Source organism: Gossypium raimondii, chromosome 1, assembly GCF_025698545.1.
Source record: "Gossypium raimondii isolate GPD5lz chromosome 1, ASM2569854v1, whole genome shotgun sequence".
In the NCBI taxonomy this organism is placed as follows: Eukaryota; Viridiplantae; Streptophyta; class Magnoliopsida; order Malvales; family Malvaceae; genus Gossypium; species Gossypium raimondii.
Window position 1 is genome coordinate 10,648,441 of NC_068565.1, and position 59,972 is coordinate 10,708,412.

The window sequence follows — 59,972 nt, forward strand, 5'->3', positions numbered from 1 at the left end:
CATATGATATTTTCTCATTTACACGATTTAAATAACCAGATTCTTAGAAATGTTGTACATGGTGAGTGCTGAAATAAGAGAAGGGTTTTATTTTGGTTTCTCCCCACAATGTTTTGTCATGAAATGATATCAATCAAATTCAGTATAAATTTATGACAATATTTAAATTTGAACACTTGAATATTTTTAAATTAATTTTATATTTTCTTTTAGAGCAAAAGTAAAATTAAATTTTCTCTCTGAATTTATAATGTAGAATTATCTATCTATATATTGACGTGTTTTGTAGAGTCAATTGTAAATTTACTCAAAACTTTATATATTTTGCATTTATAAACTCAATTTTACTATTTCAAAAGCTCATTTGATTTTTATTTCAATTTTTATTAATTTGTTATATAAATATTTTTCATCAACATCGTTTAATTACCTTTTATTTAATTCTTAAATTAATTTATATAAGATTTAACTTTCATTAATATTTTCAACCTACTAAAATTAAAATAGTAGATCGAGTACACTTACTCAAATTGGCTCCAAAATAATAACTAATAAATTGAAATAAGTTGAAACTTAAATACCTAAATTACCCTAATTTTACATACGTTGCTTTAGGGTTGATTTTATTATTTCATTTACAAACAAATCAAAATCTTAACTATTATGTATCACATTCATGTAAAGTCGAAAAACAATGATCTTCAAGAGCATCCTGTTTGGAAAAATGGTGATTTCCAGTTCCATTTCAAACCCCAACACACTTTTCTATTGCAAGTACGATTGTGGTAAGCATAAACAAAGGACATATATATTGGAAGGTCCAAGATGCATGACCGGAAGACGTGGTAAATGATGGGCACAATCTCCTCTTTCTTTTCGACTATTATATGTAATTATTATTTGTTTTGTTAAGCAATTTTTTCTTTGGGAATTCAATTTTTATGTACATGCCATGTGTTAAATCTCTGTACATAAGATGCATGCAACTGGACTTCAGTTAAATACAAGTTTACATAAATAATTACATTTGGTATTTCTATGAAAATACTGATATATCTTAATAGTGTAAATAATCAATTTACCTCTTGAGTTTCATCCTATCCTGAGTATGACATGAAACATATGAAGATGGTCTAGAGATGATTTACAACCCCAAAAACCTTGGCCAATATTATTTGTAGAATTAAGGTAGACATTTTAAAACTGACTTATAATGATTGAAATATAAATAGAAAATATGGATGATGTGGGTTCACAAAAGTTGACATAAATAATAAATACAAATATTGAAAATAAACGAAAATATTTCTATATTTTCCTAATTAAGTTGGTATCCGATTAACCCGTGATAGTAACTCGTGAGGAGTTTTATAATAAGTATAGATGCATGAATAAGGATCGTAAAAATTGTGTTACAAGAAATTAAACTTATAGTGCAAGAAAATATTGAGGAAATAAAATATATACTTGAAGTGTGATCCATTGTTTTTAAGGTTTTATTTTTCCTCTAGGAACAACAAAATAGAATGGTGAAAATAGCTTTATTGATATTTATATAAGCACATTGTATTTTTTTATTACATAACAATATTTTAGAAAAGTTAAAGAGCCTCTTTCGAAAGCTACTGTTATCCAAATAAATACAGAATATTTTTATTATTTTCAAAACTTAAAATAAAATTATTTTTACCACTAAATTTAAATAGCTAAGTGCATAAATGTCCATTTTGACCTTATAAAATATACATAAAACCTACTAGACAAACCACGTATCTAATAAACTACACACCTAACTCAATTATCTAAATTATAAAAATTGTCTCTATACTTCATATAACTATCCTTGCAAACTTTTATCATTATAGGAAAAGTGGCTATATAAGTTGTGCAACACCTAGCATATATGGGCGTTGGTTTTGGACACTTGTTAAGTGGGATGATGGACTACAACCTATGAGAATGCCACCTGTTCCACTAGTGGAAGTAAGATGAGGGAATTTACAATTAATCGCCACTCGAGGAAGAACTGGAGCTAGTCCATCCCTTTCGCACTCAACATCGTAATTAAAAAAATCCCTTTTCCCAAAGCTTGAAGAAAGTGACTTAAAAGATTCTTATAAATACAGATCAAATCTCTTATGATATAATTAAAGGATGAAGAACAGTTTAGAGGGGGGAAGGTAATGCAACTCATTCACAAAATAGGAAGATATCAATCTATCGGGTTAGAGTCAAATATGATAGGAGAATTCATAATACAAGTTAATGCAATAATATGGGTTTTAATTAGAAAGAAATTTTAATTAATCAACCTAAAGTTAGTTGCTCTTATGCTCGAAAGAGATATTAACATAATTTAGAGATTTCTATGGATCAATGTGCTAAGTAAAGAAATTGCGTAATTTAGATTGATAGTGCCATATGAAGTTTGGGCAGATTCTTTCCTAGGTATTGTTTCGCTTGGTTGTTGTTGACACCATTTTTTGTGAAAACGGGGTCGACTTTGATTTTGAAAATAAAACGAATACGGGAGTCGACACCAATCCTTTTTGATGAGGTGTGATCGGGTCACCTCAAAAAGTGGTTGTTTTTAATAAAAAAATTAATCTTATTAAAACAACAATTTTGGTCCACGAAATTCAGAAAAATGGGTTCGGGAATCGGTTACGTACGAGGAAGGATTAGCACTCTCGATACGCCCAAAATTGGTACCTAGTTGATTAATTAGTGTCTTAGTGTCGAAAATTAAAAACCTTGAAGAGTTTGAAAATACGATCCTTTGTTAAAAAATCGCTTAATTTAAAAAATTTAGAAATGGGCATATTTTACCTTAATCGAGAAAAAGAATTATATCCCATAAGTTAACATACAATATCCCAAATCTCTAAAACGAGAATAAACGCCAAAATTTTTATTACTTTAAAAGATTTTTTATTATCTCGATTTTAGAAAAATAATCATATTCCGTAAGTTAGAACACGATCTTTTCTTAATTCCCGAGATTATTTGAAACTTTGTTTGAAATGATTTGTGTATTTGGATTTATCGAGAAAATCAAAACCCCATAAGTTAGGGTACGATTTTTCGAATCTCAAAATACTAAATACTATTTATTTAAAATAAATTTTGATATATTGAGTAAAATGAAACACGACGTTGCAATAAAAATGCGAAAACAAATTACATTGTGGTTATGCATAACAAAACAATAATAAATACGATGGTGTAAAATAATACAAGCAATAGCAACGAAAATAAAATAAATAAAAAGCATACAAATGTGTAAGTATACAAGCAGCAGATAAAATTAAAGCATTCTTTCAAGGTAATAATAAAATGTAAATAAATAAATAAAATTTTAAAAATTTATAAAATGTAAAAAGATATGTACATATCATTATGACAATAGGAAAAAAACTTATGTACGTATACATATTGTGAGATTATTAAATATAAAATATATGTAAGTATGTATATACATGTATAGGTATATGAATTAAGATATGTAAATATATAAGTATATATATGTATGTAGAAAATATGAAATATAAGAAATATATATTTATAATAAATAAAGAATATATACATATATGTAAATTATAAGATATAATAAGAAATGTATATAAGTACGTATATGTATATAAATTATATAATATATATATGTATATATATATATTATAAAACGCATGTATGTATATATAATGACTTAAATCAAATAATACAAATAATAAGAAAAATATTAGGTAAATATATATATATATATATATATATATATATATATATATATAACTTAAAATAAATAATAAAGGAACTACCCTTTTTCTTTTAAAAAAATAAATTAAATGAACTAAAGGATGAAATTAACATCAGACCAAAATCCGGGGGTCCAAACTGTAAATAAATAAAAAGGGATTGCCAGTGACCGAAATGAAACATGCTCAAAACTCAAGGGACCGATTGTGAAACATCCTTCAGCTCGAAACGCAGCGTTTTAACCGAGGGACTGCATATGGTTCAAGGACCAAATTGAAACAGACGCGAAAATTCGTGGCCAAAATCGAAAATAATAAAAGAACTGCATTGAATACACCGCAAAGGCGGAGGGGCTTATTGCGTAAATATCCCCTCAAGCCTAAACACGCGGATCCCCAACGATCGGGTTGGGTCAACGCGGGTGGCCTTATACGGCGCCGTTTTGCGGCCCTTATAAAAGCAACAAATTTTTTTTAAAACGCATTCTGCCATTCAATTTAAAAAAAGAAAAAAGAAAAACACTCCCTCACAATCCTCTCAACCCCTCCATAACTAGGGGTGTGCATAATTCGGGTAAAAAAGAAAAAATTCGATTAACCGACCAAATTTGGTTAATCGGTCAGTTAACCGAATTTTTTCGGTCGGGGGTCAGTTAATTTTTTTTATATTTTTCGGTTAACGGTTAAATCGGTTCGAAACCGGTCGGTTAAATGATGTTTTTCGGTTAAACCAAAAAAATTAATAAACCCAATTACCCAACTCAATTACTATTTACCAACCCAATAATCTAAAGTCTACCCAAACCCAATTACCATTTACCAACCCAATAAAACAAACAGCTGAAAATTACTAAAAGTCTAAAACCCTAAAACGAAAATAGAACAGCTAATAGCCTGCTGCCCTGCTCCGGTGCTCCACCTATTGCTCCATGCTGCTGCCCTGCCATTTGGGATTTCTTGTTGTTCCCTTGCATTAGCCATTAGGTTGTTTTTTAATGGTTTTCTTAATGTTCATTGGGTTGTTTTACGATTCTTAGTTTTAGTATTTCCCTTGGATACTCTCTATCCATGTTATCTGAACTTTTTATTTAGCTTCAAGTATGTGTTAGATACTTGTGTGGAACATATTCAGGCGTGTTAGACTGTTTATTATACTGATATATATATATATCGATTAGTTTTTTGAATCCGTTAAAGATTGAAACTTTTTATTTAGCTGTTCAAACTTTTTATTTTACATTTCAACTTGGACGTTTTCTTTTTACTGCACTTTTTCTAATTCATTCTTTTCCTAAATCATTCTTTTCCTAAATCATTCTTTTCCTAAATTAACCCCAAGTTACTGTCTTTTCTAGAATATTTGCTGAGGTTGAAGATGAAATATGACAATATTTGCTGGGGTTAATCGGTTAAATCGGTTAATTTTTAACCAAAAATAGAAATCATATGATTTTCGGTTAATTCGGTTAACCGACCGGTTTAACCGAAAAATTTCGGTTCGGATAATGTTTAAAAAAAAATCGGTTCGGTTAACGGTTAAAAAATTTTGAAGGTCGGTTAATTCGGTTATAGTTATTTCGGGTCGGTTAACCGGTCAGTTAACCGAATGCACACCCATATCCATAACCGACCAGAGATCCGACCATAGTCACCGCCGACGAACGGATGCACCGCCGCCGTGGCCAACGGCCAACGACGAAAAAGATGGGCTTTTTAGCCCTCGTTCAATGACCCGAAGGCATAGCCTTTGTAACACCCATAACCTGTATCCGTTGCCGGAATAAGGTTACAAGGCATTACCATATAAAACACTGCTCAAAATAGTCATATTACACATGCTTTAAAATCCCATCATTCGAAACATATATACCTCTTACTCATATCATTCAAAATCAAATTATAAGATGACTCATCACATTACAAATTCCATGCACATATATTAAGACATCCAAGCATATTTTACTTCTTAAGCTGAATATCAAATATATCAATTCATACTTCTATTCATGTGCATAAAACTAAACAATCCATATCGCTCGGCTTATTGTCCATTAGAAAATGCAACATAATCAATTTCACCAAATAGTCAAGTTTAGCATATAAACATCTTAGCCACTAATGCATTTAACCTTATCAACTATGCACCACTTTTTTTTTAAACTCAACTAATAAGTCATACATGCCTAACTTTCTATTTGAGTACAAAACATGTGTATGCTTTGCCATTCATCTTATCTTCTATTTGGCTAGCAAACTAGCCATACAATTTACACTCAATGCAAATATTTCATACTTACAATAATAAGTCAATTACCATTATCGATCATACCACTATGTATACATATAACAAATTTTGTAATTCAAGCATTAAAATCATTAGTCCTTTACATACCGAATTATCAAATAACTTATCAAAGACACACACACACACACACACACACACACACACACATATATATATATATATATATCATTACGTCTTATCAAATTCATATACCAAGCATACCCCACGCCTTTACTATGACCAAAATTACTTAAACCTTGGATCAGCATTAGATCAAGCCATTTTCGTATGGCTAAATATATATATATAAACTAAATTAAAACTAGCCTATACATGCCACATAACCAAAAACTCAAAGCTTTAATTTACCGAAGCCATAACCGGATAGTGTGATCACGACTCCAACGTCTTCCAACCCGAGCAAGTCTTTAGAACTCTAAAAACATAAGAAAAACACACAGAGTAAGCTATTACAGCTTAGTAAGTCATAAGCAAATAGATAACTTAACAACATTTAATTAGTTACAACAAAATCAAATCATGTTTTCAATATTCATATACATTTCTATAATCAAAAATACATTTATCAAACATGTACTATACATCAAATCCATATTTAACCAAATACACATAAGTTTAACATTTGGCTGAATGTATATATATATTTATCCAACAATTTCATGACAACCAATATATGTACATACTCACTAATCACAAAGATCCGAACGTTTATATGCTCATCAAATACATTGAAACAAATGTTCATATATTTATCCATTACATATAACCAAAATCATATATATATAGATACCCAATGCATATAATCACTTAATTTAAACAGATTCACTGGCACTTCACCTGCTAGGCTTATAGCCTGAATCAGTTCACCGGCACTTAGCCTGCTAGGCTTATAGCCTAATTCAGTTCACCGGCACTTAGTCTGCTAGGCTTATAGCCTGATTCGGTTCACCGGCACTTAGCCTGCTAGGCTTATAGCCTGATTCGAATCACCGGCACTTAGCCTGCTAGGCTTATAGCCTGATTCGGATCACCGGCACTTAGCCTGCTAGACGTAAAGTCCGAAACATTTCACCGGCAATTAATCTAATTGGTACTAAGCTTTAAAAAAATCTCAATTCACAGAAGTTGTATCTCATATTTGTATATAGAATCCACATAAAATTCAGCTCAATAATTTATAAACTATATCTTTAAATAACATAGATGTATAAAGTTCAAACATCAATTCCAAATCAATAATTTAATTATACATCCAAACCTATATATATATATATATATATATATATATATATATATATATATATATATATAACTTAATGCATTAATCTACTACTAATATCATATATTCGATTATCTTTTAATAATCCAACTAATAATTTCATAATTTCAATGCTATTCAAGAACTTTACATGAATATATACTTGTATATTAGCATAGTCGAACCTCATGTAACCTTGTATAATTGTCATACCTAAATTCACTATAAAATCATATACGTGTATGTATACTTGATCATTCAAATATAATATATATATATATATATATAATTACCAATTCACATATACAAATATAAGTTACATATCTTAATCAAATCTAAGAGTTTATACATATATATATTTATATACATATATTCGGACCTAATATACATATATATGTATATATCATACTTACCTTGGATTAAAACCAAGAATTTATACATATACAACAGTCATACTTCCACTAAATACAAAAACTATATATATATATATAGACGTATGTATATATATTCGATCATTATGTATATAATTATAAATATATATATACATATTCATACCTTTATCTAAATTCAAGGTTTATTCATGCTATTACATATATTTTTGAATCTATCATATACAAGTATAATTTCTTACCTAATTTCATTACAATAGATTTTCATATATATACATGCCTATCCTAATCTCACCTTTACTTATATAAAATTTAAACCTATAATTTAACTCATGAACTTATACAAGATTATACTTGTATATTCAAACTATCAAATACTTATATAAAATTTATACTTATACTTCAAATTATAAACATTTAATTACAGCTCATCAAGTATACAATCGATATACATGTATAAATATTGATTTATTAACTTTTAAATTGCTAATAGACTTACCTCGGATATCGATTTTATTATAGTCGACTACTTTTGACTTTCCCGATCTAATTCCGTTTTCTTCGTTCTTGATCTAAATAAGTTCAAATTTAACTAATTTAACAACATATTCATTTAATTAAATCCAAAACACATAAATAGGCAAATTACACTTTTGCCCCCAACATTTCACATTTTTCACAAATTAGTCTCTATTTCACAAAAATACAAAATAAACAAACTTTCCTTGCACAATAGCTTGGCCGAATATGCACTAAGCTCATATAAATCCTTGCATGTCATTTATTTCACATTTTAGTCCCTCAATTTATTATTTTTGCAATTTAGCCTTAATTACTCAAAATCATCAAAAATTCAATTTCAACATATATATATCCATTTCATATATTTTATTTTCTATCATTAAACAACAAAATTACAAGCTTTCAACAATGGCAAAACACAAAATCATCATCAAATTCAAAAATTTAAGCATGGGTCGAGTAGTATTCGAAACAACGATCTCAAAAACATAAAAATCATCAAAAACCGAAACCGAAACATACCTTAATTTGCTTGAGCAAGGGCCGAATACCTAGCTTGGTTTTCTTATTTTCTTTCTCTTTTCATTCGGCACAAAGATAATGAATATGGCCACTTTCTTATGTTTTGTTTTTATTATAATAACATTATAATATATAAATTATTATCATAACCTTTATAAATAATATAAAAACTATATATTTTAAACATAATGCCGTCCACTATCCTTTCAATGGTCAAATTGCAACATAAAACCCCCATAATTAAAGAACAACCACTATTCGGCCCTTTTTGAAATAACCACTAAATTTTTATTTTACGCAATTTAATCCTTTTATTTAATCGGACACTCAAACGACAAAATTAAAGCACGGAATTTTCACACAAGTAAATTCATACATAATAAACACAGAAAATAATTTTAAAATATTTTTCTAACTCAAATTCGTGGTCCCAAAATCACTATTCCGACTAGGGTCAAAATCGGGCTGTTACAGCCTTCTTAGCCCCAAAGGGCAGAAGGGAGAGGATCTCCCACGCCCTCCTCAGTCCAACATCGGCGACAGAGAAGGACCTCCGACGACGGTCGCGGGATCCACCAGGTAAGCCCTTCCTTTCTTTTTTGTTCTATTTATTTAGTACGCGAAAATAAAAAAATCAAACAAAAAAAGAAAAAAAATAAAAAATAAAAATTTCACCTCTGAAAATCAGTGTTCTGTTTTCTTTCTTTTTTATTAATTTTCATCAAAAGCCGGAGAAGAGGATACATTGATATTTCATGGCTTTTTATAGCCGATTTACAGAACTGTTCATTTCTTCCTTCTTCTTTTTTTTGTCTATTTGCTATTTGTTGGTTTCTGTCTTTTTCTTGCAGGTGGTCTGACACGCGTGGAGGGCCAGCGATTGGCGATCAGCGACGGTGGGCATGCGAAGAGGCGTGCTGCGCTGGGGCTGGGCAGACGCAGGAGTGGCGCCCTAGGGTTTGCTGAAATGTTTATGTTGTTGGCCTGTTGGGCTAGGTTTTGGTTAGATTTTGGGCTGTTGGGTTTGGGTTTAGTTAGGTTTGAGTTTTAATTTTTGTATTTGGTTTTGTTTGGGTTTTATTGGGCCCGGGCAAAAAATGGGCTCTTACAGCTGTTACTCGATTATTTTCTAGATTTGTTCTTTGTCGTGTTCGTTAATTAATTAAATTAGTTAATTTTAGTTTTAATCAACCACTTAGATTATTCGGTTAAATAATAGAAAGACGATAATTACTAGTACTTGTAGTCCTCGTGGAAACAATATCTTTGTTTATTGTAACTATACTATTAATTGATAGGTGCACTTGTCTTAGTCAAATTTTTAGCTAGTTTCGTGACACGATAAGTTTTTGGCGTCGTTGTCGGGACTAGAATATTAGGAAAATTTTATTTTTATTAATTTAGTCATTTTAATTTTAATTTTAATACTTTTGTTTTTAATTTAATTTTTAAATTCTGATTTTTCTTTTGTTTCATTCTTACAGGTTCCCTTGGTTTATGATTAGAGGCAACCTGTTAGAACCATTATTTTTTTACAGTGAGATTGAAAAAAATGCTCACAGAAATTAGAGAGAAGTTAGAGAAGCAAGGCAAGGTCAACAACAGGTTTTCATAGACGATCAAGAAAAGGGACATTATTGTGGAGATGGATAATAATCTTGGTAATCAACAACTTCCTATATGTCTTGCTCCTTAGACTATGTATGATATGCTAAGCCCACTTTGATTGAGTTTAAATCGAGATTGTTAGATCGACTATTGTTGTAAATAATTTTAAGATTAAGCCGAACACAGTTCAGATGATGCCTTAGTATGTTCAGTTCGATGGATTGCAAGATGATGATCCGAATGCTCATTTAGCTAGCTTTTTAGAGATCTGTGACAAATTTAAGAACAATGACGTTACTGGTGATGCCATACGCTTATAGTTGTTTTCATTCTTTTTGAGGAACTAGGTAAAATAGTGGTTGAATTCACTTCCACTGGGTTCAATTAATACTTGGGCTCAGATGACTAAAAAATTTATGTTCAAGTATTTTCCACTACCCAAAACAACCAAGTTAAGGAATGATATCTTTTCTTTTGCTCAATTTGAGCTTAAGACATTATATGATGCATAAGAGATATTTAAGGATCTTCTGAGAAGGTGTCCTCATCATCTTCTAGTTCAAACATTTTACAATGGTTTGAATCTCCCGACTAGACTGATAATTGATGCAGCAACTGGTGGAACACTGAATAATAAAACACCTGAGGAGCCCAAGTATTTATTGAAGAGATGCATTGAATAACTATTAGTGGCAAGTTATGAGAACAAAGCCTACCAAGGGAATTGATGTTTTTAATATAGATGCAGTTGCTATGTTGGCGAGTCAACTAGAAGCTCTTAGTAAAAAAATTGATGGTTTAAGTTATAGTAAACAGATGAATCTGGTAATGCAATGTGATACGATTGGAGCGGGGATGGTTAATCCAAAATGTTTGTCTTTCAAGTCTAACATGAATCATGAGCAAGTCGACTTTATGGGTAATAATTTTAGACCTTAGAATAACCCCTAATTATAACCCAAGATGGAGGAATCATCCAAATTTTTCTTGGGGTGGTCAAAGAAATCAAAGGTCACAAACCCTCCCGGATTTTATCAGCAAGAAAAGAAATCGAATCTAGAAGAGATGCTGACTAAATTCATTTTAGTATCAGAAACTAGATTCTAGAACATTGAAACAGCTTTGAGGAATCAGTAGGCATCTATTCAGGGTCAAGAATCAGATTAGCCAGCTTGCTAAATTGGTTTAGGAGAGACAACAAGGCAATTTACCTAGTAACACTAAAACCAACCCAAAATAGCAAGTTCACGCAATCATTATATGAAGTGGAAAGGTGTTGGCTGAGCCTGAAAAAAAGCTGAATTTAGAAGCTGTTGTGAAAAATGATAGGGTTGAGGAAAGCAAGAAAGAGCATAAGTCTGTGGTCAGAGAATACAAACCACCAATTCCATATTCGACAAAGTTGAAGAAAGATCTTATGAATGAACAATATGGTAAATTTCTTAAACTTTTGAAAAGATTGCATATTAACTTACCTTTTGTTGAAGCCCCTTCACAGATGCCTAAGTATGCAAACTTTTTAAAAGAGCTGTTAACAAATAAAACGAAGTTAGACAAACTGTCCACTATAGAGCTCAATGAGGAGTGCTCGACCATTCTCTAAAACAAACTACTCACTAAGCTTAAAGATCCAAGGAGTTTTACTATTCCTTGTTTTATTGTTAGCTTCAATATAGAAAAAAACTTTGGCTGATTTGGGTGCTAGTATAAATCTAATGCCTTATAAAATGTTCAAACAACTTGGTCTCGGGGAACCAAAACCCACTAGGATGAATATTCAATTAGCTGACAGATCAAATAAGTATCCTAGGGGTATTGTTGAGGATGTGCTTCTTAAAATAGATAAATTCATATTCCATGTTGATTTTGTTATATTGGACATGGATAAGGATATTGAGGTACCCATGGTCTTACCCTTTTTAGCCATTGCTAGAACTATCATTGATGTGGGTAATGGTGAACTTGTGCTGAGGGTAGGTGATGAAGAGGTTACTATTCAATCACGTGATGTTGTGAAAGTTTCTAGTGAGCGAGATGATACTCGTTATTCTGTTGATGTTAGTAATCATGCGGCTCAATATTTTTTGTAGGAAATCACTCATGAAAACGTGTTAGTACCATATCATGTTCAACGTGAAAAAAAATCAAGGGACAAATGAAGAAAGAATAGTGCAGCTCGATGAGTTAGATAAATGGCGAACAAAGGTTTATGAGAACCCGAGAACGTACAAATAAGTAACAAAGCAACGCCATGGTGTGCATTTAAAGAGCACAAACCAAATCAAAGTAGGAGACAAAGTGTTGCTAGACAATTTAGATACATGAATGTTCCCTAAAGAGATTAAGTCAAGATGGTAGAATCCATTTTTGGTACAGAACGTATTCCCATACGAAATTATTTAGGTAGCACACCCTGATTACGACACGTTCAAGGTAAACGATAATCAACTCAAACTTTATTTTGGTGGTGATATTGATAACCAGGGAGAGGAGCTCTGACTCTAAAATTCTAATTAACCGTGTGCATGAAAGGGAAAGTCGAGCTTAGACTCTAAATAAGCGCTTCTCGAGAGGCAAGTTGAGTGTTTTTTTTTCTTTAATTTAATTATGTTGCATGCTTAGTAAATTTATTTTTATTACTTAAAAAATTATTAAAAAATATAAAATGTGGTCCACATAGTCTAGGGTAGACCACACGGCCTGGCAACATGGCCGTGTGGCTTACACAGCACGGGCACACGCCAATGTGCACACGGGGAACGGTTTAAAATATTCCACACTGTTTTAGTCACAACCCACGCTCCTCAAAACACATTGTTTATTATTAATACAAACATATAAAACACAACATTTTTAGTAACTAACATGAACATAACAAACATAACAGAAATTTAAAAGGTTTGCTCGGTGCTGATGAACAACATGCATCAACTCGAAGCGAACTTTCGCTAAAGCCTAGTTGGTGCAACATTACTCGAATATCGTAGGCAACTCCTGGGAGAAACCGGAGGCTGGGAACCTTAAGTGTAACGTCGATGCAGCTTGTGCTGAATGATCGAGGGAGACTTGTTTTGCTGCGAGACGAGAATGGAAACTTTGTGCAGGGCTTTACTCGTCATTTTTCAACCTTAATGGAGGCACACATCGCAGAGTCTATAGCAATTAGTGGCTAAAGTCCTTGAGGGTGGATAACATAATTTTGGAGTTGGATTGCTTAGAAGTGATAAATGCGTTAAATTCACAGGTTTCTTTCTTTCTTTCTTTGAGTTTGGATTAATTTTGCAAGATTGTTTGATGCTAAAATCACAGTTTCGGTATCCGTTCTTTTGTTAGATTAAGACGATTCTCATCATTTGACGCGAGTAACCTTATCCCATGTAAGTGATAATTACACATACAGTAAGCTTGTCTACTTGAATTTAAGCATGCCTTTTCTTCTTCAGTTTTTTCTTGTTTATTCTCAATTTTATCATTACATGGTTTTACTCTTAAAAATAATTAAGATTAAAATTTTAAAAAATTGACCTAACATTTTTACTGAGTGAAGTAAAAAATTAATATTTTTTAGTGATTGGTTGAAGAGATGAAAGATTTGGAGTTGATCTGCCTCCACATGCATTTAAGTTCTATGTACCTGGTCGTTTAACCAATGCTATTGGTAGGTGTGGATGATCTGCAACAACAGAGCAGTAATGGGACCATCTAATAAACATCTATTCAGACTTTGGAATTGGAGGGGCTTGCAACACCGCCAAATGGACTAGCCTTTAACCTCATTGCTCTCTTGTTGGATTTACGTTGGCGACAAAAAAAAAATCAAACATTATTACTTATTATGCTTGATTTTTGGTTCCGTTTTGACTTTTGAACTTTTAAGCCCTCGTGTAATCAACATACCACTTACCACTTACCATTTGCACTATACTTTGTCTTTGGGGATATTTGATTTGTTCTCTTTTGCTTAAGAAAGAAATACAATACTTTCGGTCTTTGTTTTTTTTCTTATTCTTTTATAAGATATAAAAATATGTTGATATTAAATGCATATTCATATTTTATCTTCAATATTTGAGTCTGATTACTCAATACTGCGATAGTATATCTTAGTATTATGCTACTTATTTATGATAGGGTGAAAATTTTGGGTTACTACTCTTTAGTAATTTTGTCTTGTGTCTCATCAATAGGAGTATTTGGATATTTATACATGTTATCATAGTTCACGATAAGATCTTACTATTTTGTCTTGATTTCGTTATTTCTGGCATTAAAATTCCGTGTAGGCTTTAGATTTGCTGGGCACATGTTTCACTCTAGGTTGTCTGTGGAGCACGTGATCCTTTCTGTTCCTAGTACTGACATTCTGTATGGGTTTCGAGCCTACTAGACACGTGTTTCCTTCTGGGTTGCCTGCGGAGCACGGTCCCCCTTCTGTGAGCTCCTTGGACACACGTAAGCTAAGACCGCAACCTTCCTTTAGTTCGTGCGAGTTAGATCCACGAGCCTGTCATGCGAGTTAGATCCGCAAACACCTCTCGTTATCCTTTTACGGTTTGCTTCTCACTTGATAATTTGATGGGACTTATCTGAGTCACGGATAGATAACCCAAATTCTATCTAGGACTCGGGTTAGTGGTCCCTAAAACCTACAAATGTTCGTGGGTGAACTAAGTTGAGTTGAATTAATTATTTAAGTCATAAACATTCTGTTGCAGATGGGTTTGGCAATTGCTAACCTCGTTGAGTTAATGGTAAAAAAACACTAGAGATCTGCTCTCTTTTTTTCAAAGATAAGAGCGAAGCTGTTTAGTGGAATACAAAAGGCTGAGCTGTTTCTTTTGATTTTTCAAGAAACGCTGGTATAAGAGAGAAATAAAGGCTTCTGATTTCAGAGTTTCAGTACAACCAATTTATCCTCATTTTTAGCCAACTCTTTCACGTTTTGCCAACTTAGATCTGGTAGAAAGCAACTTGGTTTTCTTTTGGTTCAAGTTAGTTCCTTTATAGTTTTATGAAAATAACAAGAACCCAAAGTCATAAAAGGAGGTTTACTGCTTTTTCTCTCTCAGCTTCTCCTCCTTGTAGCATCTCTGGTTCTATTTTGCAATTCACTATACTTTGTTATCTTTTGAACATGGTAGAAACAGCAACTGAGAACCAAAGGTGTTCACCATTTGATCTCTTCAAACCCTATTTACTTTGTGTTTCGATCCTTGTTCCTTCACTTGTTCTAACTAGTTTCCTTGGTTTGGGGTTCTATGTTATCCTTTTCACTACAACAATCTTGATTATATCAACAAGTTTCCTCGTCAAATTCTCAAAGAAAAGTAATGGGGTTTTAGTAGAGAACCCATCTTCCACAAAGCTGCAAGTTGAAGATGAAGTACTAACGCCATTACTGATGAACAAAACAGTTTCAGATGCAGCCATAGAAGCTGATAATGGCATTGTGAACGAGTTCCAAGTTGATGACTCACTAGATTTAACATCAGAAAGGGAATATGTTGAGATGAAGTGGATGATTTCAGGTAATGTACTGGAGCGAAATCGTGAAATCTCAGATGAATATTCAACCTCAGAAGAAGATGATGAAGAAGGTCTCATTGAAATAGCTATTCCAAGCAATGACACCACCGGTTTGAATGAAGAACCAAAACCAAATCTGCAACCCAATTTGCCAACTTTGTTGCCAGAACCTGTTTCCCACCAGCAAGACCTTGTTGAGTTGTTGGAAGAAATAAATGAGGCAAATGAGGAAGAAAATCTGATTGAAATCGACATTTCAATGGGTTCTATCAAATTTCCAACTTTTGAAATTCAAGCTTAGGAGTTAAAATCACTATCTTCCAAACTTTGAGTTCAACCATTTGATGTTTTAGCTTAGGAATTAATATTATTTTTAGTTTATTTTGTTGTTTTTAAATAGCATGGACTTAATTCCTTACTTTTTGGCTTATCTATGATGAAGTTTAATGCTTTATAGAGGATGTCTAATCTTTTTGACACACAATTAATGTATAAAGGTATCAACATTTTGACTTTTATATCGCAAGCGAAATAATTGCCCTTTTCTGGCATTCCTCATGATTATATCCTTCTTTTTTGGTTTTACTAATATCAAATTTGGGTGCACAGTCATGAAGTGTGGTTCTTGATCTCCTATGCAATACCTTTACAATTGAGTTATCAATTATAATTATTACACTAAATTAACAAAATTTTAAAATAAATATTATAATTTTATATGAGAGAATATTTGATGTAACGTCCGACTCCATTAATGAATAATAATATGGCACATCATCTCTAAATAAAATAAGAAATAATGAAAGACTTATAAATAAATATCAATACTTTTATTTAAATATAATTAAATAATAATTAATCTATCTACGTATAAAAGCATCACCATTATTATTGTTGTTATTCAAGGATAGTATATTAAATATTATTTTATTAATATTTAAAATAATTCATGTGTAAATTTAGATAGAAAATTTAAAATAGAAAAATATTGTACACTTATTTTCTACAAAAATTATTAAATGATTAAATTTTGTCACGTTCAAAATATGGTTAAAATAATATTTTGTATATAAATTTTATATTTTAAAATAATATTATATATATAAATATAGGTTAGCATTTTGTTAGTATTTAATACTCACAATGTACTTTTTTTTCCACAAATAGTCTTAAAAATTATCACATGTCTCTTTTTTAAAATATTTTATTTTTAATATTTTACTATACTCCTATAGAACACTTGTCACCCTTAACTCTATTTATGGAGTCTAAAACTTCACTCGAATATACCAAATATTTTAATGTTAAGAAATAATTATTCTTTAAATAAAAAGAATGGTAGCTTTTTCTCATGGATGGAGTGATATTGAGTTTTTAGTGTAAACTACATCATTAGTTACTAAATTATGTATATGTTTTCATTTTGGTCACTTAATTAAAAAATTTATAATTTGGTCATTGAATTATTTGAAAATTTTCATTTAAAAAGAAGACTTTTTTTTAAGGTACGTTCTTCTACTCATCAATGGGTACTGATCCACCATACCGATCGTCAAAACATCGCTAGAGGTGATCATGGGCGGGGTTGGGCCATAACAATTTCAGGCTCGTTTGATCCAACCCGGCCTAAAAAATAGGTCTAAAATTTTGCCCAAGTTTGATCCGAATAAAAATGCTAAAACCCGAGCCTACCCCACTCGTATTAATTTTTTTATATTATTTTTATATAAAAATAAGTTTAAAAAAATATAATACTTCAAGTACACTAAAAATATTAAAATAAATATTTCTCAACAAATTGAAAATAAATTTAAAAAGTTTTTATACTTAATAAACACTAAGATAGGTGCAATAAAACAAGAGTATGTAATAACCAAACAATTACAACAAAACAGTAGCAATATAATAGTAAAATGGTAACAAAATAATAGCAGTTTTTTTTTTTTGGCAAATTTGAGTAGGGCTGGGCCAAAAATACTTACTCGAGGCCTGGTCCGTTTTTTAAACGGAAATTATTTTTTTTGTCTAAACTCATTTTTCAAACCTATTTTTTTTACTCAAATCCTCTTATTTTTCGAACCGACTTCGAATTGGACCCATTATCAAGTATATTTGTGGCTTAAAGTTCATAAGCAAAACTTTAAAAAAAATAATATACTAATTACTTAGATGAAAATTTTTAAATAATTTAATTTTAGAATTTAAAATAATTTAATTATAATGAGCACGGCCATAACCCATAAGCCTCAAAATGTGGGCCCTCAACTTCTAAGATACCTCCAAAACAAATTCTCAACCCTTGGATTTAAATAAACGAGAAGCGAACTAGATCAAAACCGTCCATTAATTTCCCTCCCAAATTTTGTACCACTTTTGTGACATTCTCCCATCCAACGTGGAACTTAACTAGATTTTAAATCCGGGTTTTCAATCAATTAAAAGTCGTTTTTGAATGTTAATAAAGAACTGGTACATCACTGTAAGCGTTCTTTTCTTTTTTCCGATTCTTCTGTTTAGATTTGGTAATTGGCCTTCAATTTTTTTTAGTTTTTGTTTGGGATTTTTGTTTTAAAACTGTAATTTGTTTGGTTTTTTTAGTGTGTTTTACTGAGATTTATTGGGATTAGTTTGGTTGCTGAAAAATGTGGTACATGAAGCGATTTTTCAATTGTTAAATTTAGGATATTTTGTTCTGCCTTCAAATTGAAATTTTCCTAATAATAGACTCTGGTTTTAGCTTTTGTTAAGCTGCGCTTTATTATTTCATATAGGTAGAGAAACAAAAAAAGAATTATGATATTGACAACCAAACAGCTTTTATTATTCAAGTTTAGGTTTATAATAATGCAATTCTTGCTTTTTACTTAAAAAGTTTCTGTAAGTGCTTTACTTTTCTTATGTAGTATAAAGTGTTGATTGCTTGCGTTCTATTTTGATTTGCTGTAGCTGATTTCAGTTGGATTTTGATTTTCTTGAGTTTAATCTTGAATGTTACAGTTAGTTTATATTTTTCTTTTATGGAGAGTTTAACTGTTATTCTTAGTTACAGCTGTTTGCTCATTGTCTTTTATTTGAAGCTTAGGAGAATTTTATTGTGTGTAGAGAAATTTCTTTTGTTATGGGAAAAGATTGCGTTGGAAATTTTTATTGCAAATTAGTATGACCACGAAATTTGAAAATGTTAAATGAACCGTTTGTTTCCACATGTTTAAGTATTTGTTCAATGTAGGTGTTTTTGATGGGTGCATGGTGTGCTGAGTGTTACCATTGTTTACTTGGTTCTTTTGTCTTGAGTGCAGTTAACTCTTTTGTTTTATCATGTATTATAAATACTTTTATTTGGTTTTAGCAGCCTATTTGTTACTCAATCGTAAAACTTTGGAATTTAGGGAAAAGAAGTGGCTTTTCAAAGCTTTTAGTTTGAATTTGATTGCTTATGGGTGAAGAAAAAACAAGCAGTAAAGTCCCTGAGCCAGTGGCTAATGGGACTTCTCTGCCGGAGAAATCTGGTGTAGCTGTAGCTGAGAAAATAATCTGGTAAAGGAAATGGAAGAAGATAAGAAAGACAATGAAAATGTTGAGACAGAGAAGATGGATGAAGACCAAGAGTGTAAACAAGATAAGGAAAGCAAAGAAGAATTTGAAGAAGGAAAGGGGGACTCAAAAACTGAAGCAATGGAAGAAGAAAAATCGCATTCAAAAGAAAATGACAAGGAAGTAGAGAAGGAGGAAAACAAAGATGAGGTGGAGGAGAAAGTGGAAGAGTTGAAAGAAGAAGAGAAGACTCAAGAGAGGAAGGAGGGAAAAGGTTCAAAGAAGCGTGGGAAAGTTCAAAACTCTGGGGAGAAGGTTAAAGAGGAGATAAAAAAGGTGGAGGGGAAGAAGGAGACAGAACAAAGAACTCCTCTCAGAGATCGCCCTGTGCGCGAGCATAAATCTGTTGAAAGGCTGGTTGCATCTATTGACAAAGATGCTTCTAGGGAATTCCAAATCAAAAAGGTTTTCTCCTTGACTATCTTTTTTTTTTTCAAATAATGATTTAGATTCGTAAGTTCAGTATTTTGATGGTCCATAGGAATTAATAAGTTGCTTTGGCATTTTCAGGGCCGTGGTACTGTACTTAAAGTTATTCCTAATGGTGTGTTCTTTTTTCTTGTGTCAGTAATATTACTTGTTTTATATCTTGTATTCTTTACATGGTTAATAACCTACAATGGGTTTGTTTGAAGCTATTGTTGTAAATCCAAATGTAGTCCAGGATGTTGTTTCTTGTTTAATTTTGTTTCTTTACCTTAATTATGTTATAGATCTTTGATATTAGTTCAGAACTATTATGCAAGTAAATGACATCTGCTATGTCATCTTCTGCAGTGACTTTCAAGTTGTCTAGAAGGAAGCCTGATGACACTCTCAGACTACATACTATTCTCTTTGGAAGGAGAGGAAAGGTAATTTGATAGCTGTCAAAGTTTTTGTCTGTTTATATCCAGGATTTCCCATGTTTCACTTTACAAGGCATACCAAACTTACAAGAACACCTAAATGGAATCTCTAGTATACATGTGTGCATGAGCATGGCCATGTGTCTTTGCAAAGAAGCCCTCCTTGGATGGTTTTGGGTTGCTGCAGAAGTACATTGCTTAATTTGCTTTCTGTTTATGGGACTTATATTCCTGGTTTTTGCAGGCTGTTCAGGTTAAGAGCAATATATCCGGTTTTTCTGGTTTTGTGTGGCTTGAAAATGAGGTGAGAGGGTTAAATTAAGAAGCTAAATTTCTGTTGTACATAATTGATTGTTTTGTAGGAATTCCACTTATGGGCTTTAACGTTTAACCTATTAGATGTTTGTAGTATCTTATAGTTTAAGCCAGATGTATGGTTAACTAGCTTATCGGTTGATATTAATCAATACTCATTTGTGATAATTACAGGAGAAGCAAAAAACTAAAGTAAAAGAGAAGTTGCTGGAGTTTTGTGACATGCTCGACATAACAAGTACAAGGGCTACTGCGAGGAAGGTTTGTTGATTATTACTGTAATTTGTGTTTTAATTCTGCCCACATGTCAAAGAAATGATGACCATTCTATTGCTTTGATTCATGAAGAACCTTTTCTTAGTGATAGCTACTTAACATTCATGCAAATTGTTCAATAAAAGCCTAAATGTATAGGCTTGTGAATGTGGTTCTTTTTCGTGCATAGAATGCAGTAAAAGGGAGGCAAGTCTGTATATGCATTTAAAGTTATATACCTGAGTAATCTTTTCATTCCTTTTCTTTTCTTTAGAAAGTCAACTTTTTGTTGTTTTAAATGTTTTCTGCCGAGAGACCTCATTTCTGTGATTAGTTTTTATAGTTGGGAAAGTACTGAGAATTTTTTTTATCCCTATTCCTATCTAGGAATACAACAGTTGTATCGAATTCGATCCTGCTACTGGGGTTGTGCTTCAATAGAAGGCTAAGGGGTGAGTTTTGTGGTTTTCATGAACTCTGATTTGGTGATGCAATTTGTACTGCATTGTCATTTGTACGAGGATTTGTTAATACTACTTTCACTAGCATTAACATAATGCTAATTTGATACTAAAGCAGTTGAGCATCTATAATGGTTGTTAATAAGTGTAAAATGGACTTACAGGAAGATATCATTGCAAAGCTGATAGACTTTTTGGAGGCCCCTCATGCTACAACTGCCATTCTACTTGCTGAGAAAGACAAGGTCTTGAACTTTAACTGCAGCTTTTGCCAACTTTCAATTTTTACACATTTTCTAAGATATAGTTTCTGTTTGTTATCCAGTCTAGTAGGAGTAGAAAGTGGAAAAGGGCTGCCAGGTCTGTGACCAAATCAAACCAATCTACAAAGGTTTTAGTTTCTACTTGTTGACATTAGAAATATGATATTTCAACAACCATTGCAGTGCTTGTTAGACCTGTCAAGTGTGTTTATCATGTTTAAAGAACTATTAGTTTCCATTCAATCGTTGGATATATGGATGTAAAAGTCATTATCATTTTATATGTATATGCTTGTTTCTTGTGGCAAATTTTGTAAGACAAACTTTTGGGTTATGAGTGTTTATAGTGCTATATTTTCCTGTATTTTTTAAGGCAAAATGGTTGCAAAGGGAAAGGACAAAGCTAAAAAGAGGAAAGTTAAACCTAGTGATTATGAACTAAGGACTACAATTTGTGGGATTCTTAAGGAAGTTGACTTCAATACGGTAAGATCTGCTACAAATTTAGTACCTATAATGGCTGAATCAGTTACATGACCTTTTGTAATAGCATCAGTCTGGTCCTGACTCCAAACCTTATTCTGGTATTCTGGTTGTAAATTAGTAAGTCGGGCTATCAGGACTTTGTTCCTTGCTAAATAGGTCAGCATGAAAATTATTGTCATTTCCAGCAGCTCCATTGATTGGAAAGGACAACGTCTGAGGACCATAATTAATTGGTCTGTTAATGTAATCATGAATCAGAACATACTTAGCTGTTTCATTGAGTGCAGTGCTGCTATTGATGTTCAATTTATTTATTATCTTCATGCATAAACATATTAGATTGATTAGTAAAATGTTTACATGCAGTGAGATTGTCGTACACTCCCTCTCTGCTTCCAATTGCCAGTATTGTAACCAGCTAAGTCTTTTCCATTGCTTGGCAGTTTCGGAAATGATTATAACAATGACATTACTTTTGCTACTAAATTTTCTGAAACACGCTATCCTTGATCCTTTTTTGGTCAATTTTATTGCAGATAAGACATAAGAATCTCAAGTGCTTTTGAGTTTTATCTAGATATATGCAATTGCAATTTCTTTTGCTTAAGGGATTTAAAATTTTACGCTCATGTTTTCATTTCCTTGTAGATGTTGATTCTAATATTCTTGCTGACGTAAGTTGTATTAATTTGTTCTGTAGGTGACGTTTACCGACATTCTGAAGCTACTTGGTATGCTTCGTATATTTTTTTATTTGCACCAAGAAATGAATTCTTTTCACTTGTATGAAATTCGGAAGATAAACGATACATCTTAGTAACATACGTTAAATATGTTGCATTTCTTCCTAAACTTTGGAATTTTAAACTGTTTGTTTCGCACTTCCAAGGAAGTAATATAGAAACATACCTTGCACCCAGTATCAAATTACAAAAACCAATCATTCATTGATTAATTTCATAATGTCGTCTGATAAGGAAGTCTTGGCAATGGTTTGTGTTCTGAGCTTTTATTTCTAGACTCTGATGGAACCTTGACTCGGAATACGAAAGGTTTTTGGGGACTGAGTGCCTCACTCTTGAGGCTGCAGAATTATCTTCTATGCATATATCCTAATGGAGAGTTTGTACGTTTCAGTGCAAAGGTTTGATACCGACCTCACCCCGAGGAAGTTATCTATAAAGCTGATGATTCAGGAAGAGCTTACCAAACTAGCAGATGATGAAGATGGAGAAGAGGATGGTGAGAAAGATGGAGCCCGGTCTGCTGGTCAAGAGCTTGAAGCCTGACCTACAACAAGGAAAGGGAAACAACACCGTGGAAGTAGGTTTAGTTGTCTCTATCTTGTGCCAAGATGTACTTTTTAGTTGTAACTTGGTAGGTTAGGTTGTAATTTATTCTAAGTTGCTTTTCTTAACAATTCTTGGCATTTAATTAAATACGAGGTAGCCTTTTTGTAGAACCATTAACAAATTTTGTAGAAAGTTTCCTCTGAAATGCGAACCCCGGTATCCTTTTTCTTTTGTGGATATCATATATGCATCCAGATTGATGTATTGAAGGTGCAAGTCTCAAATCATGGTTATATGATTAATTTAAGGCTAAACAAAGCAAATTTGGAGTTAATGCAAAGTTGATTCCCCCACTAATTATTGGAGCACTCACGGACTATCCTTAGTTATCAACTTGAGAAGTCTATAAATAAAAGCTTAAATAATCAAAATTCAAAGCAGATAGTGCATGCTTTTGTGGAATACCAATAATAAACTGGGTAAACTACATAGATAGTGACCCAACTATCAAAAATTTTCATTTTAGGCACCCAAAATGAAAGTTTGCAATTTAAGCACCCACATTATATTAATCGGTCATTTTGGTCACTCCATTTAAAATCACAAACAGCAAGCTAATATGGCAGTTAAAAAATCGGTATAATGACAAATTTAGCCCTCAACTTTTACATATTATATCGATTTAGTCATAATTTTGAAAAATTAGCCCTCAAAATCTACAAATATTCTCAATTTAATCCTAATTCTAAAAAATTAAAATATATATATAGATACATAATATTTTTAAAAATATAATAATAAATCTAAATTTAAATTTTATATTAATAATTTAATATTAAATAAAATAAAATTTTCTCTCCCCCACCACCATCCTCCGTCCCTCTCCCTCCTCCACCATTGTCTCTCTTGAAGGAGAAGGGGTGGGGAAAGGGACGGTGGAGGGGAGGACAGGGATAGTGGTGGGGAAAGGGAGAGGGATGGGATGGGGGATTTTTTTAAATATAATATTAGTATAAAATTTAAATTTATTATTATATTTTTAAAAAAATATTTATGTATTTTTTATATATTTCTTTGAATTTTTTAGTATTAGGATCAAATTGAGAATATTTATAAATTTTGAGGTTAATTTTAAAATTATGACTAAATTGATATAATATGTAAAAGTTGAGGGCTAAATTTGTTATTATATCGATTTTTTAATTGTCACATCAATTTACCGCTTGTGATTTTAACAAAAGTGACCAAAATAATCGAACTACGTAACGTAAATGACTAACTTATAAAATTTTTATTTCATGTGTCTAAAATAAAATAAAAAAATTATAATTGAGTCACTAATTTACCCTAATAAAATATACTTGTTATGAACTGAAGTTTGTATTACTCATTCTAGGCTTAAAACATTATTTATGAAATGGGTTTAAAATAAAAGGAAATAAACTCCTTTGAGTACATGAAATGAGGTATTGTTTGAAAGGCATACTTAATAAACAACTGTCCTTGTACCCAAATCAAAACAAGAACACCAACTGTCCTCATTAGATTATTATATTATAAAGTCCTTTTTCATCAATACAATACAATATCATTTATTATTAATGGTATAGAGGTTTGTTTAACATATTATTTTATTATTCTCATGACTTTTAACAAATTATAGTTCTTATATCATAATATCTCAACATTTGACACTTTAATACAATGTTATTGTGAATAACTAACTAGAATATGAAATATTACTCTTAAGTATCTATAAATTTACCATTTTATTCTTTAAGGTATAATGACTTTTTTGACCTTTCAGCTTTACATAAAAAGTCATTTTAGTCCTCCATTTGATTTTTCGCCTCTTTTAGCCCTTAAATTTTGTCAAATTACCCCAAAATGAATAAAAAAAAAAGCTGATGTTTTTAACTTTGTTGACATGGCATGAACATGGTTGCCACATGGATGACACGTCATCATTTAATTATTTCTTAAGATTTTAAAAAATTCAAAAAATTATACTAAAAATTTTAAATTTTAATTAAATTCATGTGGCAATCCGCCACATCAACAAAGTTACAATTGACAAAAAATACAAGTTCAAGGAGTAAAAGAAATAAAAATTTAAATGGAGGACTAAAATGACTTTTTTGTAACGTTGAAGGGCCAAAGAAGTCATTATGCCATTTTCTAAATGTGAACTGAATCTGAGATATGTGAAAATGGTGACAAAAAGTCAAACTCAAAATTGTAATTAATAATAAATTGGTTGTCATCTTAGATATTTTTTAACCGTCTTGCAACAAACAATAATGACTTTTAACTATTCTGCTTAATTCTAATTCTGTAATTTCCCTCTTATCTTTATTACTTACCTAATTATTCCAATACCCATAATTACTTTAAAGTGCTTTGATTGGAAAGGAAAACTCCACGCCAATCACGTTGGGGTCACTCGATCAACGCTCCAAACCATACTCTCTGGAAACTTATCCTCCGAAAAGAACGACCCAGAGCCAACCACCCAGTGGCGGAGCCACGTTGAGTCCCAGGGGCCATGGCCCCCCAAAGTTTATTTTTTTCTAACTTAGTCCTTTGTAAATTTACACTATCACCCTCCCAAAACTACAAGTAGGCCCCTCCAATATTTTTATAAGATTAAAATAATATTAAAAATTTATTAAAGAGAAAATTTTATTGAAGAAGCTAAATTACTCATAATATTTTTGTTAAATAATAATAATTATTTATTTATTTAATAGTTTACTTAACATAATAATATTTTATAAGTAATATAATATATATTTAAAGAAAAGATGAAGAAACTTTTATTATCTTTCTTCTTCATATTGGTGCTTAGCAAGGAAAGAAAAAATCATTTATCATTTTTCCTCTAAATTTGAAGTATAAAGTATGTTTTCTTCAAACTTTTCATCGATTTTGAATATTTGAAACTTATTTTACATATATGTATCAATAGTTTTTGTTTTATCAAGTATATTAAAAGTTGCCATTAAAGGATATTGATGGAACTTGGAAGCTTATAAAATTAAGTGAAATGTGTGTTTTTTTTTATGGAAAATGATTAGGAGACGGTTTCTAAGTTGTTAGAAATGTAAAAATGAAACAAAATAGTTAGATAATATTATAGTAAGTTTCAACCAAAGTGAAGGGGAGGAAGAAAACCTTGGTAACTTTGTTTAAAATTATGTCAAATGATAGCTTGTGAAGTAGTGAGCATTCATGTGAAAACGGAATAAAAAAATGGTTAACCAAGTCAAATGATAGCTATTTCGTCTTAACTGTTGGAATACTACTTCTTTTGAATATATTTTTTTATATGTTTAAATTGAGCGGTATGTTGGAATATTGTTTCTTTTGAATCGATTGTTAATATGTCTAAATCGATTGATACACAACACTTCTAATTTTAACTTTCCCCCCAAGATTAATATTCTAGCTCTGCCACAACAACCACCTATCTATCATCTATACTATAATATGTATATCCCTTTTCTTTTTATACACGACTATATATACACTCAAAATCTTATCGCACGCGAAAACAAATGTGTATGGTATGTTTAAAATAATAGTTATGGAAGGACATTTACTCACTTTCCTAATCGAGTTAGTGCCGAGTGACTCGTGATACGAACTTAGTAAAAAACTTAAATACTAGTGTAAATATAAAAGGGTTAATTGAATTAGTGTGACTCGTTAATCGAGTGTGAATTCAATTATGAATTTACCAAAAACTTTATTTTTTTTACCATATAAATTATATTATTATAAGAGTGTTTTTATCTTTTCATATTTTTATGAATCAATATCACTATGAATATAATAGGCTCAACTTTACCATTTCAAATAAAGCATAATTTGGTTTGTAATATAGACATATAATAAATATATTTGTTACACAATTGTTTTTACTCACATCATAATTTAGTAAATATATCATTTATTTGAATTACATATTAAGCCATTGATGAGTTGGTGTCACGAGTCTACCAAACACCAATTCAGTTGAATAATGATTAAAATAATATTATTTTAGGGATATTTTATAGTTTTATAATTTTAATAAAAAATACCAATTTGTTAGTTTGTATATAATTTTACAAAAATATTTGCTATATGATACCATTTTTCACTCGCATCATAGGTATTTAAGAGTTTGATTGAGTTGGTATTGTCTATTAACCAAATCCTTAATAAATTATATAAAAATATTTTTTATAAAGTAATAAATATTATTTTAAAATGTGGAAAAAATACAAATTACACCATAAACTTTAATGTTTTAACTTTACTTCAACTAAAACCTAATTTGCATTCTATATCCAATTTTTATAAATATAATATAAAATTAAAACACACTAGATATTTAAAAATATACATGGATAATTATCTTATCTTATCTTATAATAAATAAAATAATTATCCTATTTATTTGGATGTTTATTTTCAAACATCAACATTTTATATTTGGAACTTGATGACTGACTTTCTGTAATATTTTTCTATCTAAAATAAGCTTGAAACATCTCATCATATAAAATATACATCAATATCACTTGAATTTAAATAATCATTATTACTAACATTAAATTTCTTTTATTCCTCAAACCCTTTTACTACCATTTTTCTTTTTCTATTTACATTCTCTATATATAACACTTCCATATTCACCTTTTCCCTTTCACAGTTTTATCAGTACCAAATCTGTATAAGGTCAAGCGTTCTTTCGGGAAAAGGAAAATTGAAGAATATATATATATATATATATATTCTTTCTTTGGTCCTCAGCATCTTCCATTAAAACAAGCTTCGCTTTTGTCAACCATAAAAACCCTACCAAAAGAGAGGAAACTGAAAACCTAGTACTAGTACTACTAGTATATATAATTGTATATATATATATATTCAACTCAAGTTCCTCTTTATCACTGCAAAAAAAAAAAAAAGAAAAAGAAAAAAAGAAACCCATTATATACCTTTGCTCACCATCCAAAAACGATCCAGCCATGGCGGATTCAGACAGTGAATCAGGAGGAGCTCAAAACAACGCTTCAAACGCAGCAGGCAACAATAACCATCTTTTTTCCCCGAAAGAGCAGGACAGGTTCCTGCCTATTGCTAACGTTGGCAGGATCATGAAAAAGGCTTTGCCTGCTAACGCCAAGATATCCAAGGAAGCTAAGGAAACGGTGCAGGAATGTGTATCGGAGTTCATCAGCTTCATCACCGGAGAAGCGTCTGATAAGTGTCAAAAGGAGAAGAGGAAGACCATTAACGGTGATGATCTCTTGTGGGCCATGACCACCTTAGGCTTTGAAGACTACGTTGAGCCCTTGAAGGTTTACTTGCAGCGGTTTAGGGAGATGGAAGGGGAGAAGACCACGGTTGCACGTGATAAAGACGCGCCTCTTGTTGCTGCTAGTGGTGGTGGTGGTGGTGGGGTGTATGGGATGATGGTACATCAGCATCAAGGACACGTGTATGGTTCTACTGGGTTTCATCAGATGGGTAGTGGGTTGGGTAAAGGTGGGCCTCCGAATAATTTGGGTAGGCCGAAGTAGTTTCCCTTCTGTCACTATCACCGACACGTGTATGATTCTTATGAATTTGATAGTAATTTCGGGTTTCTTAAATTTGAGCCTACTCGAAATCGGGTTGGCCCAGTTAGGTCATCAGAGGGTACACGTGTAAGCTTTAAGAGAAGCTAGTTATGATAGGGCCCACTAGTCATCTCAATAACACGTGTACGGTGAAAAGAAGGAAGAGGCAGTTTTAGGCCCTTGGATTTGAGATCCGCAGCGTAGAGACTTTAGTTGCAGTTTGGTTTCCGGTAAAAGAATAAAACACTAGGATTATATTTCTGTGATGATTTTATGATTTTTATTATTTATAAATTACTTAATTTGGGTTAAATAATGTGACATTTGCAAATTTTCTATACAACTCAATTTACTTTTAAATTTTATATATTTCCACCAAATAATTGTAGATCCACATTTTGATAATTTTTGAAGAAGTTAAATAAAATTAATGTAATTGAATTAAGAAATCAAAATATTCTAAGAGATTCAAATGATAGATACCACATTGATGATAGAGTATTAACAAGAGATTCAGGTGATTGTAAGGTTAACAAGTCTGGAATTTATTTTAAGGAGGAAGTCTCAATACGAGGAGATATAGAGTGAACTACTCTTTACATAAAACGCAATCAACATACATATAAATAATTTTTTATATCTTATTTTTTTATTTTATATCGTTAATTTTTAAGTTCAATTACAACTAGAGATGTTTAAGGGTTGGGCCGGATTGAATTTAGGTCGGATCTATGTATAATAGTAACACTTTTGTGTTTAACCAAGCTCGGTCCAACCCGAAATATGGCTCGTTTTAAGTCCACCCATATTATTTTTTTAATATGACTGAAGGATACCAACTGGTTCATGCGGAGTGAATTCTTTGTTAAGGGAGAAACATTGTAAACCGTTGCGGCATGAGGATGAGTGGTCATTGGTAGAGCAATATAAAATATCTGTTGTCATATTGCGTATTTGACCTCTAGCAGTTTCACAAGTTGATTTTCTGTCACCTGTTTTCGTTGAATACGTTGAGGAGGGTATAGGGAAGTATCTTAAAACTTTTAGTATGTATATACTTTGGAGAGGGGGGCGGAGACAGTGGTGGGGATTTTTATTTTATTTAATATTAATATAAAATTTAAATTTATTATATATTTTAAAAATATTTATGTATTTTTATATATTTTTTAAAATTTTAAAATTATGACTAAATCGATATAATGTGTAAATGTTAAAAGTTAAATTTATTATTATACTAATTTTTGTAGTGACGCGTTAGTTTGACATTTTGTGATTTTAACAAGAGTGATCAAAATGATTGAACTATGTAATGAAAATTTTTTTATAGTAGAGTGGCTATTTGTGTAGTTTACCCTATAAATTATTATTTTTTAATAGACATTTGGTAATATTTCAAAATATATATGAATATGAAATAAATAATTATAGATTTTTGGAATCGGGTCTACTTTTCTGGTACCCTAGGCGACCAAATTAGAGTTAACGGCTATTTTAGTAGAAACAACTTTTTGAAATACACTCCCAACGGTCAAAATTTCTGTAATTATCCTAATCAAATCCTTTAACTTGTTACTTAACATTTTCAAATTCTGAAAGCCTACTTTTATAAATTTCTCACTTTCTCCTTTTCCATCTTTAAAAACAGAAAATCATCAACCATCAAAGCAAATAGAGAAGAATTTAGAAAGCAAAGATGATTAGACTCGTCAATGTTTCTATTTGTGTTCTCTTTATTTCTGTTACTGGCATCCTAGTAAAAGCCGATAATGCACCTTCTCCATCGCCAAAGACAACTCCTGTGTCTCCGGCGAAACCTCCCACCACTTCTTCAAGTCCTCCAATCACATCGCCTTCTAAATCTCCTTCATCATCACCTCCGTCGGCAACTCCTGCGAGTTCCCCATCGATAACATCGCCCCCGCCTGCAACAACTCCCACTGCTATGCCCACACCTTCTCAATCTCCTACTGCCACTCCGCCTGCTTCTTCTAGCCCCCCGGCTCAATCCCCAGCGACTCCATCACCAGCGGCAAGTTCTCCTCCGTCCATGACTCCAGTCGGGGCTCCACCTGTTGCGGAAGGTCCGGTTGGAACTCCCGAGTCTTCTGCCAATATTCCTTCTAGTTCAGCGACGCCGGCGGAGAGTCCTGCGATTTTCCCATCGACCAGTAGCCCGCCGATGGCCACTCCAGTGGGTTCGTCGCCGGAGAGTGCTGAGGGTCCAGCGGTTAATGATGAGTCCGGTTCAAAATCTGGTTACGAAGTGGGGTTCGTTGTTCTAACGGCGAGTTTGGTTATTGGATCGGCGTTGATTCTTTAGATTTAATTTTTTGTTAAGAGTAGTTTCCACATTATTATTTCATTTGCATGTATTATTTGATATAAATAAAATTATTTTTTGGCTTTTATCATTTGGGAGGAGCACAAATGAAATTGTCCTACTAAATTAAAATCAGAATTAAAATTCTACTTTAAATGAAAAATGATCTACTTATACAGCCATTGTCCAACAATCGAGAAGATTCTCTTGTAGAAGATGTCACACTAGCACCTTTACAATATATCAATAAAAAATATTCTATATATAATAATAAATAAAATTTTTAAATTTACTATAGATGTATTTACATGAGTAGATAATTAAATATAATGGTTAAAATATTAATTATGAGAAGCGATCGTTATTTTGCTTTCTATGTGGAGAAAGCTTTTGCCCAATCTGATTAACGACGGGGACAACATAGACGGAGTTTGGATGGGATATCACTTTGAGAGCTCCACCCAAAAGGGCAGAACCATTGTTGAGCCTATGGTTGAGAAAGGAACCGAAAGAGGTGAGAGTCAAAACGAATGGGGATAATAGAGGAAAAAACTCGGTTGGAGGCGAACAATCGAGGAAGGATCTCATTGAAAGAAACAATGAAATACGAACTATTGCACCTAAGGGTTTTAGGAGAGGCGTTGTAGAAAGTGTTAGGAGAAGATATGAGAATGTTGAAGTTATTGAAAAGAACAAAACAAAGGAGGCACTAGAAAGTCTTGAAGATAGGCTAATGGAATATAAGGATGGAAAGAAAAGACAAAGAATTCAACAAGAGGGAAATAGCAACAATACCACTTTAATGATCATAGATTCAAATATTGAGATATCGGCGGCCACCAATGAGCAGGCCGACCGGACGCGGACGCAATGAAAACCCTAAGTTGAAACGCTCGGGGTCTGGGGCAACCACAAGCAAATTAAACGTTTCAAGAACAGTTTGAGATAGATTCAGCCTCAGCTGTTGTTTCTTATAGAAACAAAGGTCAGTTCAAGAATGATGGAAAAGATAAGACGAAAGTGTAGATATGTGAATGGTATTGATGTGGGAGCCGAAGGATCAAGGGGTGGACTATTGCTTGGATGGAAAGATGATCTTTCAATAAGCCTAAAAAGTTTCTCTAAAGCTCATATTGATGTGGAAGTGGTTGTTGAAAATAGACCTGAAGTTTGGAGATTTACTGGTTTTTATGGATCTCCAAAATTTGCGAAAAGACTCATGGAATTTGCTCAGACAATTGAAGGAAAGTAATGGTCTACCTTGGCTGGTATTAGGAGACTTCAATGAAGTTATGTACTTGTTTGAAAAAATAGGAGGCCGTTTAAGAGAAGCACGACAAATAACTGCTTTTAGAGAAGCATTAGAAGATTGTGAGTCATATGATCTGGGTTTCTCAGGTCAATGAAAGGGGAAAGTTATAGTATCCAGGAAAGACTTGATAGAGGGGCTGCGAATCCAGCATGGTGGGATCGATTCCCAGGGCATTCAGTTTCACATTTAAATCATAGTATATCGGACCATTGTCCAGTTTTAGTCGACAATATGGAGAGTAAAAGAATACGAGGTGAATTTCCTTTCTGTTTCAACCCAGATTTGGGTATTGGAAAGAAATTTTAAAGACCAAATTAGTCAAGGATGGAAATTGAATGAAAAAGATTTATTGGAAAAGCTGGAAAAACTAAGTAGAAAATTGAAGGAATGGGTGAGGAATACCAAAGAAAGCCGAACCAAAAAGAAAAAAGATCTAGACTTAAGGTTAAAGGAATTAAACGAGGATGGCCTAGAAGAAGAAAGTCTAGTAGAAATTATGAAATTCAAGTTGGCATTAAACTTAGAAGGTGATCAAGAAGATATGTATTGGGAACAACGAGTAAGAGCGAATTGGCTCCGAAGGGGAGATCGTAATACTTCTTTCTTTCATAAACATGCGTCAACCAGAAAAAGACGAAATACGATTGTAGAACTGGAAGATAATAATGGAAGCTGGTTAAAAGGAGGACAAGAGTTGATTGACTTGGTAATAGATCACTTCAAGGAGCTATTTGCCTCAAAACCAATACAAAATTGCGAGAACCTAAGAGTCAAAATCCAACCATGTATCATGTCAAGTATAAACGAAGATTTAATGGCTAGATTCAAAGATGAGGAGGTGATAAAAGCAATAAAGATGATGGCCCCTCACAAGGCTTCTAGGAAGGATGGGTATCTGGCTATGTTCTATAAAAAATTTTAGCATATAGTGGAAAAGGATGTAACAAAATTTTGCCTTGAAGTGTTAAATAATGGCAAAGACATGGCCGGAATCAACAAAACCAACATAGTTCTTATTCCTAAAGTGGAGCTGGCAAAGAAGATGGGACAGTTTAGACTTATTAGTTTATGTAATGTTATATAAAAGATCATATAAAAAATGGTGGTGAACAGATTAAGAAAAGTTCTTAATTTATGTATTGATGAAGCACAAGGAGCATTTGTACTTGGATGACAAATAACGGACAAAATTCTGGTGGCTTATGAAATTCTACATTCGTACAAAAGGAAAAAAAGAGGTGGGATAGGGCCATTTGCTCTAAAACTAGACATGAGCGAAACCTATGATAGGGTTTAATGAGAATTTGTGGAAAATATGATGAGGTTTTTTTTGATTTTGTGAGAGCTGGATATCGCTAGTTATGAGATGTATAAAAAGTGTATCCTACCAGTAATGTTAAATGGTGTTCAAGTTATTAATTTTAAGGCCACCAGAGGACTAAGACAAGGACACACCCTAAGTCATTACCTTTTCATTATCTACGCAGAGGGCTTCTCGAAGTTACTTAATATTGCCAAGAGGGATAGAAAGATCGAGGGAGCAAGATTAGGAAGAGGGAATATATCAATTAATCACTTATTTTTTGCAGATGACAGTTTCCTTTTCGGTGAGGCATCAGTAGAAGGCAAAACGACAATGAAAAGAGTAGTGAACGAATATGAGAGCATATCAGGTTAGTTAATGAACTTTGATAAATCACTAATTTTTTTTAGTAGCAACATGAACGATGGGTATATGAACCAATTTTTTTAGTAGAAACATGGATTCCCCTAGAAGAAATGATTCTTAAAGTAAATTTCGATGCACCATACCAGCAGCAATCAAAAAAGGGTATAGGAGGAGTTGTTGTAAGGAATTCTGAGGGACTGGTAATGGCAGCAAGTGTTTACTAGTGGGAAAATGTTCAGGATCCCACCACCATCAAAGCTTGGGTTGGTCTTTAGGCTGTCAACTTTGCAAAGGATCTAGGCTTTCGAGAGATCAAAGTTGAGGGAGATGCGTTAACGATCATAAAGAAACTGAATGCAGGTGATATGGATACGTCAGAAATTGCAAATATTATAAAGGAGATTAAAGCAAGAATTTCAAGATATGGACACTTATCCTTCCGGCATGTCTCAAGAGTGGCGAACAGTATAGCTCATAGGATGGCAGAATAAGATCGCAGAATTAAAACTCCAACCTATTGGGTTGAGGAAGTTTCCTACGAAAATTGATCAACTGGTGACAATGGACATAAGGGGTTTTCAAAGATAATAGTTTAAGAAAGATAATTTTTTGAGTCCGGAGAAATTAAGAGCTCACTAGGAAATGGGATTGGATGAAAAGAAATGAATTCATCGTTGCTATTTCGAAACCAATCCTCTCTGCTAATGAGGAGAATGGGTAGGGGGAAGGGTAAAAGGTTGTGTCTTTAGGGATCTAATTTTATTTTGTTAATTAGGAATAAAATCTTGTTTATTGACGGTTGGGGTCTCCCGAGGACACCGTCCATTAGGGGCAATAGAAGTAGGGCATTTGTAATGCCTGTAGGTAGAATGGGGTGTTTTGATTTAACTGTAACAACTATTACTTTTCAAAAAAAAAAAAACTAAATTTCTGTTGTTCACTTGTAGTAAAAAGAACTTAAATAAACCAATTCTTTTCATAGTTACCATTCACAACTAAATAAAAAATGTCATTCCAACTAAAAATAAATTACAATTTTTTTCATCTGATTTCGAATATAAATACTTGTCATCTTCATTTTGATAAAAATTAAGCATAATTACAAAAAGAAAAAGATATTCTAGCCCTTTATTTAAATTTCATCACTTTTAATCATTGAGCTTACATTTTTTGTCAAATCACCTCAACTTGATGGAAATATTGACATTTGTTAACTTTGCTAACGTGGCATTTATGTGGAGTGCCACCTGGATGACATGTTAGAATTTAATTAATTTTTTAAAAATTTAAAATATATAAAAAATATTTTTTATACTTTTTAATTATTCTAATGATTTTTAATTTTTTAAAATTTAAAAAATTAATTAATTACTGACGTGTCATCCACATGTATGCCACATCAACAAGGATAAAAAAGTTAACTTTTTCATCTATTTTGGGGTGATTTGACAAAAAAAATGTAAATTCAAGGGTTAAAAAATGCGAAAAATTAAATGAATGGCTCAAATAATTTTTCTTAAAATAAAATTTGAAGGCCAAATAAGTCATTAAGCCTAAAATTATTATCTTACCTTACATATTTATTTATTTGATAAAAGTGAACAATTACCTTACATATTTATACTAAAAGCTTTATTGTTGATTGAAAATTGACAATAATTAAAACCATTAATTATTCAATTTTTTTATTTAATTTGTGATAATAATATAAAATATGTCGATACACGATACAACAAGGGAGAAGGATAAGGTGGTGTTATGGTGGCCGACTCACTTGAAGAGGCTGAGAGTCGGAACAAGAACAAAAGGACAGGTTGATCAAGAAGACAAATTCTTAGAATAACTTTAGGGTGCTAAAAGATCAATCCCCTGTTCATTATTCTCTAGGGTATTTATAGGAGAGATCCTCTTGTCCGTTGGTATGATGTATCGAGATATACATTTTGCCCCGTTAAGTGCATAATGGATAACCATGGACATATATTGTGAGATTTTATTAGTATGAGGTAGTTAAGTTTAAATAGACTCCTTATTATCTTGAAAGTTTGTTCACATTAGGACAATATCCACACTTAAGTTCGAGTGGATGACTCCATTGAGCAAGAACAATGGTTATACTTAAAGATAATAAGGTTGAGAGGCCTATCAGGATGTTATTTCAGGGGGAATTAATGCGAGGGTCAATGATGCTTCTAGTGCTGACATGTGTTCGCTTAGTGGAGAGATATAACAATAACCCCCTCCTTAGTCAAGCATGAGGTTATAAAGTGACCTTCTATGATACATTCTCTATAGTTTGATCAGAACCCTGTTATACTAGAGAAAGTGAAACGACATTAGATTTTAAGAATAGTTGTCATAAATGCAACATTTTTTTAGGAGTAACAGTCATGATAAGGAGCATCTGACATTATGTAAGTGCTCAGATGTTGATGATTGTGGCCTAAAATCCCAAAACAATGCGTTTATAAAGAAGTACTGATAAGTCTATAAATTATTCTTCTATTTTGTCTGAGACCATTTTTTCGTTTCAAAAATCTTACTCGATTCTTGTTCAGTTGTTTATTGTTTCAAAAATTTTCTTTTCTTCGTCGTTTTCACGATCTTGGTGGGAAAGTGTACAACAATGAAACAAGAGATGTGAAAGGTGCTAAGATACAGGGATCTCCTTACAAAGCATCCTAAGTATGAGTTTAGTGTTCCTGTAAGGAAGCATATCTTGAGCTCTGTGTTTAAGACACATTATGGTGGGGGAAGGCCAAGATTCTACCTCCCGTTGTACTTGATGGCGGTGGGTTTCACTTGTTACCTTATCAATTCATTATGGACTTGTTGAATTCTTATTGTCTGGCACATGGACAGTTGGGGGCAGCTCATGGTGGTTAATCATTGGGTTTATGTATACTCTTCAAGAGAAAGATGATCACAATGGGGTATATCTTGTAGTTCGAATAGAGGATTAGGTAGGTTGAAACCAAATCACAAGAACTATATCCTGTTGGAAAAAATCCGGTTCAAAAGTAATTTTCTTACACAATCGACCTAATTTGTGATATTTATAGTAATAAACCTAGACCGAAATTGTACCTCTGTTCTTAGATAGATGGATCCTTGCTGTTCTTGGCTTTCAACCAAATGATCTTCTCCACTATTCTCGTACCACGAATTGCTTTGAGTGTGGGCTCGAACAAAACAAATCAAACACAAAAATTAGAAATAGTTTTCTTTTCTTTTGGGGTGAAAACAAAAATTCTCTCTTCAAAATAGAAACTGACAGAATCATTATTCCAGAAAATATATTTAATTCTTAGATAATAAAAGTATCTTTATATTTCGGGCCGAATAACTTTATTTGAAAGTTGTGTAAATAGCCCTACCAGTGTCATCTATTTATAGGGAGAGAAAGTAGAACCCTTGTTGAATTAGAGAAGTTTATTTCAACTGGAAAAACAAAATCTTAGTTCTAATAGGATGTAGGGAGCGACAACCCTAGCTAATTATATTAGGGTTTGTCGTCCCCCTTTATTATATAAGGGGCTTTTAGGTCTCTTCTAGAGGTGCTCATGGGCCGGGCGGCCCGCCCGAAATATAGGAGGGTTTGGGTAAAAATATAGGCCTGAAATATGGGCTTGGGCAAAAAAACGAGGCCCGTTTAGAAAATGGGCAGGCAGAACCAACTTTTTGCAGGGCGGCCCTTACCGAATATAATAAATATTTTTTTATTTTTTATTTTTTAAATTTTAAAATATTTTTAAAATACTTTTTTTAAAATTTTTTATTTTTAAAATAAATTTTTTTGTATTTATTTAAAAGTGGGTAGGCCAGGCTTGGCTTAGAATTTTTCTCGGTAGGTCCGGCCAAAATTCAAGCCCATATTTCGGGCCAGGCCGGGCCCGGGCCTAGGACGCGGGCCGAAATTTTTTTCTGGGCCCGACTCGGCCTATGAGCACCTCGAGTCTCTTCCATATTGGGTCCAATTACAAGTTGTAACATTCTTCGTCCGACCAGTGACGGAGATAGGTGAGGGGTGTTACAGCCGGGGTCATTCACCAATCTTAGTTTGCATTAACATTTTGTACCGAAGACAAATCATATATCATTTCAATATCTTCGTGCATTTCTCCTAATACCACCACATATCCACGATTTACCTCAATTACTCCCTTTCCACCATTTTGGATACAAAGCTTGTGCACCGAGGAATATCCACTTCAATCACACATGCACATTCATTTAAGTTTGTTTATGTACCTTGATATTACAAAAAAAAACACACATACAACGTCACCCAACCGTATTTTATCATGCAATATAACCTTCATTCAACGAGACTAACCTACTTCTGGAAATAAACTATATTCAAGATTAACCACAGTTGGAAATTTAACTATTTTACCTGGATAAACAACACTTAGTTGAGTTCATTCATTTACTCATTAGACACAAAAGAGAAAAGGAACTCACCAAAATTCTTCTGGGTAAGCTTTATCTACTCCACGGGTTCTTTCCCTTTTGCACTAGAGTCTTCTCCCGTTTCTTTAGCTAAAAACAATTAAACATTTCTATTAAGTATAGAAACAACTGAATTTTTAATGAAAACAGAAGAATCAACAACATGCAATAATAATTTAGAAGGAAGTTTTCTTCATGTTAAAACTTCTCGTGAAACCTATGAAACCGATTTCAACTACCATTTGTTTCCTATATTAAACTAAAGGACTCAAGAGATTATCGGCAACTAGCTTGGAAAAGGGTGGTTTTTAACAAGCTAAAATATATGGTTCCTCCTTCAAAAATGAAGAACACTTCTAAATTTCTTTAAAGAAAACAAAGAAGAAAAAGAAGGAAAATAAAGTCTCTCATTTTTTAAACTTCTACTCTCTCTCTATATATAATTTAACTTGTATCCCACACTAAGTAGGATCCCTCATCATAATTAATGCACACACAACTCTTAAGACTTGAAACACATCTAATACGTGTCTCACTTACTACAAGTTCTAAAACGAACTAACAAGATCACTGAAACACACTTATACCTGACTCGACTTTTGAGTCAAATATAAGATTGTCACATTTGAGTGCCAGAGAATTCTTGGCTAAATCATTTATCCGATTCCTTGTCTGATCATATTTTTAACTTATTAATGTGTTATCTCCATAATACAACAATATCGGGTTGCACCGGATGGAACTTTTCTATTAAATTATTTTTAGAATCACATTTTACACCAAGCAGGCTCCAAGTATCAATACCACCACTAAGATATTGATACGATAACTTAGGTATCAATACCCTATAATGTATCAATATCGTTTTGAGCTTCAAAATTGAAAAAAAATTCAAAATAAATACCCAATGTATCGATACATAACATAAGGTATCGATACTTACCTTAAAGTATTTTACCACTTTAATCCTTCATATGTTACCCTTTTTTTCTTTTCAAGATTAAAACATACTAAATTTATTATAAAAAAATCGTTACCCAACCACTTATTCTTAAACATATGATATTCTATAATTGAACCTTATGATCATGCCATTAATTTCAACTATGATAAATTAACACAATTATCAACATTTTACAATTCAGTCCTTTAGAGGACTTGCTTTAAATTAGTTTATCCTCTTTACCTATCATTATTATTAGTAATATTTAATAATCAATTTGTCAATTAAGGTCTCCTTAATTCATTTTACATCGGTCAGTTAGTGTTTTAATAAAACATTTGCACTTCCTTTATGGATTAACAAAACCATCCTTTGGAACAATTTCTTAGTATTATAATTCTCCAAATATTTTCCTCCTCTTCCACTTCAATCCACATTCTTAATGTTTATTTATATATTTATTAAATCTTTGACTCGTAACATACCATGCCTAGGTGTGACATTAATTAAGGTTTCTCTAATCTCACACATACTCTTGTGAAAGTTGTCCATTGAGTGACAGTCACTAAAATATTTATATCTCGACCTACAAGATTCAAAATTAATTTCCACCTTTTGTTCTTGAAACTAGACTTGATGAAGTTTCTACCATAAAATTTTCGAAATTTTTATTTAAGCCAATTGATACATTTTATTCTTTAAATCTTCCGTTGTTCTGCTGCTAGACAACACTGACCCTTCTTCACTAAAAATCTATCATCTTTCAGTACAAGTCTCATATTAAGATATTGTTTTTTTCCCTTGAAAATAGACTCATTAAAATTTTTTACATATAAATTTCATCTCCTCAACTTTTTTTTTACAATTCATAATGATTTTTCAAAATTAGAATAAGGAAACCGAAATCATTCTAACCTTATGTCACATAAATTATTACATCTCACGATATACAATTATCATTCTAACCTTGTGTCACATAAATTATTCATAACCGTTTCTTCTATGTGAAACTAGAGTCAATTATCTTTACTTCCATATTTTATTTAACCTCTCATTCGAATTCTAAATTTTTTGGTGAATTTTCAAAGTAAAACCACTATTGCTGTCGAAAACTGTTTGATGCTAACATTTACTTTTTCAAGATTCCTTGCATTAATTTTCATTTAGTCACACATAACCATTATACTTTTAATTGTCATCCAATTTAATCCTTATATCTCACTTATCATTAACATATAGCCTAAAATAACTTTTCTTATTTCAATTATAAATTTCATAACTTTTACAATTTAACCCTTAGCATCATGAGAATTCATCATCTAATATAATTTCACTATAAAATCATTTTGTAACTAATTCACTAACACTCAACATTTCATTTTAAACTTTCTAACACAATACAATTTCTCACACAAACTTTTGTACACTTTATAATTTAATCATTTTCCTACCACTTCAATATACTAATTTAAATTCATACATATTATTTGAAGATTTATAATTAATTAGATCAATTTAGTATACTATATACTTGGTTTAAATTAAATAAAATAGAAATATTGAAGTACTTACCCCAATTGCTTGAATTCTTTACAATCTATTATTTTCTCTCTCCTCTAAGACAACCATGGATGCTTATCTTATGGAATTGATATAGCTACTACTCTTTTCTATTAATTTCATCTAGTACTTATGGAGAAATTTTGAAGGTTGGAGCTTAATTGATTAAGAAATCGTAAAAGAAACTAAATTGAAAGAAAAACAAAACTTAAGTTAACAACCATGGGGGGTAACGTGAGAAACATGGAGCGATGGGTGATTTATAGCCCTTTTCCCTTCATTTCTCTCAATTTCTCTAAACTTTTCTATATAAAAATCTAATCAAAATATCTTTTAAATTAATTATTTACAATTTGACCCTCCAATCATATTTTGCCACTAATTTTAATCCTTAATCATTAAGTCTCCATAATTATCCTTTCCAATACTTACCATTTTTACCTCATTATTTTTCTACAATTCCATGGATGATTCATACTGTCTTTTGGTAAATTTCCTCCTCTAGTCCCTCTTTCTTTTTCCTTCAATTCTATTTTAACTTTAAAATTTTTCACTTTAGTCCCAATATTTTTCACTCTTTTACAATTTAGTCAATACCCCGGATTTATTTCTCTTAATACGTACATTTTTCCTATCACCTTTGTCGAAACCGTTTTTTGAAAACAAAAATTTTAGGTTGTCGACTTAAAAAAAATGAAAAATTGGGAGTCGCCACCAATCTTTTATTGAGGTGTGATTGGATCACCTAAAATGATTTTGGTCTACGAATATTAGAAAAAAACGGGCCTGGGAGTTAGTTACGTACGAGGAAGGATTAGCACCCTCGTAACGCCCAAAATTGGTACCTAATTAATTAATTAGTGTCTTAAGGTCAAAAATTTTAAAAATATAATCTTTAAAAACTTAAAACGTTACGTACTAAGACCCTTCTCAATTCAGAGAAGCAAAAATGCCACACCCAATGCGTTAGGGTACAACATTCTAATTTCCTCCAAAATGAATTAGGTCAGAATACTCGTATAATGAAAAAAATAAAAGAATATCCATTTATTCAAGATTTAAGAAATCGCGGCCCAATACGTTAGGGCACAATTCCTTTAAAATCCCAAACTCGGAATATTTCCTTTATTGTTTTTAGAAAAAAAATTCATTTCGAGAAATCAATGCATCACATCCAATACGTTAGGACACAACGTGTTGAATTCCCAATAATGAGCTCTTATTTTTTGATTAAAGAGAAATCCTGAATTGTTAGATTTTCAAAAAAATTGGAACCCAATACGTTAGGGCTCAATTTCCTTGAAAATCCTAAATACAAGCATTTATCTTAATTTTGGAAAGTTTGAAATCAAGTAAAAAAAATGATGTGATGCTACATTAAATATACAATGCAATAATAAATATTACAATAGCATAGAAATAGTATGAATAAATGAATAAATAAATAATTATGACATACAAAATATCAAATAAATGGGCAAGATAATAATAAACAATATGCAAACATAAATTGATAAGCGAATAATTAAAATAGATAACAAAAGTGCATACAAATATGCATAAAAGTATATATAGGTTTGAAATAAATAATACCAAAAATAATTAAATAAATAAAACAAGTATATATATATAAGTATGCGAAAAATAATAATTTCAAAATAAAACATAATACATGTTTTTTTTAAAACATATTTATACAAAATAATAATAATTACATATGAGAATTATAAGATAAGATAAAAACAATTGCATTTATCAAAAAATATTGACTTTTAAAGAAAATATGAAAAAGGGACTAAATTGAATTATAAGTAACAATATAGGGTAAATCTGCAAATAAATAAAATCTATAGGATTAAATTGAACGCGAGAATTTCATAGAGGGGTTGGAAGGGCAATTTTCCCTTCTCCTCTAAAACGGCGCGGTTCAAAAGGATTAAATTGGAGTTTAAAATAAATTAAAAAAACGAATTAAAAAAATAAAAAAAACTTAATTGAAAATACATTAAAAGGCGGAGGGGCCAAAAATGCAATTTGTCCCTCCGCATGAAAAACACGCGGATCCCTGGGTTCGGGTCGAGTCGACGCACGGACCCTCTCCTCAATACGAAGCCGTTTTCAATCGGCTATTTAAACCAAAGTTTTAAAAAAAAATTCATTTCTCCGTTCTTTCAAAAAAAAAACAAGAATTCCTTCAAAAAAAGCTCTCAACCTCCGGCACCGGCCTCCGATCGGTCAGTCATCGGCCTTTCATCGGCCACTGTACCGGCCGCCGATCTCCGGCGCCGGCACCACCGTATGCGGTGGCCGGGAAAATCTCCCTTTTAGCCTTCTCGACACCCTTATGCCCAAATTCGGGCTTAAATCCTTCAAAACGCCAGCAAGGAGGTTCCAAAACAACACGAAACCTTTCGATTTTCGGCCACCGATCCTCGGGGGTGACTCCCTCGGCCGTCGTACGGCGTTTCCAAGGAGAAAAGGTTGTTTCCCTCCTTTATTCTGATTTATAAAAGTATATAAAAAATAAATAAATAATAAAATAGAATAGAAAACAACCTTAGATTTCGTTTGTTTCGCTGTTTGTGTTGTAAAAATTGTGCCTTTTTTATTGATTTCAAATCGGGATCTCTATTACAGTATGCTCAATGGCCTCTTATAGCAGTATGAAACAAATCTAAAAAGGAAAGAAATCTGTTCTTGATTTGATTTACAAATATTGTTGATTCCCTTTCCATTTCATTTTTCTTGCTATGCAGGTGAATCCATGGAGATTCGGCCAAGATTGGAGTTGCGACGCTGTTGAGGACTAGAAACCCTAGGGTTTCGGCAATTTTGGGCCACCGTACATTGGGCCAGTGTTTTATTTTGGTTTGGACCCCATTTTGTTGTAGTTGGGCAGTTTCATTTGGGCCCGTTTATAATTTGTACCCGGGGCAAAGAATCGGGTATTACAACCTTCAATACTTGTCTTTAATGTCTCATAACACCGATAATCCTTATTTTATGGCTTTCTCAAATTCTGGCTGGTTTATCATTTATTTGTCATTATTCCGAACTCCGAAAATTTGAGGGATGTTACAATCGTAACATTGGACTTGCAATTGGCAGGTTCGCTAGCGGAAGTACTCGCCAAATACAAGAGTCCGCCAAACGCCAGTGCTCGCCAAATACTAATTAAGAGTCCACAATATGGTGAAACACAATGAAAAATACAAAAGAAGATACATCAATACTATAACTAGCCTAATTCGGTGATTTAAACTAGCTTATGCACAATTCCCTTACCATACACACTTTGCCAACGACCAAAAATGCAGATTTGAAAACTTAGGGTGTAACAAATTCAATATTCAATCATATCATAAATACCTATATATATTATGATACACAAATAAATTTGAGCCTTAATCGAGCTTACGAAAGCTCTTTTGTTAACCCGAGCACGAAATAGGACCAAAATGTAAACTTTTTAAATTTTTGAAAAGGTATCGATACTCTTGATAAGTACCAATACTATTTTTAACTTTGAAGTTTTGAGAAATTGATCAAAAATGACAAGCATCAATGCTTGTTCTAAAGTATCAATACTTTATGGAAAGTATCGGTACTTTATGATGGTATCAATATTGTTTTGAGGTTCGATGTTTTGAAAATTCAATAAAATTTCTGTAGTATTGATACCCAACCCTATTGTATTGATACCTTCTATTAAGTTTGCCAAAAAAATCTTCATTTTCATACCTATTTCTAGGGGTGAGTGTTCGATCGAATCGAATCGAATCGAGTGAAAAATTTTGAGTTAATTTAGTTGACGAATCCTATTTTATTATCTTAACTCGATTTGAAATTTTCTCGAATCGAGTTGAGTGAGATGGAATTCGAATCGAATCGAATATATTTATTCGAGTTAAATTAAAAAAACGATTTTGAGTCCTTGTAATCACTGTCATCCAACGTAATCAAATTTGCCCATTGTAATCAAATTTGTTATTAATTTTCACCCCCTCATAATTTATTTATTAATATTTTATATACGGGTTAGCTTATTTTCTTGCTTAGTTGATTCAATTATCTTCGATTCTTTTTACTATGTATTTTGAAATTAAAAATATATTAAATTAAAAAAATGTGATTTTTAAATAAAATTTATTTTAAAGATAAAATGTGAAATGGATACTAACGTAAAGTTTTAACACGAATATTTTATAGCATCATCAATAATTCAATTTTAACAAAAATTTAGAAAGATTTAATATGATTAAACAATTCAATAATATAAATAGTACAAAACATGAAATTTAATTTAATAATATAAATATTAGATATAAATAAAATTATTACTATTTAGGTTTAGGAATTTTTTGGATTATTTTAATTTTGATTTGGGGTAAAAGATGAGAAGCAAAAGTTTAAGGGGTTGAGGGAGTAAAATTTTGGGGGAGAATATTAAAAAAAATTGGGGGGAGGGGGATGGGTTTGGGGTAGAAGGGGGGTGGGATGGGAGGGAGTAAAAGTTTTGGGGGGGAAAAAAAAGTTTTGAGGGTTGAATGAGTAAAATTTGGGGGGGGGATATTAAAAAAAATGGGGAGGAAAATGGGTTTGGGGTAGAAGGGAGGGTGGGATGGAGGGGGAATAAAAGTTTTGATAGGAAAGTGGGAGGGAGTAAAAGTTTTGATCGGAAAGTGGGAGGGAGTAAAAGTTTTGGAGGAAAGTAAAGAGGTTTGGGAGTTTGGGGTAAAAATGTAAAATATTATAGTTTGGTATTCGAATTATTCGAGTTATTCGAATTCGAAAACCAAACCCGATTTGAACTCAAAATTCGAAAAAAATTGAGTTGACTCGAATAATTCGATTAATTAAAATAACTCAATTCATTTAACTTGAAATTCGAATTTTATTTTAACTTTTTTTAGTCGAATCGAGTTTTTCTCACCCCACCTACTTCAAGCCAACAACAACTTATATAATAAATGAATAAATGCACACTTATACCCGCACCAAACTAATCCAAAAACATACCTAAATAATCATATTTCAATCAATTTGCATCATTCAACCCAATATGCCAAAATTTGGCACCAAAACAACCATTCAACATATGCCAATTCTACCTATACAATTTAAACTAAGTCAATCATACATTTAACCATTAAATACCATCATTTCACCATACCATTTCAAGTTCAAACATACCCTTTGAGAGGAATTCAAAATCACAACAATTTACCAAATCAAACACATATACACATGAGCACTAGCCTTTCCAAAATCAAGTATTATTTAAGGTTCAATTCAAACTATCATCCAAAGTTAGCACATATATATTAACACCTATGTACATGCCACATAACTGGACTGAAACAACCAAAAGTTTATCGATTAGATAGTTGGATAGTGTAATCTTCGAGGTGATTCACCTGACACATTTTGCAAACCAACAATCTACAAAGAAAAGGAAGACAATGGTAAGCATTTTGAATGCTTAAAGTTTAAATGAAGTTACTTAACTTATTCACAATTTAAGGTATTAAAACATATTGGCAATAAGCTTGGTAATCCATTGGCATCCTATTGTTTTCATATACACATCAACAACTTCATTTAGGATTAGATCATTTATAAGATAAAAGCTCATAACATTATTTTAACATTCATCATATACCATGTATTAACATATCATGAACCATTTGCTTACACATATAATTTTACTCAAAAGTAATTAATTCATTCAATCTATCTTCCATTTTAACTTCTATTTTTTGCCCGGAGAACTATAGAAAATTTAACTCGGATAAATGAGACTAATTTGCTCACACGAGATGACATATTCGAGCTACTAACACTAGCTTTAGACAAGGGTTCGATGTTGCTTACAATAACTTCAGAGAATCTAGAACATATGTTGGATCTCAAGCCATCGTATTAATCCCTGATCAAACACCCATTTTCATTCTTTTCGATTGAACAATTATCTTTTTTTTTTTCCATTTGGACCTTAATGACATGTCATTCATATCCTAATCGTTTACTAAGTTCACATAGGCATTGTTACCTTTTTCGTATCATTTCAAACCTTGTACCATCATCATATATATACCACTCAATCCTATAAACATTTCACGTCAATTTCATACAAAATACTCACTTGTAATACTATGTTTCTCATACTTTATATAGTCCTTTAGATGTCAAAATCGTTAATATTATGATTAGTCTAAACTAAGAGACATTATAATATAATTCAAACATAACATAAATAACATAGTAAGTTCCATATGAACTTACCTGGCAAAAATAGCAACAAACGAAACGTCGAGGACTAATTCATAATTTTGCCTTTTCCTCGATTGTCCTCCAATTCATTCAAATCTCATTCTATATGATAATTCATTTCAATTTATCAATTCCAATTATCTTATAACATCCTATTATATGCATATGTCAATTCAATTTCATTTTTGAAATTTCCTAAAGTTTTGCATTTTATTCAATTTAGTCCCTAAAATCAAAATTGCAATATCTTTCAAATTTAAACCTCTATTTTGAAACCAATCTCAATTTCATCTTTTACAATCCTCTATTATCTATAATTATAGAAATGTTACACCAATTTTGAAATTTATGTGATTTAGTCCTTATGTTCAAAAACTAACAATTAAACTTTATAAACTAGTCCCTTTTCATTTCTAAGTTTAAAATGTAACAAAATAACACCAATTTCATAAAATATTCAACAATGGAAAGTTTTTAAAACTTTAATAGTTTTACAAATTGGTACACGGGATAGCTAAATCAAGCTCTCGAGACCTCAAAAATATAAAAATTATAAGAAAAAGACTTAAAAACTTAATTGTGTTTAACAAATTTAGTGGTTTCCAACCAAACCCCACCATCGTTTGACATAATAAGGAAGGTCCAATTGCTTGATTGGTCCTTCAATTAAATAAAATTCATAGCAATTAACTTTTACAATTTAGTTCTTGTACCTTAATTAACTATCCAAATGACAAAATTAGTGGATCAAATTTTAATTAAACTATATACTAACATCGTAAATATTAAATAATAATATTTACAGACTCGATCATCAGAAATAAGATTCTGAAATCATCGTTTCCAAATCACTGAAAAATGAGCTGTTACATTAGGGTACTAAAGATCAATCCCCTATTCATTATTCTCCAAGGTGTTTATAACAGAGATCCTCTTGTCTGTTGATATGACATATCGGGGTATACATTTAACCCGTTAAAGGTGTAATGGATAATAATGGACACATATCATGGGATTTTATGAGTACGAGGTAGTTAAGCTTAAATAGACTCCTTATTGCCTTAGAAGTATGTTCACATTTAAACAATATTCACACTTAAATCTGAGTGGATGACTCCATTGAATGAGAATGGGTTGTCATACTCAGAGATACTAACGTCAAGAGGCATGTCTGGATGTTATTTCAAAGGAAGCCAATGTTAGGGTCAACGATGTCTCTCTTGCATGTTGTCTTTCCATCTTCCTTGTCTCTTTGTTTTCTAATCTACAAAAACAACTCATGATTTCCTCATATTTAGATTTGCATGCTCAACATCCACTTCCTATGCTTCTTTCAAGTCGTGAGAGAGAGATTTTTCATTTTTTTGTCTGATTTTTTTCAAAAGTAAAAATTGAAAATTCTTAATTTTGATTTTAATTTGTGATTTGTGGTAGAAATGATGGTTGTCAAGTTGAAAATGTGTAAGGGAGATTTTGGGAAGATTTTTTGTTTCTATTCAATGGAAATCTGCATATCTATCCAGAGCTCTCACCATTGAATCCCTATTACAGGACTTGAGGGAATAGAGGTGCATTACTAACTCGACATAATCACTCAAATGGTGAGCCAAATAAACAAATTATTATAGCTCATGGACTAGTGACGAAATGGAATAACCATTCTGTCAAACGAAACATATTGTTAGTTTTTCATATGCTCCAAAATATGCAACTTATTATATACCTCTATTTTGGCAATAACACATGGCAAAGCATAGGATAACTTTATAATAACCCTCTACTAGATGTAAGCCGCGAACAACCCTCTACTTGATACCCTTTATAGTGACTTTCCGTTCAGCACAATCCGAGACCAACCTTCCACGAATCCCATTTAAGTTATCTTGAAACTGTCCGTTATGGACCCTTCGCAAGGACCACTAAGGCGTATCAACCTCGTACAACCTCATAAAGGAGAATGTCAGAGTGGGACCACACAATAACATACATGACAACATTGACCTACAACGATCCTGCCACCTAGCTAACCACACAAGCAAGCCTACCATTTGTATTGTTAACTACGTGGCACAATGAGACAAGAGGACAACCCTCATAGCACAAGAATAGAGGGTCTCTTTTTTCCTCCAAGAAAAACCTAAGTAATCCCTCTATCTATCTCCTTCTTCCTCCATTCTACTCTCCTTCTCCTTCAACCTCCTACTCTTACCCTGGTTCTCCACCTATCACACATGAATCGATCCCCCAATCACAATCACTTTCTTCTCATTATTCCCTCTAATTGTTGGATAGTTTGGCGAGATGTACTATGGCGAGAATATGACAAGTAGATAAAAAGGTAATTAAAAGATATTAAATTTCATGCATGTAAAAGCTAAACCAAAACTCGTATAAAACGTTGTTTTTTCTTGATCTCAATTGGAAGCAACAAAACAGAATTAAGTACTAACTTTCAATTCTAAAAAGACATGATATAAACTGAAAAGTCACTAAAATTAAAGCGTTAATAAAAATTTTAATAATTTTAAAAATAAGTTGTTAAATTTTAAATGATGTTTTGAACATGACAAAATAAAATATTTGACTACATAAAAATTAGAATACCAAATCTACAAATTAATTTTATTTTATGGAAAACCCAAAAAGGGAAAGAAATTCAATTTAGTAATGTTAAATTTAATTATAAATAGAAATGTAACTACAAATGATGAGTTTTAGGGTTAATTTATAATTAAGGTTGGAAAGTAATTTTCAAAAGTGTAATAAAAGAGTTTTAAAAATTTTGATAATGTTTATCATGTGTGTGTCAAAAAGTATTTTTGTAAAATAAAATATTTAATAAAGAGATAAAAAGATAATTTCATTGAAAAATATTTTTCCAAAAATTAAAAATTTTAACTTATTTTAAAATCTATTTAAAAGGTTATTTTTTTATTTAAAGTCGGATTGAAAAGTGATTTAGTGATTGAAATGTGCATACAACAGGTGCAAACCAAAGCTTCATTGAAATTGAACACTTTTGTCGGTGGAGGGATTTTGCTAACGTCACAGCAACTAGCAATAAGCTCCCCGTGCCGTCTTGTCATTTGAACATTCCAGCCTGGCTGTTTTCTTAGCATTGGTCCTACATTTATATATTAAGTTATTTCAATCAGGTTGCCCTCCTATTTTCATCAAACTACGATAATACCACGCCCTAAAAGTTGAAAAACATATAGTAATTGCTTAGGTTTGATCCTACGCCGACACTGTCAAATTGGCACCTCTTGTCAATCCAACGGCACTAAGTCATCCAAATTTCCTCCAATGATTGGTTGTTAGTATTACAAATTTAGTTTTTCAAATTTATTTTATTTAAGGTTAAAAATTGCTACAACCCCTTTTTTACTTTTACTTTTTGAAATTTAATTTTTATTTTTTAGATGTTAAATTTTAAGTTTACTTGTTATCTGATATAACATTTTGAAATAAAAAAATATTTCCTTTATAGTTTTATAATAATATGTTAGCTTTCATAATGAACCTAAATTTAATAAAAAATTTAACGATATTTTGAATTGAACCTGAATTTTGAAATTTAAAAGGTAGAATGTTTAAATTCGTTGAACTAAAATATAGATTAAATTTCAAATGTACAAATAGTTACAAAGGCTTGGAACGTATTTTATTTTTTATTTAAGGGTAAACTACACCATTAGTCACTAAATTATGATTAGTTTTCGTTTTGGTCACTTAACTAAAAAATTACAATTTGGTCACTAAACTATTCAAAAGTTTTCATTTAAGTCACTAACTTGTTAAAAGCGATGTTATATGGCTTCTCTGTTCACACTGCCTGCAGCAATCAAAAGTTTTTTTTCTCCTTCTCTTCTATAGTTAAAGTTTTTTCATGAAACAAGTTTGAATGTCATGAGTGTGCGAACCAAAATTCAAACAATTTTTTTCTGTGATCTTTGATACTGACTGTTAGTCTGTTAGACCAACTTGGATATAAAGTATGTTAACTTGGATCTAAAGTATGTTCTTTTACTTGTTGATGGGTATTGATCCACCATACCGATTATTGAATCGTCATTTGGAGCTCATTGGCGGAACTTAAAAAAAAAATCTAACAACCTAGAGACTTAAATGAAAACTTTTGAATAGTTTAGTGACCAAACTGTAACTTTTTTTTAGTTAAGTGATCAAAACGAAAACTTACTCATAGTTTAGTGACTAATGGTGTAGTTTATCCTTTATTTAATGAAACGTAAAAAAAACCTAAAAATTCTAACTTATTATATTACAACTTAATCTTTTGCCGTGTAGGTTATTCATATTTTAAGTTAATGTGTGTTTGATAAATTAAAAATTTAAATGCTGAAAAATTAAGTCTTGAATTTTTAATATTAAATTTGATAAGTGTTAAATTCATATTAGAAATTTGTTTGGTAAATTAGTAAATATAAGCACTAAAAATGATTATGTTGTTTGATAAAAGAAAATACTCATCTTATAAATATAATATTTTATATTATTTTGGATAGTTTTGGATAAAAATAATATAGTAATTTGAATATCTGAATGAAATAAAATCAACTTAATATTTTCTACATCTACTTACCTTATTCAACACTTTTTGTTCAAAACTTTATATTCAATAAAAATCAAAATAATTAGCAAACACGTTTAAAATATTAAATGTTGAAAATTTTCATTTCCATTTTCATTTTCAAATACACCCTTAATCAATATTTTATTAAAATGTTGTTATTGGTTAAAAAAATTCATGTAAGTGATAATGTTAAAAAAATAAAATGTAATAAGTTAACCATTAAAAATTCCTCATTTCCATTAAAAATATTTATATTTACAAAATAAATATTAAATATAATAAATATTATTTTAATATTTGTGATAAGTTCAAAATAAAAATAAATATTTGAAATGTTTAAAAATAAATTAGAATTTGTTATGAAAATCCTATAAATATCCAAAATTGAATTTAATGAGTAGGTTAAAATCTAGGTCCCTACATTATTATATTTGAAAGTTAGTCCCTTATTTTTATTAAAAGAAATTTAGTCTCTCTATTCTACTTTTTAGATATAAAAATACAAGTCTATTTATTAACATCATTAATTTTTTTAGTTAAATTCAAGTTCATTAAAGTGTTACTTTTTGTTATATGACTACCAAGTGAATATTTTTTAATTTTAAAATGTCACACCAACGAAATTGACAAAATAAATTTAAGGTGGTGTTAACAATTAACCCTAAATTTTGAAAATTGAAAACCTAAGGAATAAATTTCAAATTTATAAAAAGTAAAAGAATTTAGAGCGCATGTTAACCTAATTAGTAATATGATATTAAATTTCCTTTTAAAATACTAACTTAACATATTATGTAAAATGGAAAAATTAAAAATATATTAAAATAATTTTAAAACTATAAAACATATCAAAACAGTTTTTTAAAGAAAATGATAAAATATTTTAAATTTGAGAATTTAAAATTCTGTTAAATATATAGACTTTTAAGCTAATAAAATTTGTTTAAAATTTAAAATAATACGAATATAATTTAAAGCTTTGGACTTTGATAATAGTATATATATTTAAAACAAGGTTAAAATATCCTCCAAGTCTATGTACTCTTAAATGACGTTTAGAATTTAGTCCTTCTAACTTTTTGTTAAGAATTTTTACCCTAAATGAATTTTATTATAATAGGGACTATTTATAAGATTAAGTTTCTAAGAAATAATTTTTAAAACATTTATTATAAATATATTTCATAAATAACAAATTAATGAATTCCATAATCACTTTTCATCTATTTTAATTTAGAAAATTGTATATATTATACACGTAACATTATTTTTATTAAAAATAATGAATTACAAAATATATAAATGAAGTTATAAAACTATTTAAATTTATATAATATCAATCATAAAATTAAATTTATGTAAAATTATAACACAATTTAAATATATTTTATATTAATACATACAAGTAAACTCATGCATTGCTAGATAAGGAAACTAGTATATATTATATTACAAGATTCTAGATTAAAAAAAAAAAGGAAATAAATAGCATTTTTACACTACAGTTCTTTGACACATGACCCTCTCTTTTTTTAAATTATTCTATGCCTTATGTTTAAATTTATTTTCTTTAGAAATTTTTGAAGGTTAACAATTTAATTTATATATAATAAATAACTTACTTAAATTATAATAATTTAAATATTAATATTTAAATATTGATGAGTTTTAGATTGCTTTCATATTAAATATTTTAAAGGCTAGATAGTATTAATATAATCTATTAATGATTTTAAACAAAATCTAACTTTATAACTAGTAAGGAATAGGCTATGAGTTGAATATTTAAACTTTACAAATGAGATTTAAATGATGACTAATGTCTTATTAAAGCTAATAAAAATTAAATATATTAAAAAATTAACATGTGATAATATTTAAAACAGATAAATATTAAATTTATACATAAACTTTATTTTAATGTGCAATCTGATACATGAATGTTGATTTAATGTAATTATACACATGAAACTTGAATTATGGTTCATATGTATACATGAAGATTTGGTTTTGATTCAACTGCACACATTTAAAGAAATGAATATATACATTTATTTTTGTTGATACATAGAATCAACAAGGAAGAGAAAGTGGTGGTTGCAAGGAGGTCGGTTCACCTGTGGCAAGTGAAAAGCCGAAAGTAAAGGTAAAAGGGGAGAGGAGTTGAAGGAAGGAGGAGGAGGAGGAGGAGAAAGGTGGAGAATGCTAAGTTACAGAGAATATACTTGGGGAAGAAAGAAGAAAGAAGAAAGGGCTTTTGGTTCCTCGCACGGAGGTATATATAGGGGAGGTCCACTTGTCATATAATGCCATGTCATCAACGATACGGATGGTAGGCTGCTTGTGTGATCGATTAGGTGGCAAATCCGCTACATGTCAGTTGTTTCCATGCATGGGATTGTGGATCCTGCTCTAACATTCTCCTTGCTGAGTTTGCACAAGGTTGTTATACCTTGGTAGTCCTTTAGTGGTTCCCCTTGGAGGATAAAAGCGGGAGGCCTCACAGTTGGTTTAAATGGGATTCACAGGTGGTTGGTTGTGTATTATCCAACGAGAGGTCATCTTGAAGGGTATTCGATGGAAGGCCATCTGCGGGGACGTGTTTGGACTCATGCTAGGCTACATGTATACATATGAACCACAATTTGGTGTAATTATACACATGTCAAATATCATTGTTTGTGTATCTAATATATCAACGTAAAATGGTACTAGTTTAATAATATTGTTAGTGATTTGTGAAAATTGAATCAAATAAGAATCTCTTGTATAAAATAACACAAAATCAAAGTTGATATATAACATTACACATTATATTAAACAATATATTAACTTAAATACTAAATTAAACATTGAAACTAAATTCAAATATTAAACAATAGTAAGATCATGTATGTAAGCATTAGATTATAAAAGAAAATAGCTTTAATTTCTGACGAAGAGATTTGATCTGTTTGACTGACTCCTCTCTCTTTCTTCCCAAAGCCTCTTCCTTTAGGTGTTTCTTTCTTGGTTGGAAGTTGTAAAGCAGCAGCAACTGTAAATGAGTTTTGATGCTCCCACAATCAAGGTCTAATTTTAAGTAATTTACTCACCTTTTGGGTCTGGAATTGAAACTCACCTTTGCTTTCAAGTAACTTATTATTACTACTACACTCTTATAACTTCATCTAAAATTTAAAACAAAAAAGTTAAACAAAGAAATCATGCTCCTATTTGTGTTATATTATGTTTCTTCTCTTGTCCCTCTCACTCTCTCCCCACACTGCCCCCCCTTCCTAGCGTAGTAGTGGATGCCTTGGTAATTTAACCAAAACCCCCAACCCATTTTCACCAACTTTCTCTTCAGCTACATAGTGTTTTTATAGAAACTCCCAACCAATTCTAAAACCTGGCCCTTTTACTCACCCTTTCCGACCCAAACCCACCATTAGCACAGTGGCTCTCTTTGTAATTTAACCCCATTCCAACCCCCTTTTCACATCTCAAAGTTCTCACCCTTCCCTTCCTCTATAGCTTTTAGCCACTAACTCCCCTGCACTACAAATCCCTCTCTAACCCTTTCGTTCCCTTCATCCAAACCACACACACACACACACACACACACACACAACTCAGAGAAGAGAAGGGGAAGGGAAACAACAATGATGGGGCAAAGGCAACACGTTCTTCTTCTCATTTTCTCAGCTTTTCTTCTCTTCCAAACCTCAAACGCCCATAACATTACACGTCTGCTTGCAAAGCACCCCTCTTTGTCCACATTCAATCATTACCTCACCCTCACTCACTTAGCTCCCGAGATCAACCGCCGCACCACCATCACTGTCCTTGCCTTAGACAACGCCGCCATGTCTTCCCTCTTGGATAAAAACCCTTCCATTTACACCATCAAGAACATCCTTTCCCTTCATGTCCTCCTTGACTACTTTGGTGCCAAGAAGCTTCACCAAATAAGGAATGGTACTGCACTAGCTGCTACTATGTTCCAAGCTACTGGTGTGGCTCCTGGGGTTTCTGGGTTTGTTAATATAACCGATTTTAAAGGTGGGAAAGTTGGTTTTGGAGCTGAAGACAATGGTGGAAGTTTGAATTCCTTTTTTGTTAAATCTGTGGAGGAACTTCCTTACAATATATCTGTGATTCAGATCAGCAAGGCTTTGCCTTCTGTTGTAGCTGAGGCTCCTACTCCAGGGCCAAGTGAGCTGAATATCACTGGCATTATGTCAGCGCATGGGTGTAAAGTGTTTGCTGATACCCTTTTGGCTAACCCTGAAGCCATGGGAACATATGAGGTAAGCTGAATTTTTTTTGTAAACTAATTATAGCAGTTTGCTTTAAAATGTTGGGATAAGGATTTGATCATTTAGGCTGATTATAGAGGAAAAAAGGTAGAAACTGGAAAGTGTTCATTTTGGGCCGTTTGATTGAGTGGTGATGGTGGGATTTTAGTTTGAAATGTAAATGTTGAAAGAAATAGTGTAAAAAGCAAATTAAAAAGATATGCTAATGGCATAAGATACTGTTTATCTTTACTCTTTAAATTGCTAATTTTATTTTTCAAAAGGCAAGGTTTTGTAGGAGAGTGGGGTAGGTGCATTTTTAATCCAAGTGCATGACAATGACATCTTAAGATTTTTCAAATTTCAAATTTTGTTTTTGATGTGAATTTTGTAGACAAGGTCTAATCCAGATCTGGGTTTGTTTCTTTTTCCCCAATTAGATGCCAAATGGTCCATTATAGAGCATGCTCATTATGTTCTGGACTTAACAACATGCAGTAAATGCAAGAGATAACTGTTATACACATTGACGCGATGATAGTGGTAGTTTTTATATGGAGTGGTCATTGTGACATTAATAGAATCTTGAAGTAATAGCATGAACTGGTAGCTAGGAAGAGGTAGTGAACTAATATTTTGCTATGTCATTTACTTTTCCCCTAGTGTGTTGTGAGCTGTATTGTAATATATAAAATTGTTGAGGTTTTGCTTGTTTGTTACTTCTAGGATAATGTTAATGGAGGATTGACTGTGTTCTGCCCTATGGATTATCCATTCAAAGCCTTTTTACCAAAGTACAAGAACTTGACAGCTTCTAAGAAAGCATCTTTCCTCGAATTCTTCGGTGTGCCTGTGTACCAATCTTTGTCCATGTTGAAGTCCAACAATGGACTCATGAACACATTAGCTACCGACGGAGCCAGCAAGTTCGATTTCACCGTGCAAAATGAGGGTGAGGAGGTGACACTAAAGACCAGGGTTAACACTGCCAAAATAACTGGGACTCTGATCGACGAGCAGCCAGTGGCAATTTATACAATCGATAAAGTGTTGCTGCCTAAAGAATTGTTCAAGGCAGCTCTTAGTCCAGCCCCAGCCCCTGCCCCAGAGGAGGCAGCAGATGCACCAAAGGGATCTAAATCCAAAACCAAGTCCAAGTCTAAGACTAAGTCTAAGGCAGCACCAACACCGGATTCAGACTCACCAGCTGAGTCACCAGATGATGACCCAGCTGATCAGGTAGCTGATGATGATAATGCTGCTATGTGTTTTGGGGCTGAAAGGCTTGCTGTTGTTGGATTGAGCTTCTTGTTAGTTTTTTTCTTGTTGTAAGTGATGCCTGATATGAGGCTAACTTATTAGTCGCCATCAGTGTGGTTACTCTTTTTTTCTTTTGGTACTGTTTGTTTTGTAGTGTGTGATGAGTATTTTTGTGTTGTTATATTCGCTCGAGTAAATGCAAATTGTGATGTTAGTTGTAGCAATTAAGTTTTGTTGGTATGATTTTTCTTTTGAACTTTAAAGTAACAAAATGTTAAGGAAAAATTGTGTTTTAATGTAATCACGATACCATTTATGGACGGTTCATCACATTGATGATCAGCATTCAGCAGCATCATGTAAAGGGTTACCAACATTTTTATTCATTTAAGAATATCACATATAATAATAAGAATAATTACATGCTATTATTATTATGATAAAATGTTAGGTCACATTAAAAGTGATTTTATTTGGTTAATGTTTACGGATTAGACAGTAATGTTAATGTGCAAAAGTTATATATATTAAGGTTAGGGTTATCAAATTACACATACGGAACTTTTCTGACATCCCATCTTCAAGAAAGAGAGTCATGTTTCTGCATCTAGTTTTGTTTTCTATTATTTGACATGACGGATCTTGATATATTAAGGTTAGGGTTATCAAAGTTTTTATGGTTCTAACAAATAGCATCCGAGCCTCGTCATGTTGAACCATTGAGAATGAATTGATTTCTTATTGTTTTTGGATTAATTTATTCTTAAAATTTTATAAATTCAATATATGAATTTATGTCAAATCTTTTAAATATCTAGTGAGATTATGTAAATTTCCATTGACAGTTTGAGTATTGAGAATGAAATTATTAGGAAGTTTTTAAATTTTGATTATATATTTGGTAGTTTATGTTTGCAGTTTGAAAAACCTTTTCAAGTGTGGCAGACATATAGATTTTAGAATTATAGCAAGGCACTGTAAGTATGGTTACATTAGAAGCTGTATCTTTTAGAAACATATATGCGATGATATATTAATTCATTTGTGCGATTTTTTTCCTGCTGATCAAACCCACGATTTTTATTCTGAAATTTTAATCTTGTTATTGTGTTTTACTAAATGATAAACTAGTTAATACTATGGTTTATGATAATATATCAATTCAATTCAATTAATACTAAAATTATACCTGCTATATTATCTATCTTTTTGTTATTATTTTATTTGATAATGGTTCCGAGTTTTGATCTTTGAACTTAAGTTGTTATATTTGTCTGTCTATTGACACGGTTTCTTCTTCTTTAGTTTTTTTGGTTTTGTTTTTGGAGTGATCTGTTTTTCAGTCTTATTTGTGATGGAGGAAGACTTGGCTAATCTGAATTTGATTGATGAGGAAGAGGATGCGTTTCAGGAGGATGCTGTGGTGGTTGATTAGAATTATCATCTTAGTTTGGTGGGACATTGTTTGACTGATAGTGTTGTTCGTTTTCCCTCTTCATGAAATACTATGGCTGATCTGTGGCATTCTATTAGGGTAATTTGTATTTCAGATTTGGGAGAGAAACGGTTCATTTTTCAATTTTTTCATCAGGTTGACGTTCAAAGAGTACTAGCGGGAACACCATGGTTCTTTAACAATCACTTATTATTGCTCCATAGGATTTAGTCGGGGGAAAATCTGTTGTTAGTTTCGTTACATCTATCGAAATTCTGGGTTCAAATTCATGATCTCCCCCGGGTTTGATGACGGAATCTATGGCCAATCAATTTGGGGATTTTCTGGGACAGTTTCTTGACTATGATACATCGTTCCTGTCGATGGGTTTTCAAAATTTTATGCATATTCAGGTTCGTTTGGATGTGACAATTCCGTTAAAAAGGAAGAAAAAGATTCTGATCGGCAAGGATCGAATTGTCTACGCTCAATTTTAGTATGAGAAACTCAGTTTGTTCTGTTTTATTTGTGGCAAGCTCGGGCATGAAGAGAGTTTTTATCCATTTCGAACCAGAATTGAGCCTTCAAAAATAGTTTTTGGATGGGATATCTCCTTACGTGCGGCATTGCAACGACGTAATACAAAGGTTAGCAAGTGGCTTCGGGAAGCTGATGGATCGGAATGTTGTATGTTGAATAAGGAAAGAGAAATTCGGGGCCAAAATTTAAGGGATGAGAGGGATACTGGGCATAATCGTGAGGGTGAGATGGCTAAATCTTATCCAAATCCCAATTTTATTCCCCTAGAATCTAGACAAATGACACTAAACAATAGAGTTGACAAATGGCTAAATATGGATAAT

The 59,972-nt window shown here is 31.8% G+C and overlaps 4 protein-coding genes, 1 long non-coding RNA gene and 1 other non-coding gene across 6 annotated transcripts; 4 read left to right on the forward strand and 2 right to left on the reverse strand.

Annotated features, from left to right (window-relative positions):
• Window positions 1–6,037: 6,037 nt before the first annotated feature.
• On the reverse strand, window positions 6,038–8,837 carry LOC128039283 (uncharacterized). Its single transcript, XR_008193799.1, has 2 exons — window positions 8,749–8,837; window positions 6,038–6,472 (listed from the first exon to the last, which is right to left on the reverse strand). It is a non-coding gene; the product is annotated as an uncharacterized LOC128039283 (long non-coding RNA).
• Window positions 8,838–10,805: 1,968 nt separating this feature from the next.
• Window positions 10,806–10,912, reverse strand: LOC128032818 (small nucleolar RNA R71). Its single transcript, XR_008189160.1, has one exon. It is a non-coding gene; the product is annotated as a small nucleolar RNA R71 (small nucleolar RNA).
• A 7,512-nt stretch (window positions 10,913–18,424) lies between these two features.
• On the forward strand, window positions 18,425–23,633 carry LOC105786774 (DEK domain-containing chromatin-associated protein 3). The gene is made up of 9 exons (XM_052628980.1): window positions 18,425–19,881; window positions 19,987–20,020; window positions 20,254–20,330; window positions 20,569–20,628; window positions 20,814–20,900; window positions 21,520–21,715; window positions 21,992–22,104; window positions 22,805–22,835; window positions 23,242–23,633. The coding sequence occupies exons 1-9, from the start codon at window positions 19,429–19,431 to the stop codon at window positions 23,391–23,393; spliced, it is 1,203 nt and encodes a 400-aa protein (XP_052484940.1). The 5' UTR covers window positions 18,425–19,428; the 3' UTR covers window positions 23,394–23,633.
• A 4,510-nt stretch (window positions 23,634–28,143) lies between these two features.
• On the forward strand, window positions 28,144–29,324 carry LOC105781791 (nuclear transcription factor Y subunit B-3). The gene has a single exon (XM_012606321.2). It carries the CDS (start codon window positions 28,415–28,417, stop codon window positions 28,967–28,969), a length of 555 nt encoding a protein of 184 aa, XP_012461775.1. The 5' UTR covers window positions 28,144–28,414; the 3' UTR covers window positions 28,970–29,324.
• Window positions 29,325–30,611: 1,287 nt separating this feature from the next.
• LOC105781780 (proline-rich receptor-like protein kinase PERK8) lies at window positions 30,612–31,422 on the forward strand. Its single transcript, XM_012606311.2, has one exon. The coding sequence runs from the start codon at window positions 30,705–30,707 to the stop codon at window positions 31,329–31,331; it is 627 nt and encodes a 208-aa protein (XP_012461765.1). The 5' UTR covers window positions 30,612–30,704; the 3' UTR covers window positions 31,332–31,422.
• Window positions 31,423–55,582: 24,160 nt separating this feature from the next.
• Window positions 55,583–57,898, forward strand: LOC105781803 (fasciclin-like arabinogalactan protein 1). Its single transcript, XM_012606330.2, has 2 exons — window positions 55,583–56,426; window positions 57,141–57,898. Exons 1-2 carry the CDS (start codon window positions 55,779–55,781, stop codon window positions 57,744–57,746), a joined length of 1,254 nt encoding a protein of 417 aa, XP_012461784.2. The 5' UTR covers window positions 55,583–55,778; the 3' UTR covers window positions 57,747–57,898.
• Window positions 57,899–59,972: the final 2,074 nt, after the last annotated feature.

Bases quoted from the DNA above. Each gene is read 5' to 3' on its own strand.
- LOC105786774 (XM_052628980.1), top strand. From the start codon at position 19,429: ATGGAAGAAGATAAGAAAGACAATGAAAATGTTGAGACAGAGAAGATG. The intron at 19,882-19,986 runs GTTTTCTCCTTG...TGGCATTTTCAG, and splicing joins GGGAATTCCAAATCAAAAAG to GGCCGTGGTACTGTACTTAA. The intron at 22,836-23,241 runs GTATGCTTCGTA...TGTACGTTTCAG, and splicing joins CGACATTCTGAAGCTACTTG to TGCAAAGGTTTGATACCGAC.
- LOC105781791 (XM_012606321.2), top strand. From the start codon at position 28,415: ATGGCGGATTCAGACAGTGAATCAGGAGGAGCTCAAAACAACGCTTCA.
- LOC105781780 (XM_012606311.2), top strand. From the start codon at position 30,705: ATGATTAGACTCGTCAATGTTTCTATTTGTGTTCTCTTTATTTCTGTT.
- LOC105781803 (XM_012606330.2), top strand. From the start codon at position 55,779: ATGATGGGGCAAAGGCAACACGTTCTTCTTCTCATTTTCTCAGCTTTT. The intron at 56,427-57,140 runs GTAAGCTGAATT...TGTTACTTCTAG, and splicing joins AAGCCATGGGAACATATGAG to GATAATGTTAATGGAGGATT.